Below are 69,572 nucleotides of genomic sequence, written 5' to 3' on the forward strand. Positions count from 1 at the left end.
GGAGGCGGACTGGGCGGCGGGCGCTGTTCGGGACACGGATTAAGTGCAGCTGTTCGGCTGCTTTGCTGGGCTGTTGCTGTTGGGCCGCAGCCGAACGGCTGGGCTGCACAGCAACAGCTGCAGCCGCCCAAGTAGCTTAAGCGAACGGGTCCTGTATTGATGACGCACCTAAGTCATCCACATGGAGTGCACGTGAAGATGGTCCTGCTGCACTATATCCTCTGTACTGCTGTGGAACTGTGTCACAAAATTATAAGTTAGTATGACCAATTGGAGAATAATTGGTTAATGAAAAATGACAAAGTAACGAACACATACTTGTGGGGGTCAAATACTACAGACCCGGCGCATAAGTGGAAGAACATGCTGCAGCAGCTACCTAAGATGGTGCATGTGGAGTAGTACACGCCTCGGGGGGGGGGGCCTGCATGTGCCTGTGGTCACAAGACGCCACGGTGTACGCCGGACGTGTGGGTGCAGGAGAAGACGAACCGGGGTGCTGACGCCGCAGTGTACGCCGAACGTGTGGTTGCAGGAAAAGACGAACCGAGGTGCTGCATAGGTGGTGTTGAAGACGAATCGGGGTGCTACGTAGGTGGTGCTGAAGATGACCTAGGGTAGGTAGCCCATGGTGGAAGTATAATGTCGACGTCACCACCACGGCAGCTGACGGCTTGCAGGAACCTAGTACAAAGGCGCTCTATCTTCTTGTACGTCGACTCATGCTCCTGCAGAGACATGGTCCAGCATTGCTCCACACCAGTCCTTACCGTCGCCTGAACCGCTGCAATAACGTCGTACTGATGCCAATTACATAGATCAAGTTAGGTACACCATATTCCGTACAAAGTGCAACATAATCCAAAGCAATTTTAACAATTTTTGTGGAGAATGGAACATAATACACTAGCTCTAAGGGTGAACCTAGAATACAGAGGAATGGATATGGATACATGGTGCATGATGTGCAAACGCCTCAACAATGATGGAGCTCATCTAATTTCCAAGTGCAAATTTTTCAAACATCTTTGGTGAGAGTTAGGGATGGAAGATACAAATACCTTTATGGTAGGAGCACAAAAGGCAGAACCAACCATACAAGCAATCCTAGCTATGGAGAAGAGATCTCAAATGATGACATGCAACGTGCTTCGGCAGTGGTGGCAGGAGAGGAACCGGGTGGGAGAAGGAGAATGGAGAAAAGAAGTGCGAGCAATCTAGCCTTCATTGTGCATGCTCATATGGAGGAGTTCTTGAAGTTAGTAGAAAAGAAGCTAGGGAGAGTGTATGTGTGTGTGCGTGCGCGCTGCAGTAAAGAAATGGAGCCATCCAGCTGGAGATGTGCTTAATATAAACACATATATGGTTTTCGGGCAACAAAGCGACAATGGAGGCTGGGATTGTGTGATCAGAAATAATATAGATGAAGTTATCAATGTGGGAACCTGCCATATTTCGTATGCTTTTGATGCTTTTGAAACAAAAATTCTTGCTTGCCGGCAAGCTATCAATTTGACAGTGGAGAGTGGCATGTTGAACATTGTTCTAGAGACTCACTGGTTGATGATCAAGCAAGCATTGGACAGAGGCTGCTTCAGGTTGTCTTCATTGGGAGGAAAAAAAGATCAAGCTCTTGATCTCTTCAAACTTCACCCCCCGCCCCCCTTATGGCGCATTCTACGGCAGCGCTTAGTTGTACATGTCCTCATGAAGGCAACCGTCCATCACTGGGAGATTTCGCATGTTGGGGATAGCGACATCATTGTGTAGTGATATCGCTGTATCCAAGATTTACCCTTTGATAGGGATTCTCAAAGTGCTTCTCCACTGATTTTTGGTGAAGCCCTACCAAAGGGGCTATTTCAAAATGTCTCCACCACCAAAGCTGGGGAGAAGTCGCAAAACGGTTTACACTAAGAAGGAGGAGTCAAAATGACTTCAGCTATACTAGAGAAGTCACTCCACCAAAAGATCTAGAGCCGGAGCTATTTTGGTAGGAACCGAGTTCTACCAAATGGGGTCTCTAAAAAAACACCTTACCTACATTTATCCATTGTGCAATAACTGTAATATATTGGTCAAATGATACCGGCAATATTCATGAACCATTCAAGCTCTAAATTTATTTTGAAAAAGCACAATCAAGAATTAGCTTTGTATTTCTCCGTTAAAAACGCATATATGTACACAATAAGGGTTGCCTAATGTTGTTGGCGCGGCATGGGAGGTTTCATGTAACTATGTTATTGTCGTTGGACACTTATGGCGTGGCATTGCAGGCACAGATTATAGGAGAGAGATTGCCAATACGTGTTTGAGCTATGCTAGTATGATTTTTTCTTTAGAGTCCAGTGCTTTTGTTATGCTTAAGTGTACTTCTATGCAGGCACGAAGCATCCAATGGTCACTGAGGCTGTTATTTGCCCGGATATCATTCCAAGCAACAATCCTAAAAGGCCACGAGCAACGGAGCACCAATAGATCAATACAACAAAGCGACAGATATATAACTGAGGAGCTTGGTCAAGTAGGTTTTGGCCTGTTTGGCTGGCAGCCGCAGTCTGCCACGCCAAGCTGCGGTGCCGCCTAAGCTTCGGCGCCACGGCTGTGGCGTGTTTTTCGCTGAAAAAGCCTGTGACTGCCACTCTTTAAAGCTGAATCAAGCACCTGCCGCACTTTAGGCGGTGGCAAAACATGGTGGGGAAGCAAACATCCCCTTGACACATCTTTTTCTTTATATATACATCACTTATAGCATTTTACTGGTCAGATAGGTAGAAATTTGGTTTTTGTTTTTCCTTTTCTGTACTAAAATGGAATAATAGTTTCACTGAACTAGTGTTGTACTTTTCATATGTAAGAACAATCTTAAGATGTGGTCCAGTGATATTTTAGTATACTCCGCATTTGACTGCATGGGTATATACCAAATTATGTTGCCATATATGATTTCTTCTTAATATATTATGGCAGAATATGGATTGGGTCCAGATATGGAAATTTTTTGAAGGCCTTATAAGACTGATATGTCAAGTTGTAACTTATAAATAAATGATACAGTATCAAATGCTGTGCTTCTTCTCAACATTATTTATACGGTGTGTAGCTAGAGCAGTGCAAATTGAAGCAACTTTACTTAATTTATAAAGCATGCTTAAGAGGATTAATGTAGCTCAAAAAGAAGATATTTCTATGTTCGAAAACGGTCCCTTCCAGAGTTGAACTTCATATTGTGCACCAATTTTATCTATATTTGCTGGTGATAACCTGACAGTTTACCACTGTGTGACTCAGCATAGCATTTAAGCATACTGCTCACTGGGAGATGGGACAGTCCAAGACGTGGGAAGCGACAGAGGTTGTAGATCAGGAGTAACATATTTCAGAATGAAAATTTTTCTTTGGAGAAGTTTTCGTGGCTTGATTTATTGTAAGAATACGGGGAACCAATCGAGTCAAAAGACACGAGCATTTAGCCTATTTAGAAATTGAATATTTCATTTTCTACATGCAAACAGTATACACTCTATGTATTATACTGGCTAAGTTTAAAGAATTTAGGAACTCATAATTAAAATAGAGAAGGAAATAAGGCTAAGTAAGTTGAATTTTTGCACACCTGGGAGAAGCTAGCAGGGCTTGGGCTGCTCACGCCATGCATGATGGTGTGACTAACACAACAGTCACATCAAGTCACTTGGCGCAACCGATCTTTGACTCGCCTGGACACGTTAGCGCCACATGGCATTTTGATCACGCCATTGCACGTGGCGTGACTCCACAGAACTTGGCGTGACTAAAAGAGCTACATCTTGAAAATTTAGTATATTGTGGGTTATATTTAAAATTTTAGTATTAAAAGGGTTAAAATAAAAAAATCGATACAACCAGAGTGTATATGAGTACAGCAAGTTTATTTTATTACGCGTCCCGTTTGAATCCAGAGGATGTTTTTTCAAAAGGAATCCAGAGGTCGTTTGGGGAGGAGCGGGGCGTCCGGTGGGCGTCAGATGGTCTGGCTGGACACGTGGCAGTCATCGGCGCCGTGTATACATGGGAGTTGGATTGGAAACCGCTTGCATGGAATTTTTTTCCTGAAGACCTACTTGCCTCTTTCGCACCAGTCCGATTGGACTACAAGTCGGTTTAAAAATTCTATCTCTATGTACAGATAGAGGTTGCGGAAATTGCGAAAAGTATGAGTGTGACATGATTACTCGCTTCATAAAAATTCACTGATGCGCCTGCAAAACCATCTAAAGCAAACCCAGATGGTTCCTACTCCCCGTCGTTCGAGAAGAGAAGTCTAAGGTATAACTATATATTGATTATTTTTTATTTTAAATTCTGTGACAAACTTTTAGTTTCATAGTTGTGTAAACCAAATGCTTAATTAAATTTAATACTGTGCGGCTAATATATATTTATGGATACCAAATTTACTTTCACCTCAATCAGCTCTAAAATAAGCAGTAATTCTCTATCGTATTTTTGCGAAAATAGTGTAGAGGTAGAAGCTAATATACACACGTGTACTCACTCTTATGTGCTCTGTTATATGTTAAGACAATATAGTACGTATATAGTTGTTTTTTTCAAAAGCAAAGTGTAGATAGAGATATTAATACATTCAGGACAGCATAACAATTGCGTGAAGATATTAGTGGAATGGGCCAAATAAAATGATTTTTAAATCTATTATGACATTCGCTTCAATTCTTATCATTGCACATGGCATAATATCCGCATGGAGGCTATGAGTGCAAACGAACCAGCATATTCTTCGATTAATAGTCTTGGACGTCACCAACAAAGGACGAAGCGGATAAGAGCGTTTCATGCTGTTAGCTTCTATCGCAGCATATTAGCTACATTTATTTACTGATGTTTATTTACTAATGTGCATATATTATTTATTCATAAGCCAATCAGCGGGGCCCTTTCCAGCCGCGGCGGCTGCCCCGCTCGCCCTGCCCCACGGCCGGGCCTGGGTACGACTACAAGCCGGTCTCAAACGCGGTTTCCTAGTGGTTGTGTCCTCAGGTCGGCTTATCCGGACCGTCCAGGACACCGTTAGGAGTACCCCATCGACATATGGAGTCAGCTGTGTATTCCACCTACCCTCATATACTGTTACATATACATTTTTCTATATAGTACCCTTGTGTTCAAACAGACCCAACACCTCCCCAGCTTCTCTCACCCTATCCGATTCGTCTCCGCCGTCTCTCCCCTCGCTCTGGGTGATTGCTGGTGTTGCTGGTTTCATGTCTGCTACCTTCGTTGCTGTAAATCTCCGAGCCCACATTGTAAATTCCGGCGAGCGGTGGTTCCTGATCGTTGCAGGGATATTCTTGTTGCAGTTGGGGCTTGCTGTCTTACTGAAACTCTATTTCTTCACGATAACTGTATGGGTTCGTTACATCTATGCTTGTATAAGTCAGGAATACACACAAATTTTCCATGTCGAATCGATTCCCTATTCATTGAACATTGATGTAATTTTCCAAGTATACATCTTTCTTACATGTAGACCTTTGGCAGCCTCCGAAATCGTATTACAGCAGCTTGAGGTCAAGAATCTGTTTTATAGCCTGTTGTGTTCCACTGCTTGAGGTGAATAACGAAGTTAGAAATCCCAATACTGTCCTTGTGGCCTCATCTGAGGTTATATTGCTGTACGCCAGTAACCATCAAGTTACTTCAGGTAACATGAAAGCTCGACAGAATCTGAAATGTGAGTGCTGTTTGAACGGAACACTTCTGAAGATGCTCTAAACCGTTCCTGTCCACTGTCCAACAGCCAGTGCCAGGTGACCAGATCCCGTCGATGTCCCTAGGCTAGGCTGCTAGGCGGGCCGCCAACCGCAGCAGCGAAGCGCTCGGTCACCCCAGCAGCGACGACAAGCTGCTGCTGCTGCTGCTGCTGCAAGTTCAGTGCTAGCTCCGTTGGTGGCGACGGCTATTCTGGAATACAAAGACTAAATCTCTCGTACCCATCACAATGGACTGCGTAGGTAAAGAGGGTGGGAAAGTGTCGAAAATACGTGAAAATGCATGAAGGTGAAAAATACTTTTTCCATATTTTGTGAAAAGCGTTAAGGGAGAGCAAAGTCTTGCCGGCATCTTGTTGGTACATGGTAGGAACTTGAAACATGTTGCCCCAGTACATAAACATCAAATAGGACTTTGAAATGGAATTTAGCGTTTCACTGAAGTTTGTTCTGTACATCTATGGTGGTTTTTATGCACGTTGGAGCATGCGCTCTTCATGAACGGGGACGCGGGTGCCACTAATTTGATCAAGCACCATGTCCGCGATCAGATGTGGTTCAGTGATCCTACGTCGAGAAGATCGCTCCGTACCACGCCGTCTCCCTCGACGTTGTCCAGGCTCTCCTTGGAGATGGTGCCTCGAAGCATCATCATCCCTATCACCATATTCGACATGGGCTCCCCAAACTTGTCGACCATCTCAACCTTGGACATGGACTGCTCCGCACCCGGGCCGGCACACGCCATCGGGGACGCAGGCGCCGGCGCCGCCACCGGCGCGACCCGTTTCTCACGCGGCTTTTTGTGCTTGTCACGTGCCACCGGCGACCCCATCCCTTGGTCGTAGTCGCCGTCGTCCTCCTCCTCCTCGGGCTCGGCGCGCCTCCTCCTGTGCTCGTGGTGCAGCAGGATGAGGCCGAGGGACCCGTCCGGGTGGAAGTGGTCGTCCACCTCCAGCGTCTTGTTCAGCTTGCCGTCCTCGCCCTCGACCTTGAGCACCTTGCCGTTCCCGTCGAGCAGCGGCTGCCGCTGCAGCGCGCGAGACCGGAACGCGCGGAGCTCGACGTCGACGTCGCGCGTCCACCTTCCCCGGGAGTCGAGCCCCACGCCGTTCCGCCGCAGGAAGTCTTTCCACCCGGAGATGAAGCGGTAGCCGCCGTTGGAGTCGAGGAACTTGCACGTCAGCTTATAGGGTACGGCGTCCCGGTCCAGCGCCGTCACCAGGAGCCCCACGTCCTTGTTCTCCACGCGCCGCCACTCGTCGGCGGAGAAGCAGGCCGTGATGGGGCACCCCTCCACGCCGGTATCGCGCTTGCACGACACCAGCAGCCGGTTCTGGTTCGAGCACACGTCGCTCTTCTGGAGGGTCTTCTGGTACACGAACCAAGGCCGCGTCGCGCCCAGGTCCGCCAGCCGCCGCTCCAGCGCCTCGCCGAGGTCGCCGTCCGCGTAGACCATCGGGGCGTCGCCGTCGCGCGGCCGCGGCGCGACGCCGCCCCGGTTCCTTTCAATCCTCGCCGCTGTCTCGGCGAAGCTGCGGATCCCGTCCTGCATGAACTTCTTCTTCACCGGCGGCTCGGGCGGCGCGACGGGGCTTGCCGCCTCCTGTGCCGTGACGATCCACTTGCCCTTCTTCAGCCACTTCTCGGCGGCGGACAAGGGTTTGGCTTTCGCCGGTACCGCATCCGGCGCCCGGCGTCGGTGCTGGCATGGAACGACTGGTGCCTCGCGGCCTCCGGCGTCCTCCTTTCTCTTCTTGGGCGATGGGGAGCTGGAATCATCTGGGCTGCTGCCACCACCGCTGTCGTTCAAAGCCCTCTTCTTCAACGACAGCAGCGACGGCGAGAGCGACATCTCGATCCTCGATCGGGGACGCAGCGAATCGGGGTTTGCTTTAGATGTTTTTTTCAGGCGCAGCAGTGAATATTTATGCAGCGAGTACTCAATCGTACGTGGAGAACTGGAGATAGAATTCGAGACCGAAAAAACTCAACATGGGACGTACGTCCCAAGGTCGAACTATCCGAGGCGTCTACGTGGTCTCATCGAGATATGTGCCGCCCCTTCTCCCCCTCGTATTTCTCGCGTATTCTTTTTTTGGACGTTCGTATTTCGGTCCCCTCTCTCTCCGTCCTCTCTGTCTCCCCACTGCACTCTCCCTCCCTCCCCCCGCCTCTCCCCTCGCCCGCGCCCTCTCGCCGCCGCTCTCTCGTCTCCTCGCCTCACCGTCACCAGCCAACGCCGCTGACCTCTGGATCTCGCATCGCCCGCACCAGCCACCAACGGCTTTCGTCTCGCCCGCAACAGCCACCACCGGCTTGGTCGCCTCGCCGTCGCCAGCCAGCACATCCACCGGCTTCCTGCACCTCTCGCTGCAGCCTTGACCCTGATGCCTGCCCTGCTCCGCGTCTCCGGCACAGCACGCTAAAATTGGGCCGGCGATGCAAGGTCAACGGTCACGGCGACGGCAAAGATGTATGGCCTTGGCACATGTGCAGATCGACCCCCATTTCTCTGCTTGCCTACATGATCACGACCCTGCTACGGCCTTGTGATTTCTGATCTGAATCTGAAATGTTTTGGCAGGAACACTTCGCCGTACGATCGAATTATTCAGAGTCAGGTTAGTTAATCTTCTTCGGTTCATCTTGCATCTGGTTTAGCAAGTCGCCACCCTCCGCACGTTTAATTCAACCTTGCTCAGGTACGGCATCTCTGGTATTCTCAATGAGAACACTTCAAATGTATTCACTGAACTGATGTTAGGCAGAGCTGCCAAGAGTAGTCTAAAAGTCTCGCTAACAGTTTTTGAACACAACAAAGCAGTATCAGTGGACACTTATTATTGTTTCTTCCCTTAAACCTTTTCGGGCAGTTGGTGTCCTCTCTCAAATAGAAAAGAACAGCAAAAGGAGAAAAGGAGAGGAAGTGAGTATATCGCATTAACCTTGATAGTATCTTTTTTTTAGAATACCAAAAGGCCCTCCGTCCCAAATTGAAGGTCGTTTTAACTTTTGTAGGTATATAGTTTTTGCTATGCATTTAGATGTAGGGTATGTCTATATGCATATTAATATCTATGAATCTAGAAAAATCAAAACGATCTACAATTTGAGATGGAGGGAGCATGTCACAGTCTTTTTCTATTTTAATGCACAAAAATAATCCAGTGCTCTGAATGAAATATGCTATTATTTGCAGGAGTTTTCATGCTTCGGTCATTCAAATAACTGGGTTGCAAGCTGACGGCTCTCACTTCCAATTCAACGGTCAGTACCTCAACCATCTCTCTAATTAGGTTACATCAAAATGTCATTTTTATTTCCCCTTTTTGTGAAATCTATGGATCTCTTGCATCACGTACTGAAGAGTATCAGAGCCACTACCAGTCCAGGGTACAATTGCTTTATGCCATGCTCTCTTGTATATGAAGGGTTCCTGCATATGCCTACCCAAGTATCCATACCAATCAAATAAGCTGAGTGCCTATTGGAGTATAGGGAGCACTCCCCTTGTTGCATCTATGTAAATTAGCATTCGGATACTTTTTTGTTTGTCTGCTGGTGCATGCTTGATTCAACTACCAAAAAGTTTATCCATTTATATGATTTTGTTACACTGATTTTTGTACTAATCCAAAAGTCTAAGAATGTAGTATATTCTGTTAATTATAATAATGCAACATGGTCCCATCACCTGAAGCTTGTACTTTAGTCTAAGACATTTATATTTTGATCTCCCATAACCATCGCAAAGAATTTGCATATTCAAACCTTATCTGTAACCACATTGCCAAATCCATGATATATGCTATGATCTTGCCGGTAGGTATGTCTCTCGAGGAATATTTCTTGAACTATATACTCCAAATTGTTCAGACATGATGTTCGTTTTATCTCTGTTTTTCAGTCATCTGAAAATCCATTTTTATGACTCATTTTCATGGGTAAATAGATTTGAAGAGTCTGTCTACTGGAGATATATCCAGTGTAGAGATTAAAATATACTAGATCAGTACAAACTTGATCTGCTTAAATCATATTGCCAGCACAGTAGACCATGGCATTCCATTTAGTGTGCTATGTAAAATTAATCTAGTACTGTCTGTTCATGGACATTTTTCTGTGACTACCAATTTAACCGCTCTATGCCTGTATGTATATACTTCGTTTGTTCTTATAAGGCGTATTAGGATTTCAGAAAGTATTTCAGAATATACTTTAAAATAAATTCAAAATATAATGTGACCATTAGTTTCTCTTATGTTATCTTATCAAATGATATGAAATCATAATTTGTTCAAACATATTTGAAGCACGAATCGAGTGATACATCAATCTATAATTTTTTATTTTTTTAATCGTAAAATGCTCTATATTATGAAATGGATACCGGTTTTAGCTGCTATTGCTGGGTTGCCGTGTCCTGACGAGCTGCTTTTGGTTGGGTTTATAAAACATTGAAGAGGACTACGACATGTTTGGCTGGCCATGCAGTATCATTCTAGCAGAGTACGTGTGGCAACAGAGGTCACGGTTCTCTGGTTCCCAAGTTGTTGAGGTGGTACTTCTCTTTGAGCTACACTGAATGTTCGTAGCCAGTGACCAATGTGGTCCATTTGTTAGTTGGGTAAACTGTAAATGGCAATCCACCTAACAATCTTAGTCAATAGCTGGGAAGTGCCAATTCCTTCGTTCAATAGTCTCTTGTAATGGAATTCTGTGTTTCTCTATGGTGAGGTTATTGTTCAGTCGAACGAAACTACAGCTATGCCGAACAATAATAATGTCGGTAGTTGATATTAGACTTTTACATTTGCGCCAGCCAGCAACCTGGTTTATGTTGTATTGAACTACAGAAAGTATGTTGTGCTGACAGATTTCCAATGTCCTCATCTTTCCGGAAGCTCAGGAATTGTTCTAGTTGTTGGGCTGGATTGCTTACTGGGGCCTGACAACTATTTAACGAAGAAGCAAGGTCTTGCTTTTTAGGAACATCGTTGGCACGAGCAAAGTGACAACTGAGCAGTCAACTTCACTATTTCTTTTCAGATTAATGGATTGAGTTTCATGTGTATTTCTGTATTTGCCTTTGCTCTTCCAGTGAATGCTTCATTCTGTGTATGCTTTTGCATTGAACGCCATATAAAAACGGCTCTAGTAAAAATATGTCAAGTATAGTGCAAGGCGAGTTACATGCATGTTTGACCATGACATCTGATGCATCACGGCTCAACCGTAAAATTTTCCATTTGACTTATCAACAAACACTGCATTCCAGACCGGCCTATGGCGCAAGAACCTGATGAGCTTAGCAATCAGTTATAGATATCCGGTACCCTCGTGGAGGGCCAGGCCGGCCCGACTTGATGAAGAAGGTAGAAGATAGAATCTGGCTAGAGCTCCTCACGTGTTATAATTCGACTCGATCTCATCTATAGTAACCGACTAGAGGTCCTACCGTGTAATCCTATCCCTCGAAGTATATAAGTGGAGGTAGGGGTACCTCTAGGAGGGAAACCGATTCAATCCCTCAACACAACAACCAACACCTGCGTACAGGGTGCAATACAATCCCCTAAAACAAGACGTAGAGTATTACGCTACACTGGTGGTCCGAACCTCTCTGTGTCTTGTGCCTTATGTTACCATCAAGTTTATGGTCTTGCGATCATCTCAGCCTATAAATCAACCATCTAAGTACCTCCTAGGTGGACTGCCGGTCACTAAATCTGACAGTTGGCGTGTCAAGTAGGAATGATCGTGAGATACTCCTTGCGAATTTGATGGCAGTCACTCAAAGATCGGGTGAGTCGTTTCACATGTTGGTATTAGATTGATCTGATCTCGCTGATAGCTAATCTCATATTGATTTTACTTTCTAATCCGCCGATCTAAACAAATCAATGGAGGCGGCAACGTACAGCTCGACGCTATGCATGCGGCTTTGATCTAGACATGCGTATTGGAGAGATCGGATTAAATTGACAAGCTGCACATTCTTTTCCTTTTAGAGTTTAATTTATTCCAAGCTCCGTCATTACTTATTGCATCTAACAGAGATTACTTTTCTCATGTTGTTTCATTAATACATGAGGAGTACATTACGGATCAGGCGCACATCCTTTGGCTTGCACCAGATTGGCAGCACACGACGGCAACTATGTGTGTCTGCAGTGACGTCATACGATCGCATCTACCGCGCCATCTTACTACTACCTCTACATCCAGCACCACCGACCATTCGATCACCCGGACCTGACATCGGCTTCGTCAACACTGTTCACCAACTGCTGCTAGCTCGGGCACGACACTAACTTGCCACGAATCAAGCTAAGTCTTATTTACGATTAAATATTTTACGGGGTTCCGTATACCTACGTACGTCTCAGCTCCTCCATGTCTCCGTGACTTTCACCAACCATCTCGGCTCCTATGTGTCTCTATAACTTTCGTCGACCACCTTGGTCACACTGCGACTGCTTATACAGCTTGGTCCATCCACTACGGGGGCGGTCGAGGGCTACACCCCACGGGTGCCCAGCTCATGCTAGTGCTTTTCTGCACAGTTCCGACTGCTTTGCGGCTTGTCCGTCCCTCTTAACAGTTGCTAAAGTACTCAGGTAGCACACGCCTTAATTCGTGAAACCTGACCCTCATGTGTCGCTTCCTGCTAAGCACACTCAAGTCTGCTCAGCAACACCCCGGCAGGGTTAGATGCTTAAACATAACGGGCTAACTACTCGGGGAAATTACCTGGCCTATAAGAGCAGGATGTGCAAGAGTTTACTTATGCAACGAATCAAACTTCCGATTCAATCATTAAATATTCTACATTATGCTACATAATATTTGCATTGTCTTTTTATAGCTCAGAAACTACTCAGCATGCCTCCTACCACTCGGTCGACCTCCCAGGCTCGGGGGCTGGGTGCCACAGACGACTCGGCGAGCCTCCTACTACTCAGCCGGCTCCTAGGCTCGAGGGTTGGGAGCCGGCTCGAGGGTTGGGCGCCACAGACAACTCGGCGAGTCTCCTGCTGCTCGGCCGACCTCTCTGGATCGGGGCGGGAGGCGACTCGGCCGGCTCCGAGGCTCGGGGGCTGGGTGCCCCAGACGACTTGGCGAGCCTCCTGCTGCTCAGCCGACCTCTCTGGCTTGGGGTAGGAGGCGACTCGGTGCGCTTCCGCAACTCGGCCGGCTCCCAGGCTCGGGGGCTGGGTGCCACAGACGACTCGGCGAGCCTCCTGCTACTCAGCCAACCTCTCTTGCTTGGGGCAGGAGGCGACTCGGTATGCTTCCGCGACTCGGTCGGCTCCCAGCCTTGGGGACTAGATGCCATAGATGACTCGGCGTGCCTCCTGCCACCAGGCCGACCTCCCAAGCTCGAAGGCTGGGTGCGGGAGGAGACTCGGCGTGCCTCCGTGGCTTCGCCAATCCTCGTGCTCGGGGGCTGGGCGCCTACTTCGGGTCGGCGTCCGTGGCTCCGGTAGTCCTCGTACTTGGGGGCTCAAAGGCTGGGCATAGGATATCACTTGACGTGCGTCCATGGCGTTTCACAAGACAAAGATTACAAGATCAAGGATTTTTCTTTGAGCACTGTGCAGCTTCTCAGCAACCAGACGACGAAAGTACTCGAGCGAAGCTTATCCAACTCGTCATTCATGTCGGGCTGCCGTTCAACTCCACACCGCTCGGGGGCTTGACGGTTATAGATATCCGGGTACCCTCATGGAGGGCCCAGCCGACCACTAATAGGCCGGTCCAACTTGATGAAGAAGACAGAAGATAGAGTCCAGCTAAGGCTCCCCACGTGTTGTAATCCGACTAGATCTCATCTATAGTAACCGACTAGGGATCCTACCATGTAACCCTACCCCTCGGAGTATATAAGGGAAGGTAGGGATACCTCTAGGAGGGGAACCGATCCAATCCCTCAACACAACAACCAACACCGAACGCAGGGTGCAATACAATCCACAGGACGTAGGGTATTACAAATCTACCATCTGGGTACCCCTCGGTGAACTGCTAGTCACTAAATCCGACAATAACATATGCATGTGGACGAGGTAGCCAGAAAAAAACATGTGGAAGACATTGCAATGTATATTATTTAAAACAACGACCCTAAACCACCTAAGTTAAACTGCCAAGAAAATAACGAAGGACAAAAGAAAAAGGCTGAGCCAAAGGCAGGGCATCAGACATCACGATGGTAGAAAGCTCGGTGAGATAGCACAGTTCCACCTCTCCAGAACGAACTCAAAACTAGGAACACGCAAATGTCACGGAATTCTTCCTGACTTAAAGGCTTGCCATGCTTCTCATAGATCTTTAACAATCTCAATGCCCATGGAGTTAGCTGTGCCAATGATGGACTTGCACAGCGCCTCAAGTGACATGTGCTTGCGGAAGGGGTCAGCCTGCTTCAATTTCGCGATCTCGAACACGTGGCGGAGAGTGAGGGAAGACACATTGCTGTGGCCGGGCGAATGCTGGCTGTTTCTATTCCTGCAGCCTTCTTGAGGAACCATGATACTGAGGGTGACTTGACCACAAACTCGAAGGTGCTATCCTTGTAATCAGTTAAGGTCACTTGCATTGCCTTGTACTTCTGGGTCCTGGCATTGAAATCCTTGCAGAAAGCCATCAAATTGAGCCAATGAAGCAGTAGCTCAAAATGACATCCCATTTAGTGCTCTGTCCTCCATTAGATGCCCAGAGTTCTGAAACACACTGCTTTCAAACACATTAGGGAATGACGACAGTGCTTTCAAACACCAATTTGACATGTAGTGTGAACCAACAGCCAAGACAATGAGGCAATACAACAAGATCAAATGATAACTAAAAGTTTGGAGCATCCATCACCAACCTGATCTTCACTGGGCGCATTTACTCGCACATTTTAGCAACGGGATGAACAAAACGGATGAACAAAAGAAAGAAGAAATCCCCCACCCCTCTCCAACAAAGAATTCACTTCATAGTCTCTCTCTCTCTGCAATAGTTTTATCTCTCTCTACGCTATAAGCTTTTACTGAACAAATTCTGATTCTATACTGTGCGCTTCAAACTCATGGATTGGTGGATATCTACATTAGGAAATTACTGAACAACAGATATCAAACAAAATACTGAAGGGTGTGAGAAGCACATCCTAAACAGAGTCAATTCATGTAATTTCTGAAATAGAGAATTACTGAAACTGAGGATCACTTCTGCCAAATATGAAATTTATAGACAGCCAAATAAGGGAGTAATAGTGATTTCTAATAGTCATGAAGTCTGAATCAACACAGGGTACAAAACAGAAGAACGAGCATAAAATTGCATCACGAGTTGGGAGAAATACTTACAAACAAGATCTGCAGTGCTGCCTGACAAACACGGCCTGAGGCCCGAGAAATCGATTCATCTGTTATCTAAGCACTGAAGCAATAACAGAGAGCTACAGCCAAAGATCGCAAACATGAAGGATAAGCTACCGGGGAGGAGACCGACCTGTATAAGCTCTTGGAGGTGCCGGCGGAGACGAGGCAGTAGTTATCAAACTTGAAGTCTGCGCGCAGAGCATCATCGATCAGGACACCAGTTTATCAAATCACAGACTAGAAAACACAACCAAGAAAGTGGTTTGGTATGTCCTTTCAGGATGGCGGCACGGGGAAGTGCGTCAGGGGATGGGGGTACCTGCAGGGGCTCAACGAGGTGGCGGAGCGCGGCGGGGGCCTGCCATCGGAGCGTGACGACGGGGGCGAGAAAGGGGTTGACAGCAAGAGCTTCGCGGGGAGCTGCAGCTGCTGCGCTGCAGGAGCACGAAGGCACGGTCGCCTGCGTGGCCTGCAGGAGAAGATGGGGGGAGACGCCGACGGAGAACAAGGCGGCGACAGAGCGGCGGCGAGAGGGCCCGGAGGCGGCGGGCGGGGAGAGGGCGCAAGCGCGGCGGGAGACGAACGGGCGTAGGCGCGGCGAGAGAGCGGCGGGCGCGCCGCCGGCAGACGAGGGGAGAGGCGGGGAGAGGGAGGGAGAGTGCAGTGGGGAGACAGAGAGGACGGAGAGAGAGGGGACAGAAATACGAACGCGTCCAAAAAAAAGAATACGCGAAAAATACGAGGGGGAGAAGGGGCGGCACATATCTCGATGCGACCACGTAGACGTCTCGGATAGTTCGACCTGGGGACGTATGTCCCATGTTGAGTTTTTTCGGTCTCGATTCTATCTCCAGTTCTCCACGTACGATTGCGGTGTACGAGTCCGACACGAGTACTCGCTGCATAAATATTCACTGCTGCGCCTGAAAAAACATCTAAAGCAAACCCCAATTCGATGCGTCCCCGATCGAGGATCGAGATGTCGCTCTCGCCGTCGCTGCTGCCGTTGAAGAAGAGGGCTTTGAACGACAGCGGTGGTGGCAGCAGCCCCGATGATTCCTGCTCCCCGTCACCCAAGAAGAGAAAGGAGGACGCCGGAGGCCGCGAGGCACCAGTCATTCCACGCCAGCACCGACGCCGGGCGCCGGATGCGGTAGCGGCGAAAGCCAAACCCTTGTCCGCCGCCGAGAAGTGGCTGAAGAAGGGTAAGTGGATCGTCACGGCACAGGAGGCGGCAAGCCCCGTCGCGCAGCCCGAGCCGCCGGTGAAGAAGTTCATGCAGGACGGGATTCGCAGCTTCGCCGAGACAGCGGCGAGGATTGAAAGGAACCTGGGCGGCGTCGCGCCGCGGCCGCGCGACGCCGACTCCCCGATGGTCTACGCGGACGGCGACCTCGGCGAGGCGCTGGAGCGGCGGCTGGCGGACCTGGGCGCGACGCGGCCGTGGTTCGTGTACCAGAAGACCCTCTGGAAGAGCGACGTGTGCTCGAACCAGAACCGGCTGCTGGTGTCGTGCAAGCGCGATACCGGCGTGGAGGGGTGCCCCATCACGGCCTGCTTCTCCGCCGACGAGTGGCGGCGCGTGGAGAACAAGGACGTGGGGCTCCTGGTGACGGCGCTGGACCGGGACGCCGTACCCCATAAGCTGACGTGCAAGTTCCTCGACTCCAACGGCGGCTACCGCTTCATCTCCGGGTGGAAAGACTTCCTGCGGCAGAACGGCATGGGGCTCGACTCCCGGGGAAGGTGGACGCGCGACGTCGACGTCGAGCTCCGCGCGTTCCGGTCTCGCGCGCTGCAGCGGCAGCCGCTGCTCGACGGGAACGGCAAGGTGCTCATGGTCAAGGGCGAGGACGGCAAGCTGAACAAGACGCTGGAGGTGGACGACCACTTCCACCCGGACGGGTCCCTCGGCCTCATCTTACTGCACCACGAGCACAGGAGGAGGCGCGCCGAGCCCGAGGAGGAGGAGGACGACGGCGACTACGACGAAGGGATGGGGTCACCGGTGGCACGTGACAAGCCCAAGAAGCCGCGTGAGAAACGGGTCGCGCCGGTGGCGACCCTGATAGCGCGTGCCGGCCCGGGTGCGGAGCAGTCCATGTCCAAGGTTGAGATGGTCGACAAGTTTGGGGAGCCCATGTCGAATATGGTGGTAGGGATGATGATGCTTCGAGGCACCATCTCCAAGTAGAGCTTGGACAGCGTCGAGGGAGACGGCGTGATACGGAGATGGTCCGATCTTCTCGTAGGATCGCTGAACCACATCTGATCGCGGACATGGTGCTTGATTAAATTCCATTTCAAAGCCGCGTCCCCGTTCATGAAGAGCGCATGCTACAACGTGCTTAAAAACCACCATAGATGTACAGAACAAACTTTAGTGAAACGCTAAATTCCATTTCAAAGTCCTATTTGATGTTTATGTACTGGGGCAACATGTTTCAAGTTCCTACCATGTAACAACAAGATGCCGGCAAGACTTTTCTCTCCCTTAACGCTTTTCACAAAATATGGGAAAAGTATTTTTCACCTTCATGCATTTTCACGCATTTTCGACACTTTCCCACCCTCTTTACCTACGCAGTCCATTGTGATGGGTACGAGAGATTTAGTCTCTGTATTCCAGAATAGCCGTCGCCACCAACGGAGCTAGCACTGAACTTGCAGCAGCAGCAGCAGCAGCAGCTTGTCATCGCTGCTGGGGTGACCGAGCGCTTCGCTGCTGCGGTTGGCGGCCCGCCTAGCAGCCTAGCCTAGGGACATCGACGGGATCTGGTCACCTGGCACTGGCTGTTGGACAGTGGACAGGAACGGTTTAGAGCATCTTCAGAAGTGTTCCGTTCAAACAGCACTCACATTTCAGATTCTGTCGAGCTTTACCTGAAGTAACTTGATGGTAAATGGCGTACAGCAATATAACCTTAGATGAGGCCACAAGGACAGTATTGGGATTTCTGACTTCATTATTCACCTCAAGCAGTGGAACACAACAGGCTACAAAACAGATTCTTGACCTCCTAGGAATCACAGTACATGTTTAGCTGCTGTAATACGATTTCGGAGGCTGCCAAAGGTCTACATGTAAGAAAGATGTATACTTGGAAAATTACATCAATGTTCAATGAATATGGAATCGATTCGACATGGAAAATTTGTGTGTATTCCTGACTAATACAAGCATAGATGTAACGACCCTATACAGTTATCGTGAAGAAATAGAGTTTCAGTAAGACAGCAAGCCCCAACTGCAACAAGAATATCCCTGCAACGATCAGGAACCACCGCTCGCCGGAATTTACAATGTGGGCTCGGAGATTTACAGCAACGAAGGTAGCAGACATGAAACCAGCAACACCAGCAATCACCCATCTGAATATTTCTATCGGCACGATTGACAGAAGCTGTCACATGAAAGGAGAAATGTTAGGCTTAGACCAAAAATACTAAAATTTTAATGCAAGAGAATGGTGTAGAAATTAATCAACATCACTTGAACTGATATTATATGAATTCATCAACAGCGACTCAGTAAATGTCATGCGCTAAGGAATGCTCCCTCTGAGTTCATGCCAGTGGATTTTTCTTTTTCTTTGTATTGACCATTGGTATATATAGATATTTCATGAAATGTACTCTCTTATTATATCTATACAACTTTTATGACTTGTAATGTTCAAACAACTTATAACTGTAACTGGAGGTCTTGGAAACTAATCTGTTGGAAAATTTTCAGTACTACAAGCATGCTGCTCACTTTACAACTGTTAAACCCCAATGTACTTCTACAACATCCCAAATTGAAACCATGCCATAGCAACACAGAATTGCACAGTAGTATATTTGTAACACCTAAATCTATGTATATTCTAGGTGAATTCCTTACCGATGCTGGAATGAAGATGAACAGAGAGTATCCATAGAGGCACCACAATTGCACCAGACCAGCAGGTGCTGAGAAGTACTTAAGAATAACATATAGGAGAAGGGGAACAAATGTCACATAACCATAGAATAAGCCAGCAGACCAGGTAACCAAGTTAATGTCATAGTTCCACTCTTTCTTGTGCCATTTGTGCGATAGGTAGGTGACAAAAGTGGCGATAGATGCAGCAACGAAAATCAGGGTGGTGCATGTCCAGAATGGCCCATACCTATGAAACACAAATTAAAACAAAGGCATAATCAGCTTATGAGTTGAAAATTAAAGAGAGTTATTTGTTCGTACAACACAGAATCTTTCAGATGACTGGCATTCAGAAAGTTATCCATCATGTTATCAAATTGCTAGATAATAAATTACAAAAACTTGCTGTTTGTAATGCCCTAAATTGGCATAGTTGATAGTTGCATTGTTCTTTTCAGGGAGAAGCATACAACAAAACTTGTCAGAAATATTCAAGTCTACTCTCATGTAGGTACAATATAGGTGACCTTATACAACATAGTGAAATAACAATTTAATTGCAAATGAACAAATGCCTTCAAAAGGATAATTTATGATACCATAGATTAAAGATATGAAACAGACCAAAAGTAATTCCAACCCGAAATATTAATGTTGGTCAGTACAGCTGACACAAACCCAGAACTGATTGTTGCACTAAGATCAGTACCAGAATACCGCACACAAGTACCCACTAAGATCCGATGCATTCAGTACCTAATGGAGTAGGTCTTTGCTATGCAAAGGTATATGAAGATAAAACTATGTATCCTAAAACAGGATTAGATAGGCAATCCAAGCACACAGGTCAAACTAAACATACCCACATTCTGCACCCAAGGGCAATGTATGCAGAATCAGTGCCAGCAAAACAAACAACTAAACCACTCTAACCTCAGTGAAGTACCGCATTCGCTACCAAATCGTAAAGTTATCCGCAGTGAGACAATATTATGAAGCTAAACTATTTTCTCTGCGAGATGAGCTAGGAGGCGATCGAAGCATACAGGTCGGGGTTCTCGGAGGTCTTCTCGGTGAATGTGCCGCGGAAGGGGAAGACGGATTCCCAGATCCTCTCGACGACGTCGGAGGTGTCGACGTCGAAGTAGGGCTTGTACGCCGCCACGGAGAACATCCGGAACCAGCCGCTCTGCGCGGCGTCGTCCGACCCGGCGCTGCCGCCTCTGCCACCGCCGCTTCCTCCTCCTCCGGCCTTGGACGAGAAGGTATCTGCTTAAAAATGCCACCGCAGCCGGGTCAATCGGCCAGATCCGACGAGAAACGTGAAGGGCACGGGAGGCGAGGCCGCGAGATCTGACCGTCGGCGTCGGTGGGCGGGCGGTAGGCGCCGGAGATCTTCCCCCTGGCATCCGACGGCGGGAAGGTCTGGAGGTTGGAGTCCGTGAACCTGATGGCCGGCGGATCTGGCCCCGCCGCCGCCTGCGCGGATGTGACAAGAGGAGGGAGTACAGTAAGGAGGGTGTGCCGCGCGAGAGGAGGAGGTAGGAGACTGGCAGAAAGAGCGGGCGATTGCTTACCGGAACGGATCCGGAGGCCTTGGGGTCGTCGAGGGAGGAGTACCCACCGCCGGACATCATCTTCGCCGGCGACGGCGGACGGCGGTGACGGGGAGGCGTTTAACGGCGGGAACGGGGTGGGAAGTCAGGCCGGCCGCGTGCTCGAGGGGGGTGAATGGTTTATGCGGGATCTCGCTTCGCTGCGGCTTCCGCTTCTCGTTGGATTGTACCCAACCCGGGCCCACCTGGAGCGCTCTTTTTACGTGAACAGTGTCGGCGTGGGCAATTGCTTACGGGGGAGATAAAGTGCTATCCGTCGTGTTGCTCTTGCAACTATTAGAACTACTCCGTGTATAATTGGTGAGGGATTGAATGACAAAATGTGCACAGAACCCTTTTCTTTTGTGCCAGCGGAACATGATTTTTTGACGAAGTTCGCATCATGTGCCGGTAACTTGCAGAATGAGATTATTTGAATTCAAACTTTAAAGACCTCCCGGTTCTGTTTTCGACACCGGTGGCAACGACACCATAGTATCGTGCCAATCATGTAGCACCAAGTAAACGAAGAGTAAAAAGAAAAAGAAAAAAAAAACTAGCTGGCAAACGCAACACAGTGCACTGTGGTGAATGCTGTACTTCGAACGAGGAGTTCATCAGCTCATGTAGATGGCACTAGCAGGCCCGTGCAAGGAAAGTAGAAGCACATCACAGGATACACTCTCCACAGCCAATTGATCGAGTAATGCTTTAAAACTTGACCCAAGCGATGTATCCCTCCACCCATGTACAATTTAAAAGATGTGCCGAAGACAGACAAAGCAAATAAATGAACGAGATCTAAAATAACAAAATTTGATTCTGTATTAATGTAGAAACTACTGTTGATCGTCCCGTAGACTACTCTTTTGCTCCTGAGGTGTGTGTTTGTTTACTCGATACTGTGTAGGTGTGTTCTCGTCCAGTTTGTTGAGCGTCATTTTGTGAAAGACAATTCACAGGCAATGGCGATGTGATCACTTCCCCATTTCTGTTAATCAATATGAAAGTAGCCTGGATTAGTATGCCTGGGGGTACAGGAAATGGTTCATGAAATGGCAAATAAGTTGTGCGCATAAAATGGATAGGAGAAATATGGATCCAGCAGAATGGCAGTACCTTTGTCGGGAACCCAATTGTTTGTTTCAAAATTTGTTTGGGAAATGTATCCAGGACTTGAACAGTCTGCAGATCTTCCGAGGCCCTTCATTGTAACACACGATTGCCAAATTAGTTCGTTGAATACAGAAGTGGGGTACATTGCATTAGCTTCAGAAAAATAGTTGCTTACCATATGTAGTCCACTGTTCCCATGAATTTACTGTTGTAGCTGGTTACTAGTGGTTCCTTGTTGGCGTCTTTTGTCCCATCAAAATCCTGTTCAAATCATAGTTACCATTAGGAGCCAATTGCATTCGGTTGGTTTCTGAAATCTTATCTAGCTACATGGCAGCATTCACTAAAAGGAAACTACACCTAATAAAGTTAAAAGACAGCACATATTTCACTATTGAAGATAAAATGATGAAAATGCGGCCAAAGTCAGAAAAAGTCATGCATACCTCCACATCAGTATAGACACTCCTTAATTTCAAACTGTGTTCCACAGAAGTGCATTCAACATTCCCAGTGGCAGCTTTTATTTCTTCTGGAGTCCACCTGTACGGATCATAATAGTAATACCCTTCACTGGACCTAACCACCTGCTGAGGTGGTGATGATCTATCTGAAGTTGCCGGCAGCTGGGCTCCCTCTTCATATAAGTGATCATTACCACCACATAACTCTTCAAAGAAGGAAGGGTCAGAATTCACATCTGAGCAGGTAACTTCATCAATTGTTATATCATCCTTGAAAGCATGAGCATTGCTTTCAGAATCATCTCCACAAGAGACTGAATGCTTGTTTATCACCTCAGCAGAACATTGATTGCCACAGGCATCCGAAACAGCGCCATTTGGTTGATGTACTGGTGCTGCTGGCCCAATACTACTTTCTCCTAGCCTCACATTACTCATATGGTAAAGGGCATCAGCGACATTCTGAGAACCATTGAAATGAGATGATTCTGGCTCATTAGTTGCGCAATTATCTTGAGAAGACAACATGGATTCAATAGCATTTTCCTTTTCATCGGACTTATCTTTCGAGGCAGCCAAAAGCTCATCTGATTGGACCCCGTTTGCTTCAAAAGTACATGTAAATTCTTCAGAAATCTCATTGCCGGATAAGTTGTCAGAAGAAAGCAGCTGACTGCTACCAACTATTTCACATGAGCCAGCACAAACTGTGGCTGGAGCAGATGGGACATCTGTAATGTCAGGTCCTTCTCCAGATTCAGTTTTGATCCCTCCAAAACACCCTTCATTGGGTTTGTCAATGGATGCAGATTCTTCGCCAGCATCAGAAGCACAGTCATCATTTACAGGACCTTCCAAACAGTTCAATAATCCATGCTTGTCAAGATTAGAAGAGCCAGAACAAGGTATATTATTGCCACAGCTGTTACTTGATTTGGAGTCAAGGAGAGATTCTGAAGAGGTATCAGTTACAGGTTCTCTTCCAGCAGGGCAAGAATTCTCTACCAACTTTGTTGTCTCAGTCTGAGGCTCACGACCATTTAGAAGAGTTATGTTTCCCTCTCTACTGTTGGTTGGATAAAAAGGTGGATGGGATCTGTCACACATCAAAAGCAACCAATAAGTGCACATCTATGCAGATACTGTACTTTAGAGAAAAAAAAAGGATAGGAATATGTAGGAAGAGATTGCCGAAAACAAAAATACTGTAAACAATTTTAGGTAGCAGAAGAATCACCGATATATATTAGGGCCAGTATATAGCCCCTGTGAACTACCACTAGTTTGCTGTCCAGATATAGTATTTTTCGCAAGGCCAGACAAATTCAACTGCACAATTTGGAAGCTTCATGTAAGTTTCAGCTCCATGAAATCAGTAATGCTCATGGGTTATACAGAAAAGGAAAATGCTACCTTTTGCTCTGACACAAAATTGTACAGCGGACTCTGAATAAGAAAAAAATGACACAAACATTAAATACATTGTTAGTGTTAAGCATTAGCATGACAGCAACACAAATACAGTACATTATAATAAAATCTTGAATAGATAAATAGAAACTCAAGTACAAGAACATTACCTTGGGTGTAGAATTGAAATCTCCACAAAGTATCACTGGAGCATCATTCCACATCTTAGATACAGTGTAAGCTCTATCAAGAAGTGTCCTGACCTGTAGGAGCATAAAATCAGGAAGCAGAAATGTAATAGTAAGGTGCAAAGAGTGCTTAGTACATGGTCAAGAATAAAGAGGAGAAAAGACACTGCACATTCTATAAATGATGCCAAGAAAGCGTAAATCACAAATTATCAAGGTACACATCATCACTGTTTTGTACTAAATAGAATCTAATAAAATGATGTTACTTGTTAGCATGTTGAACATATGCAACTCCATTGTAGTTAACTAGTTATGCTCAAATTGAGTACAAAATAAAAAATAATCAGGTCAAGCAGCTTAGATAGGCAACAATAAGCTCGTTATATATGTTTCAATTAATACTGGAAATCAATAGCTCAAAAAGAACCACAATGAACAGCAATGTACCTGACCAAGTTTGATATCTCCTCTCTTCGGATTATAAAGAACGTGAATATTACATACAACAACTTGTTTAGCTTGTTGTGGATGACTAGAGCTGTGGGGCAAGAAAAAAACATAAACATGAATAAGTAGCATGATACGTTAAAGAAAAAAGACTGTTACACATGGGTACAGTAATATACACAACTTGGGCACCCAAGGTACAGAAGGCAGCAGAATAATTGCATCACAACTACAATTACAGTTTGGTCACCCTTACAGCAAGCCCCAATCATTCTACAGCGTCAAAACTTCTCCAATCTGTGAACCAGATTGACTAAGATATTGTTGACCTCCAAACTGAATATTAGGGAGAATCGTTATGTAAAGAAGCAACTAATGTTCTAAGAGAGTAAATTGGATGGCAAGATCATCTTCCAAGCTCCAGCATAATCCTCATCAGTGATTCAATCCGGTGATAGCAACCATGTTGGACTGGGCCATGCAGATAGCACATGCACGCCATTCACTTGTTCGCCCGCTCATTAGTTCAGAAAAAATCTTTCATGCAATCTGGAGGATCCGAAACATAGAAGTAGCAGTAGATGCCAAGCTCTGGACCTCATGAGGAAGGGCAAGGCTAGATCATGGATGACCAGAATCAGCAATTGAAACTAGATTTGTGCTGGTGGGTATTAGGCTATTAGTAGCACCAGCATCAGTTTATGCTATAATTTATTTAGATTGAAATTTTAAGCCCTTGATAGGTCCATATTAACCCTTAAATCAAGGGTTCATTTTAATTCATATTACCATCCCTCAAGGGAGTAGACAGTAGGCTAAAATTTCTTTACAGTAAAGGTAAAAGCACACTGTACAGTTCTGAAGTCCTTAAGTTGCAATTACCTTGTAGATAGATTAGTTGAGTCAGTTTGCACATTTTGTGGGACCACCGACTGAACAATAAAACAATGAAATAAATAGCAGAAGATTAGCAGCATGTGGAAAACAAACTTCAGTTCAAGGGCTCGTAAAGTTGCCCAATAACACACCTCTAAAACACAGAGTTGCGCAACATTATCACGAAGTCCAAGTTTGTTGAACTCAATGTCCTCTTCATAGCGCAACTGGAACCTGATAAGTGAAGGACTTGCGTAACTATGAAAACCAAGCTTAAGTTGAAAACTTTTCATATGTTCAGCATGACAAAATGTGAATCAAACTCAGATCACATCAAAATAAGAAAGGTTAAACTGATTACCTTGTTGTTCTCCAAAAGATAGCACATCCATCAGCAGCGTTTCCAGTCCGCATCTGTCACCCATTCAGCAAAAATAGGATTACCATACAGTCAAGAAGATTCAAGAAAAATATTGTTCTGCTTAGTCGATGGAAATAACTAATCAAGTTTCAAAGTCACATTACACACTAGGATTACTATGTTAATGTAAACTAAAAAGTAGGCATTCTCTCTTATTAAAATATTGCTAAAAGTGTAATAGAGAATTTAAAACAATACCTTCCATATGCCGTTGTATCCTCGGCTTGCCATTTCTTGTTCAAGGTCTGTAAATCTGTCAACCTCCTAAAAGCACAAACAAGGAATACAATCAAACATGCATATACAGGGATTGCCAAGTACGTTATAATCTATATATATGCGCTACTAAACTGTAGTAGATTTCGACTAAAGTGGAAGAAATGTTTATCAAAAGGTTCCATCGACAAGTATAAACAACTGGCCCATTATATACTGTTCATGGCATCATATAAAACTATGCTTGCAATTTTTCTATGTACAGTAATAAAGAAGCAGCAGAGCCTACTAAGATAAGTACGGTACAACACTCTTCTTGCAAACTACCTGAAGACATAGAATATCTGGAGACCACAGTCCGAACTCAAACACTAACTTGTCCTTGCGCCAGTTCCAATCCAGGATGAAAGATGGTATTCGCTCATAAAGAAATCGGTGCTCCTGGGCCAGATAGTCCGCAAGTATATTGTACGATAGAACCTTAAACCTCTCTGTACATTCAAAAGTGCAATGCTTAAATACCAAAGGCAGATATGTGAACTCTACTACAATAATGAGGACCACACACACTGTGATCAATCAAGTCAAAAACCAAAAGGCAAACATGGTTACTACACATAATAATGGATATTAAGTCTGGTCGAATTTGAAACAGCAATGAATCATTCAATTGGAAAGATAGGAAGGTAATAATAAGCAACTAGTTTGATGTCCATAAGCACATTGACTGCAACTATACCCAGTAATTACTACTCATAAATCAAATTGCAATTCATTCACAAGTTTAATTAAATGGCTGGTCAGCTGGTGCCATTCTCACCCGAAATCTTTGAATTACAAGTTGAGCTAGAAAGGAAGTCAAGTAATAACCAGTATATAATTTCAACTTGCTAGCAGCTCTCTCCATTGGATTAGCTACCCAATTCTACAAGCGACATGTGGCAAGCATTGAAAGGAAACCATATCACCAATTCTGGAAGATGTTACCAGCTTGGCGTGGCGGCCGCTGCTTTGCAAACCGCCACCGTCGGCGGTAGTCTGCCAGCCTGGGGCTCAGCTGCGGGGCACCAGGACGGAACCCTGCACCCACTGGCGCTCGGCCGTGCATCTGCGGCAGCGGCTGCGGGTACCCATGGACGTACGGATTGGGAGCACCGTAGCCGTACTGAGGGCCAGGCGGCGGCTGCTGCTGCTGTGGGTGGCCGTAGTTGTACGGTACAGCCCCGTAAGCCGGAGCCGGGTGCTGTGGCCGGCCGTAGCCGTAGTGCGGCTGGTGAGGCTGAGGCCCTTGCCTGTAGGGCGGCGGAGGCCCGCCGCCGCGGCGGAGGGATTCGTTGGCGGCGCGCACGGCGCTGTGGTGGAAATCCCCGCTGACGAGCTCGGCGCCCGCGTCGGGGGGCGGCGGCGAGGGCCTGGCGGAGTATCCGCGGCGGGGGCGCGGGTAGCCTCCTCTGCGCTGCAAGGGGAGCGGGTTTAGAGTTTAGACGCGAGGAGAGATTGAAGAGGGGAAGGGAGGGGAGATAGTGAGAGGAGTCGGGAGGGAGGCGTACGCCGTAGGAGGAGGAGGAGGACATGGCGGCGGCGCGGCGTAGGAAGGCGGAGGAGGCGAGGCGCATCACTCCTGCTCACGGCGCCGGCGGCGGACGCGGCGCGGCCGCATTCGAATCAACCAGTCGCCGAGGGGCGGCGGTGTGTCGTGGCTGGCGAGCGGTGACGGGACCGGAAGCGTGCGCTACGTCACGTACGCGGGAACTTTAATGTACGCCTTCGGGGTTGCGTTGACGCGTACAACATTTTCCCGTATCCTGTACCCCAAAACGGTTTCCTGGATCTACGTATGCTGCGATGATAAATCCCTTTCACAGGGGAGTTGGATTTACCAGCATCCGATTTGCGCCAAGACTGACGAGTCGTCTTTTCCATCGCACAACTGTCTTTAGATGAAGGTTCAGTGGGTTAGGGTTCACGATCTTCAGGCGCTGCTCGTGCACTGGGTCCATCTTGGGCGGCGGAGCGTAACCGCCTTGAAGGTCCTCCACGATGTACACCTGCTCACCGAAGATGTTTTGACTGGTTGGAAAGCTGAGCGCGTAGATAGAATAGAGACTTGCCTTTGTCAGCTCCTTTTTGTTGAGGATGTGGTAGTGGCGTTGCATAATATTCTGGAAGGCCATAGTCGCCGCAATGCTACCGTAAATGACTCCAGGAATAGGAAGACGATGACGACGACGATAGAAAGGACAAGGCAGGAAGCTTCCCCTGAGGACGCGAAGCAGTCCAGGCATTCAGAGCAGTCCAGGCATCCGTAGGAGCATACACCCAGGCATGATGGATCGATGTTGTCGGAAGAGAAGCAGTGTAACAGCAGCCCACAAAGTCCAGTCAGTGCAAAGAACGCCACCACACCTGAGGAAATTTGATTGGCAGACGATATCAGCAAGCTACCTTTTTACATTTACTTTAATAGATCAGTTCATATGCAGTTTGAAGAGCCATTATTATATTTTAACTTCAGTGGTGTCGATTTAGGAAGAAGATAGCATTCGCAATTGTGTGACATGGCATGTTAAATTTTAATTACTGTAAGCACTCTATTTTCAGTGAACAAGGAAACAACTTCAAAGAGATTAGACACAGAGAAGTTTACCGTTACAATAGAGACCGAGTTTACTAAGACAAATTGATGCACGCCTACATGCAGTATATGGTACTTACTGTATAGGATCCAACCACTCAGCAAGCACTGCATCATCAGCACACTCCCATATTAACTGAAGTGAAAAGTGGAAAATAAACATACCAACACAGTAGTAGAACACAACTGGGTGCACCGACAGGATGTGATCCCCATGGTGAGCAAAGCTGTTTCTGAATTTTCCACCTCTATCCAGTAGATAGGCCACAGCAGCAATGGCAGCAATTACCGGGTAATTAATTCCAAAAAATCAACTGAGATATCGATATCAAGTATCTTGCACAATATTCTTCTTAATGTAATGTCTGCGTGTTCGAGAAAAAAGTATCTTGCACAATAAGCATTTAACAATTTTTAAGGTAATGCTAACACTGTGTGATGATTACACAACATTACTATGATAATATAGGGTAAAGCCTCATTCTGAAACACAACACTAAATTCTCTGTTTTTCGATAACAGACCTTTCAGCCTGGCTTTAAAGAAAGTGTAACCAGAGTATTACACCTTTGTACTGGGGTTACCAGTTTACAAAGCAGCACAAAATGTAACCACTTCAACTCCTCACCACCCAAGAGCTAAACCAACAGAAACATCCACTACAGCGCATCTATGGATCTACCTCTCAACACTCCCAACCAGAAACTAGCCAACATCAACCTGCCACGAACATACTCTTATGAAGATAAAATAAATGCTCTATCTTAATAATCCATGTTCCATCAGCTTTTACCCAAAGAAACAATGTACAATCTCTATGTGGTTTTATATTGCCAAATTATTCTGAATAATAAACAGCAACAGGGGGTAATAAGAGGGAAAGGTGATTTCACTGATTGTATTGCAAGGAAGACAAGGAAGATATCTCTAGCAACAAACAACTGGAACTTCATTCTACGACGCATGTCATCTTCTAGAAACTCAACCCGAAGATGGAATTGTGCTTTGCAAGTAGTGCAGTGCGAAAATGCAGTCCCTTCCTGCAGAAATATGTGGACAGAATAATTTAGGGCTAACATCTCATTTTGGATCTAACAATGACTAAGCAACTCTCAATCTTGCCATGCTATCATGCATTATCAAACTATGGTAGTTAATATTCTTGCCACTATATTCAGCCTGCTGCAATTTGAGGAAGGATTTGTGTGAGAAATTTTAATTTGTTGGACAAAAATATTTGCTGAATGAGTATCCTATCCTGACGATAAGAAGGATCTGTTCCATTTAGTTTAAAAAGCTTCAGAATCCAATAATTTTAGTGATGTCAAGTTGCAAAAAAGAAAATTGCACATGTCAATATGTTTTCAGGTTATCAAAGTTAAATATACGATAACTACATCACTGGATTTATTGTCATCAGATGTACTAAAAAAATGTCTAAGGCTAAGGGTTTTTCTTTTGAAAGAGTCAAAGTTAACCTTCGTGATATTGCAATTTCTGTTTTCTAGACGTTGTGGCAAACTGTCAATTGGTGAGATGAAAAAAAAAAGTAATGGACCAAAATTGAGTCAAAATTATAACTAAAAAAGCGAAGGGGGTTCAGCATGTTAAGTGCTATGTGTCCTTCATTTATAAAATTCGACGAATATTTAGAAATTTGAGAGACTAAATATGTAAGCTTAGCAAACAGCCATACCTTGACAGCCCTCCAGTGATCGAGGCATGCACGATGAACAAACTGCTGCGTGCCCTTGCACATACAGGGAGATATGAGCTCATCGCCTACACCAAAACCAATTGGAGAAAAATGGAAATCAATCCAATAGCAATTAAATCTTTGTTTATTTTCATTCTTTCAATGGGTGTTCATTTCTATATTTTTATTTCACACACTTCAAAAAAATTAAGCAACGGTATGTGTGACCTTAACTGACTTGCAACTCGCGACGGATTGTGGGAAAATTGTGTAGGGGTAGATACTAGACATGGATATTGTTGTAGGGGTAGATACTAGATCGAACGAACGCGGCAAGGGCTTGGTCGGTGAGATTTGGGGGGAGAATTGAAGTCCGGAGGGAGAAGTGGAGAAGCAAGCACGACCGGGAAGCGGATCGGCGCGGTGAACTGGGTGGAGGATCGGAGGAGATCAAAAGGAGTGGGCGTTTTCTTGCTCAAAACCTTCAACCGGCCTTCCCTCACACGGGCGCTGAGCGAAGCGCTGCTCCGGCTGACTGGCCGTTGGGCTCCAGTCTCTCCACAGTCACACACACACTGCCTGATGACGACACGCGCGCACGGCCGGTGCCCTCACCAGGCAGAAGCACTCCACTCCAGTACTCCACTGTGTCCCTCAGCAAAGCTGGAACGGCGGCGTGACGTTGCTGGGGGCCGCGTCGTCGTCCCAGATCAGCGATGCTTGAATTGTCGCTCAGGCCGAACCGAACCTGATCACGCGGTTTCGATCGGGAGATCGAGCCCCAGTGCGGAATGCAAGCTATTGTGCGCAAGAGGGAAATGTATGGTGCCGTGTCGCCGTGCATCTTTCCAGATGTGAATATGCGATTCAGATGATTCATTTCCCACCATCGGCCACACGCCCACACCGCCACTACCGATCGTTATGTGCAACAGTCGCTGAGCTGCCAAAAGCCAAATGGAAAAGCGAAAGAAGAAAGAAATGGAAACAACATTTCGATCGAATAGGCATTTAGTCTCGGAGTAATTTGCACAAGATGCATCAAACATGCCAGCAGACAGTCGTAACAAACCCAAACGAACAAATGTACATAAAAGAAAACTGTGCCTAAATTAATCTGCACTTGTTCATACACAGATCACTTTAGTATTCTAGGACAAAAAATATGCAGCGTTCTCGCAGAAAATACCAGGTAGTAGTATGTACCTATCTCCCCATTTCACGGCAGGTCAACTTCACTAGAGCTGCATGTGATTCCCCATTTTCAACCGTGGTTCTATTTATATCTCAGTACATGGATTGCGGATCACTGGAATCTGCTTATCCCAACTATATACATATTATGCTAATGTAGTTGATGCACCGGGAAGATGCAATGCTTCTGTCCATCATTTGCTAGTAGAAGCTACATGAGCTGCAACATCTTCAGACGCTGCTCATGCTCTGCATCCATCTTCGGCGGTGTGTAACCGTCTCGAAGGTCCTCCACGACATATTCCTGTGCATCGTACAACAGAGAAATATTGAGTGGCTAATGAACAATAACCTTTGACTGTCTTTCTCTCTGAGAATCACTATAAGCGGGTTTCACTTGCCTTTGCCAGCTCCTTCTTGGTAAGTATGTGATAGTGCCGCTGCCAGATCCTCTGGATGGCCAGAGTTGCAGCAAGGAACCCATATGCAACTCCAAGGATGGCGAATAAAATAACAAAGATGACAGCGAAAGCAAAGCAGGCTTCCATTGAAGCTGGTAAGTCCACTATACCCCACCCATAGAAGCAATTATGGCATCCAGCCAAGCACGGATCATTGTTGTTGAAAGACGAGAGGTGCACTATTAGCCCAAAAAATCCAACCAGTACAAAGAACACCACCACACCTGAACCAGATTTGTGGGAATATCAGTAACTAACTTGTCAGAAGGAGATACTAACATCTTTTATGTGAACAGATCTGTTAAGAATTGCAATCTGGAAAGTCATCACTGTTTAAATTAGGAAGAACCGCAGAAGGCAACATTGTTATGGTGTGACATGACATATTTGAATTTGAATTACTAAACAATCTATTTTCAGTGCATAAGAGTCTAAGAACATGAGACCTTGGGGGATAATGCTCATGAATCATATTGCAAAACACAGGCACTGAAGCAAGAATACAATTTGATGCATGCATACAGTCTATATGATATTTAGTATTTACTGTTTAGAATTCAAACACCAGTCATCATTGTATCATCCAGCCATCTGAATCCCAGTAACAATTCTAAGTGAGGTTCCAGAAGAAAACACATACCAACACAGTAGTAAAAGGGCACCGGATGCTTTGACAGAAACCGATCCCAATCATCAGAAAATCTGTTTCTGAAGTTTCCATCTTTATCCAACAAATATGCCATACCACCTATGGCAGCGATGGCCTGAAAAAGTGCAAACAAGATGCACACATCAAATACATGCCCGCTGTAGTAACCGAGGTTCACTAAGCTCTCACTCAACGAAATAATATATGCAAGTTGTTTGCTGTTAACTGATGCCAATATGACTATGAATAATAAAGAGCAGTAGAGTAATCAGAGGGAAAGGTGATCTCACGGCTTGTATAATAAGGAATACAAGTGTAACATCTCTGGCAACAAACAACCGGAACTTCATTCTACGACATATGTCGTCCTCCAAACATTCAACCCGTAGATGGAATCGCACCTTGCATGTTGTGCAGTGTGAAAAGGCAATTCCTTCCTGAGAAGATATGTCAAGACAGCATAATTTAGTGCTACCATGCTCGATCAAACAATTGACAGCAGTAACTAGTAACTATCTTACAGGTTAAATTAGTAGGCAGTTTACACAAGAAAGATGAACCCAAAAGTAAGCAACCAACCATGTAAGTCTATTCAAACTGCTGCAATGAGGATTTATAAAGAACTGTTGTTGATCAAAAGAATTTACATATAATAAGCTTCCTAATAATAATAGTCTGCTCCTTGACCTTTGCTTAGGAACTTATTTTGACAAGCAAACTGCAACAGATAAATTTGTCCGAAGAAATGCACGCCAGTATATCAAATAAGTATGTGTTACCTTAACAGACCTCCAATGGTCAAGGCAGGAGCGGTGAACGAATTGCTGCGTCCCCTTGCACATACAGGGAGATATTAGCTCATCACCTGCATCAAAGCCAAGACAAGCAACATTGATCAGCCACAGAGCCACAGCAGAGCAGGATCACCTTGAACCCTAGGAATCCTCTCCTACATTAACAGTTTAACACCGAGGCAAATAATTCAAACATCCAATCCAAACGATACCAGCACCCATTACCCTATGACACGGCAAACCTACCAACTGAACCAAATGTTGCACGGACCGATGATCGCCTTTGCGCGCAAACTACCAACCACAAAAAAAAGGTAAGGAAGCCACCAGTCGACTGGTGCGGGTGCTCACCGGGCTCGGACTCGGACTCGAGGCAGATGCGGCAGCAGGCCGCGGTGTCGGCGTCGATCTCCTCGTCGGTTATCTCCGGCCGGCCACCGGTCGTGGGCGAGGGCTCGGCAGGCGACAGCAGGTGCGCGCGCAAGGAGGCGGTGACGGCGGAGGGAAGGCCTCCGCCGGCGTCGCGGAGCATGCGCTGCGGCTCCAGCATCGCTGGAACCACGAAATCCCAACCTCGCGGGGAAATTGGGGTTTTGGCGAGGGCTGAGGAGACGGGGGATTTGGAGAATTCGGCGTGCGACTCGAGCGAAGCGTCGGCGATACAGTAGTTCTTTTCCTTTCTTCTCGATCTTTGAAATTTCTTTTGCTTTGTTATTTTTTTCTTCTCGGTCACAATTGGGTATTACCCTCCTCTTGTCCTCACGCCTGAATTTTAAACTTGTATAAATCATGATTGGTTATATGGCAAGTCGTTGTAGTATATACTCATCCCGGCATTGAATGGAATAAAAATTCAAATATCTAAATTATAAGTCATTTTAATTTTATCATAAATAAATTTTATCTAACTTTTTTTTGCGAATCAAATTTTATGTAACTTTGACCGGATACATAAAAAATATATAACAACATCTACAATATCAATGTATCAAAATACATCTAGTTTGGTGTTGTAAATATTTATATATTTTTCTATAAATTTGTTTAAAACTAAAACAATGATTTAAAAATAAATCTCAAATGATTTGTAGTTTAGGACAGCTGGAGTGTTTGAGGAAGAGAGAAAGAAACACATGAGTGCTGTAAAGCAAATCATCATTTTTTTAAAAAAATGTCGATCACGAGATTGTGGTTTTGCAGTCAACCTACACCCTTTGTATTGAGGGATTTAGAATTTGCGAATCTTGCTAATTGAGTTCGTCCCTGGCCCACAGACCAAAGCTGAGTTCGTCCGTGGCCATAGCTCAGCGTCATCGCGGAGCCCGAATGAGCGATGCTGAAAACGAATCGCTTCCGTTAGACTCGCTGGGATCGCTTGGACGTTGGTTCACTTGCGAATCGAAGAACTTTATTGTGACTTGCTAGAGAGTTGGGAAAAGAATCAAGGATTGTATGTAAACCTGGAAATTAGCTTGACATGCAATTTTTTTCGCGGAAGGGTCACAATCCATATCTTTTGTGCTAAAGAAATCGTTCACCGTCGGCTATATTTGGGCATGCGTATGTGGCAGGATGCTATGAACATATGGCACATTGGCACGCCACAGTTATGACAGCGAATCAAACATTCTTCCTGACAGATTCCCAGCCTTGGCAAGTATACTCACCGGCCGCTTCACCCAGGATAGTCAACTCGGCTGCACGTGAATCAGCGGGAAGACCGGAAGAGGAATACAGGATTGAAAGGCATTTCTGACGACAAAAACAGCACGCCAAAGAATGAAGAATGAACAAACTGGCTGTCTCCAATTCCATTGATTTTCTACAGTCTCGAGTTCCGATTGCTTGCAGACTTCCAGGCAACCGGTCCCCTCAACTCTCAATAATAAAACTCTCAATAATAAGCTTCCATCATGACATACACGAAACCACTCGACCCAGAGGCTCTCCTGTTAACAACAACAAAAGAAGATGAAGGAAAAGAGCTGAACATATGGTGAAAACAAGTAGAGCAATTTGTCAATATCCCTAACACCACCTAGTTGAATTCCATCTAGTAAATTCATTCGCATCCAAACAATCGCTTTGGTATTGTAACACATTTCCAAGGCTACTCTGATTTGATATCGACCCAATTCAATACCAAGCCCTCCAATGTCTACATCCAAATGGAGCCTAAAAAACAAGAAACCTACCAATGCAAGAGCATAAGCTCTCACGAGGTTATGTAGTAACCGAAGTAATATCAATAGATGACTCCATATATTATCAAGTACATTTAGCATGTTTTTTTGAATAATGGACTAGTGATTGCTCTCTCACGAAGTGCAGTCCATATGCACCAAATATTAATACTGACTTCCCAAAAGAACAAAATTGTTAAATAGTGAAATCAAAAGTGACCATTTCAACATTTAACTCCTTGTTGGAAACCCAAGCTGAAAATTCATGCAACTGCTACCTTACATTTCTGCATTATCTATGAACTCTATGCAGGAAAATAATCACTGAGAAGTGAGAACTCTAGCAAGTGGACATAAAAACACAATAAAATCCAAAAGCACATAGAAAAAAAAGGTGAACAATGTAACACTGTGTAAAGATTTATGCATACCTCCTGTAGTAAGTGTAGCTGGTAAATGCAATGCCACCAATTGCACCAAGACCTAGGAAAACAATCAATGCTACTAACCAACCAGACATTCCACTTCTCTTGGGATTCATTGCCTGTGTCGTCTCGGGATCACCACAGCTTTGCTGATTACATCCCTCCTGTTTTGCAGGCTGTCAAAGGAATAAATTAGCACTCAAACAGTAAGAAAACAAATTTATTAACGCAGCAAAGAACTACTATCTCTTGAGATTCATGTGCTTCATACTTAATATGCTTAATACAGCATGTAACAAAGAGATCATTCTGTACATTATATTCTGCTTCTGAAGCTTAGAAGGACAGTCTTATGTCAAGAATATGGAGGGTTTCAGGAAAACACTTATCTGAACAATATTTTTTATTAACACTGAACAAGCATTTGGAACAGTCCATTCGTCAACTAGTATATACATGTAGCAATGACAAAAGAAAAAAAAAATTCTTGCAGATTGCTATGACTTACACTTACCACAATCTGTACAAATCTAATTGATCTGACATAATCATCAATGCAGTATTATTTTCACACCTGCACTGACATGGATCATGGATGATCTTTCGATAACTAGACATAACCTTATCATTAAAGTTGTTTTTTAGTTGTGTTGGTGTCAATGGGCACACGAAGTGACCCTGTAATCAGTAAACTGAATATGAATATGTCTTATGTTGCAAACAGAGTGAAAGAAGGTAAGCAACAAACATATTCCCATTAAGGTGCAAGAAATAAAATTGAATAATTTGAAGTACCATTTCATCTGCTGAACAGCTAGCATCATCCACAGGGTAGTGTTTGATAGTGTTATCATCCAGACTTCCATAACAAGCAACATCACGATATCGAATACCACCATCACATGGAGAGGAGCACATCATCCATGGGCCAGCAACCCAGTGAAAAGTTTCTGCATATATTCAGGACAAGGAATATGGAATGGAAAGATTCAAGAAGAAAAGAAGGGCAATATGACCTTGGTTAGCAATTCGAGCATGAAACTACTGCAAAGACAAAGTGCAAACTGTAAACAAATGCCAAAATGGTGAAGTGTGCAAAAAAATTGGACGACCTTTGAAAATAAATATAAGCATTACATCAGCTGAGACAAATTGCAAGTACATCTTTTAGACAGATTATTTCATGCATAAGTGCTGTTTAACATGGATACAGACATTTCCTGTGCTTAAGAGCGAGGCTGCATTGTACCAGACTACCAGTCCAATGGTATCCTGTGTTTCTGAACAAATATTAGTTATATGAAGCATGGCATGATAATATATGAACCCTTTGCAGGATTATTTTGTTTCAAGGTATACTGAATATTCCAGGTTTCAGTTAAACCAAGCGAGAATAATTTATTCCCTTAGAGAAGACTTTTGCTTTCCCCTTAGTGAGAGTTGCCTTAGTAGTGCCATAGTACCAGATATCTCTTAAGTTAGTAAAATGATTCAAAATACATGTGCATGCAGTAAAAGCTGTCAAACTGCAACTGAGTCCTGTCTTGTATGACCTAGTTGTGAAAATATACCTTGTGGTTTTAATTGCATTGTTAAGTCGGCACCACTTTTGCAGTAACCCAGTTTGGTATTCTTGTCCATAATGGTTGGTTCAGAGCAATCAGAGCAGCATATAAACTCTTTGCCAAAATCCAGCTTGATCTTGCAATGTCCACACTTGTTTGTTACCTTTGGTATTCCTGTCCTTCAGAACCCATAATTGACAATCCGTATCAGAATGCTAGAGTAATTATATTTATTCAAATGGTGCAGTAGCAATTTAAAAGAATGTAGACTCTGAAACTACTTATGCTAAGTAGTAGTTATTAAATTCTATGTCCATATATGACAAACAAACTAGTACAAGATGTAGCAGACTGCTCTAGTCATTTTCGTTAGCTGAATGTAGTAAAACCATGTATAGACCTGGTTTGCAGCAATAGAAATGTGTGTGGAGTGGCAGGCATGGAGGGCTTTTCGACCCCATGCAAAGACCATCACAATCATCTGATTGAGAATTCAAGTAGTAGCGAGCAGCACATACTCCAAACCATTTGCTTTGGCACCCAGTCCAGTAGCACCCTGCAATTAGAATGTGATGCTTTAGTGAAACGAGAATATGATTCTTTTTTAATAATTAACAAGAATATGATTTATTGTCAATTTCACCATGAGCCAAAGGTAATATGATAAAACATCTTGTGCTTGTGTGTAGTAATCCATGCCGTAAAAATTAATATGCATACAAAATGGGAACGTGCACATATAAGAGCATGAGACATGCATGTGATAAAATGTGACAAGCTTGCTGCAGCATTGGAGTTTCGAAATCCCTTAAAGAAATGTTATTAACCTGCAAGGTGGCTGATTTTCATTCAATTTATACCAATCTGGCGCCTTCGCACAGAACTCCCAACGATGCCTTTGCCAATAGGAGATACAGCAAACAGCAGTGATTATTCAATGACTCTAGCATTCAGCATACAGCATTCAGTTTGAACAATTTTATTAGGCTGATCTTTAGCGTGCATGGATTGAACCAATCAGCAATACCACCTTTTGCGCTATCTGAACTTTTCCCCACACAATTACCACGAATTGTGACATGCTAGTGCATCAGCAGCCGCATATCGATTCAGATCGAGGAAGTAACTGCCAAAGGGGTCGGCTACTCTAAACACCAGATAATTTAAGCAGTTCAGCTACTCTAAACAGATCAAAGCCGGAGTAAACCATTTCACGCGAAATGCTCTTGGTAGTCACACTTAAACGCACCAGAGGAGAGGCTGGCGGCCGCCTAATTAGAAAATTGATAGTAACCCTAGCTCGCTCCACCAGAGCGAGCCGGGGCGCTGTTTGCTTCTGACAAGCGAGTCATCTCTGGGTTGTTAGCAGGTGCATTACCATGGGATGGGACGTCGAGGCAGGTCGCGACGGCGAGGAAGGGGAGCAGCAGCGCGCACAGCCGCGGCAGCGCAGCCGCCCCCGCCGCCTCCATCTCTCCAGCCGCCGCCGGCGAGGAGGAGGAAGCTTGCCTAATTACTGCGGAGGGGATGGCTTCGCTCGAGTGCCGAGTGGGCGGGTGGCGCGAGGCGAGGGAGTTGGTGCGCGTGCGCGGGCCGACCGAGCGAGCGTCGCGTGACTCGCGTCGGTGCCGGTCTGCCTCTCTCTGCAGGTCTGTCGCCTGTCGGCACTCGGGAGCACGGGAGGGGGGGCGTCAGTGACCACAGCCGTGACGCGCTGGACGTTTATTAACGTTGGATCTGGGACGGACGGCGCACATTCGCGGTGGGAGGGTGCGCTCAGTGTTTTCGGATGGGCCGCCGTGGGTTGGGCGTGATGTATGTATTGATGTGGGAATTTTACGTCTCTGCTTTCAACAAATCACGGTCACCCGTAAAAACGCACCTACGAACATCTTAAACTCACCGAGAACGCCAGCTGTCAAATCTGGATTGGCGGATCTCGTCGCAACGAACCTGTCCAACTAAAGGGTTAGGGAAGTATATTGCTATATTGCTACACGTCAGCAATCTCATAGGTCGTCTCATACAGTGCCACGTAGAATTTTTTTATGATGTGGAGGAGAAAGAGCAAGGAGAGAGAAAGAGGTGGTTGCTTCACGAAACAACCACCTCATAAGCTAAATTGTAGGACTACGAGACAACTTAACAACTATTGTACGAGTTATTATTGCCATGCAACTCATAATATTTTATTTTTCTTATGCACAAATTAAGGAATTATATACCACTACCAGACAACTTATAGGACAATCCACTGTACGGATTGCCTGTTGAATCATCTCAACATTACGTGTCAATGCATGAGACCGTCTATTAGACGACACCAATGTACTTGCCCTAAGGGGGTGTTTGATAGGAGGTGCTAAACTTTAGGAGTATCACATCGGATATTCGGATGCTAATTAGAAAGACTAAACATGAGTTAATTATAAAACTAATTGCAGAACCCTATACTAATTCGCGAGACGAATCTATTGAGCCTAATTAATCCATGATTAGCACATGTTTACTGTAGCAATACATTGTCAAATCATGAACTAATTAGGCTTAATAGATTCGTCTCGTGAATTAGACTCCATCTGTGCAATATGTTTTGTAAATAATCTATATTTAATACTTCTATCAAATATTTGATGTGACAGGTACTACGTAGGTGTATCCAACACGTTACACTCGCTTGTCCATTGGTAGTTCGAGAGTACTTGTATAATTTCATTGTCAATTTTCTTAGTAGGTGGCAACTATATGTATGTACGTAGAATGTGCCATCTGAATTTTGGATGCTAACATCGAAGCTCAGAAGTCAGAACTACAGCATGGGCAACGTGCAGACGTGGAGTACACTCAAAAGCAGAGGTGTCAAGCTGCCGTCTTTCAGTGTGGGAAGCTGGGAGCAGATGCGCAAGTGACGCGTGTTTGTGGGGACTGGGAGGGGTCCTGTACATCTCGTGGAATCTCGTGGATGGAAGGTGTACACAGCTCAGCAATCGTGAATCACCCAGCACAAGAAGCACAGTAACCATTTAACTGACAATTTTTTAAAAACAAGTTGGATCAACATTTTTCAAAAAAATTGGGTCAACATTTCTTAAACCAACATCCCTTCGAAAAAGTTAAACCAACATTTATTTAAAAAAAATTAAGTTAAATATTTCGGTAGAAAAAATTGGTCCAACATTTTAAAAAAAGTTGCACCAATATTTTTCAAATATTTTTTTTAAAAAATTGATCCAACATTTTTTTCAACCCTCTTCACCGGCTTCGTCGGCAGCCCCGTGCGGAGGGGCGTGGCGTAGGCATGGGAGGAGAGGGAATGGAGGTTAGGGTTTTAGTTTGACGCAGATCATTCGTTGTACCAATCTCGAATGTTGGAAGGTAATAAAAAAAAATCTTCCGAAGGATGGTAGGATTTCCGCTGGGGAGGCATAGAGCTGCCATTCAAGAATGGGCTCCCGTTAAAGGCCCAAACGGAATACGTTGCGGTCCGCTTCCAAGTTCCAAAAGCCCAGCCCAAGCAACGTTCCGGAGAAGTTCCAGCATTTCAGCATCATTCATTCGGTCGTCGAATGTGGAAAGTGAACCACCGACGCGCATGCCCTTCACCTCCTCCATTTATTTCCACGCAAGGATCATCCATCCATCCCCGTGGATGTAAGCTATCAATGACTCGAGAACAAAACTCTACGTTACATGACCAGGGCAGTATCGAGCTTCTTCTTCGTCCGAACCTGCACGCATTACTTCGCCACGGCCGATATGGGCGATGGCTCGTCTCCCGGCTTCCCGCTCCGGTCCCGGTCCCGGCCCCGACCAGATATTCCCTCCGGCGATCGACGGTGCTCGCGGCCTCGGCATCCGCAACCATTAATCACCAACGCTTCCAGGTGGGCGTACGTAGTAGATGGGGACAGCACGCGAGGTCCCCTGCGGCTCTCCCTTCCAGCGACAGCACTCGTCGTCGTCGTACACGAAAACCACACGTACGTACGAGCGGCCGAGGGGTCATCCAACCGCACAACAGCTGGAACATAATCATGAGCGACGACGAAGAACGATCATTCCCCCGGACCACCGCCCGCCGGACGCCACGGCAACTCGCTGGCGGCGACCGCAGAAGACGACGCCGGCGAGATCCGCGCCTGCGGCCCGTATCTCGTCGGCGCACCCCGAGCGTTATCCCCCCAGAGCGGGCCGGAGCGGGGCATCGAGGTCGCGGGAAAATAAGCGGCGGCGAGTGGATACTGGATAGAGAAGCCGAGTAGGAGTAGCCGACCATGGCAGGCGGGCCAGGGATCGGAGGGTTCGGGGGGGCGGGGCCCGGGGGGCTACGCTGTATTGCTATGCATGTGGTGGCGCGGGAGGACGGGCGGGGCGCGCGCACGCGGCTGCATGCACCGCGCCGCGCGACGGCGACGGCAGATCGATCGACCTGTCGGCCGGCCCGCCTGCGGGCGCTCGTGTCGGTCGCTGCGCGTCCCGCTCGCACCGTCACCGCCGCACCGCGCTGCTCGCAGGGCAAGGGCCTCACATGGCCGTGCCGCTCGCGGGGCCCCGTCTGGCAGCGGAACCGACGTGGGGAGACGGGAGAGGCGGCCAGTGTCGCGTCGGGACAGATGCTCTATTGCTCTCCATGCATCCTCGCGGGGCCCGGCCGGCACCCCGGACACCCACATCCCACGACTGCTACCCACAGTTGATGGTTGGATGGCGCTGAGCCGCTCACCCGTTTCTGGACTCTCGTCTCTTCACCGTACCGTAGAATAATCGAGCTCGTGGTTTTGCCCATTTGACATGCCAAGTTACAAGAAAATGCCTTATTTACCGGGATACAAATGTCGAATCAAGCAAAAGCCAGATGTATCGGGGGCGGGGTAACAATAACACGACAGTGTTTTTAACCCTGCTGTTCTGATTTTACCGAGCAGCGTATGTAAATGTAATAATGCAGTTATAGTTGCTTGTCGAGCATGTTGGACTGCGCTGCTTGGATTGGACTCATTGGATCGTATGTGTTTCCAGTCCAAGAGCAGCCGCCGGTACGGTGCATGAATGAAGGGGGACAGAACAAGGACGGACCATGCCCAAGGCCCCAAGCTAAAGATAGCCTCGGAGTAGCGACTGCGATTTGTATCGTACCTCAGTGAGACGTAGCTTGTATACGACGTACGCGCGCTGCTATCGGTCGAGGCCACACATGCCAATGCCATGCAGCACGAACCTGAAGCCAGGAGCAGGGACCAACAACCTATCCGCAAGACTGCAACAGCAGCCATGACGTCTCGTTTTCACGGTAGACCTCAACGTGAAACAACAAACCTAGATGCTGCTCGATCGATCGAGTGGAGTACTGGAGTGGAGTCCGACCAAGATTAGAGTACTACGTAGTTTTATTTGTGTCGAGACAAAAATTGGCTTGCGTCCAAAAACCTAATAGCATCGCTGCTAACAAGCAGAAATCACAGAGCCGACGATCGAGTCGATCCAAACGAAAGATGTGAGCCGGATGCCAATCCAAATAAAGCAGCACTACTGATGTACACTGTACTGCAGCCGGCGATGGGTATGGATGGGCGACCTGCGCTCTGAAATCGTGACCTTGTCCGCGCGCGTCTCGGAAGTTATCCGCGCGCATGTGCTTGTCTTTTGGCGCCGTCGATGGAACACGGCGGATACTACATGCACGCAATCCCACCGCTCCACCCCGAACACGACACTGGTAACGAACATGCATGATGGCAGGGACTTGCCGTGCAGGCGATAAGGCGGTGGCGGCGCGCATCAACACCGATGCTGTTTTGACGCCGGAAGCAAGCAGAGTGCCGACTCCGGCTGCTTCAACTTTTTAATTTGACGCTGGGCTGACCGGAGCTCGGTGAAGCAACAACAAGCAACCCTCTTTTAATTTCCAAATGAATGAGCACAACACAACAGCTGTTCTTACTGCGGTCACTTTCAGCTCAAGCAATGCACATCACAGCAGCTAGTAGCTGCTAGCTAGTGCGTGGCAAGACGGTATGAGCAAGTCGCCAAACATCCGTCTGTCTCCGGTGCTACTTCTAGCATTGAGAGTTTGAGGTGACAACAAGGGTAATCGAAAAGAAAAAAACAACAAGAAAGCAATCATAGCGGTGTTCTAAAATGAGCTTTTCCGAAACTAGGCAAGTGAACCAGCTACATGGCGCATCGCGCATGCACATCCTGCTTCCGAGCTCCAAATCGGCGCCTGGGAACGAACACACAGTAACCGCCCACGAGCCCACACGACGATATCGTTGTCACACCTCACATGGGGGCTAGCTCCAAAGATAAGATCCGGCCGGCGGCCCTTCCCTCCCAATCCCATTAACTAATGGCAGGGGCGCTGCACGCACCGCAGCACTGACCGATTGGGTCACTGCATCACGCACCGATCGATCCGATCCGACAGAGCCCTCGCACATGGAACCATCACTTGTTTTATGGGGCAGGCAGATGCGCGGTGCGCCACGCAGCGTGAGTGACTACTAGCAGCAATTAAAGATGCGGCGGTGACCCGTGTCGTTGATCGATCTGGACCTGCGTATTATGCATGTAGACGACGCGATGGCATGATGATTAGTTCGTCGCCGTAGAGTCTCTCTCGCTCGCCGCGCGCGCGGCCAGCCGGCATGACCTTTCGGACGCGAAAGGGAGATAATTGTGGAGGGAAATAGAAGATATCCCCGGGATTGCCAATGATGGTGAGGTCGATGCGTGATATACGTACTGACATGTCGAGCCAGCTAGTGCTAGCGATCGAAGCGCATGCGAGCCTGTGGGTGAAAAATAGAGATGGCACGTCCAGGAGCATGAGGCCGAGACCCCGGCGGCCTCGACGCACAGATCCGCCGATCTCGCGTGTCCGTGTCCTGGGCCCCGTCACTGCATGCCGCTCCTGCTGGCTTATCTCGCTGTTGAGTGCAAGCGAGCTCGGATCCTTGGTTAGTTCGTACAGTTTCTCAAGCGACAAGCAAGGGGCGCATGAATTACGGCGCACGTACACATGGCGCCATGTGCCCAACCCCAAGACCGGCCAGGCCGTCGTGGTTGACGGTATCTTGGCCGATGTTCCAGATCGACGAGGCTCCTGTCGTGCGTTGGCGGTCGTGGTGGTTGTGTCATGAGCATGTGATGCCAAGCCAAATAATCCTTCCTTCGTTTCCTTGCGATGCCGCGACCGGCGTCAAGGATCGTCCGCTAATGGAACAGTAGTCGTAAGGTACGTGCAACGAGCTGTGTGCGCAGTGGTGTCGTACAGGCGGTCTCGACGGATCATGTGCTCATGGCCATGAAGATGACGATGACGAGCATTAACCCATTAAAGTTTAAACCAACCACAGGCAGCCAGATTACCAGTCCACGGCCGCGCTCTCTCGGCCGAGCAAGCGCGCTCGTGTCTGAACTAGGCAATTAGCTAGCGAGTGGCCACGCGCCCACGCGGCCGCGGCGAGCGAGAGGGCGCGGACCCACCGGCCATGTGACCACACGCAGGGGCTGTCCCCGCGCGAGGGCAGGACAGCCACTTCACCCTCGAACTGGGAAGGCGCCCCCGGGCCGGCGCGTCCGTCCGTTCCGCCCCGACGCGGGCGGGACACGTCACGGCAGTGGCATTCCAGATATTCGGCGCTAGCCTCGGGGGCGTTTTGCCGCGGGGTACCTCTATAAGTAGCGCCCGCGCTCCGTCCTCTGCTCGTCGTCCCGTGTCCTTCGACTCGCAGCCGCAAAGCAGGGGAGAGGGAGTCCTTGTGAACAGAAGAGAAGCACCCCGGCAGCAGGAGGAAGGAGGAGAGGCATGATGCGCCGCGTCGCGCTGTTGCTGCTCGTCTGCGCGGCGGCGCGCGCCGCCGCCGTCGTCACCGACGGTAAGAGCTCCGAGCTAATCATGCTGTAGTACGTATCATTATATATCTCGTTCTGTTATGCTGTTGCTCAGTTCTCAGTAGATGCTGGTACAGCACAGATAGGACTGAGTGAGTTGTCCTGTCCTTAACATTAACAAAGGGGCCTCTGTTCAGACTTCAGAGCTTCCAAGCCCAGTTCCCGGCCGGAATAGTTCTCAAAGCTAACCAACATACGATTCCCGCGTGTCCATATGCTGAGCTGTCGTTGATCGTAAACACCACGAAAAACATAATATGCGGTCATATGGATTCTAGTATCACTGTGTCCACAAAAGTATACTACTACATAATATCAGTATATGGATACTGGTCATAATTCTACGGTCCCATGCCACTACTATTTCACTAGCTATGAGAAATCGTGCATGCATAGTTCCAATGTTTCAGCTGTTCGCTCGTGCCACAAAGATGTTTCTGATATTTGTACCTTAACCAAACCTTTCTTCGTTCCATGTGCACATACGCACAAATGATTGGCTAATAACACACTTATGCGTACTCCTGTTCCTGTATACTGTCAATGTATTAAATGCTAACCCATGTAGCGCCATGGGACTGGCCACCACATAGTACGTAGCAGAGCACCAACGACCAATCTGATCAGGATGCCGTACGCGTTGGACCGATGGCCGGTCGACCGGGTTCAGTGGTCACTTGCTCCAAAATCACCTGGAGCTGGAGGCACGTCGGCTTTCCTCACCGTTCACGTGGTTAATGCCCCGGGTTAGCACAGATCACGGCAAAATGATTCCCAGCCGGGTCGCTGTCACGGGCTGATCATGCACGCGCTCGTGGCTCGATTAGTAGATGAACATGCATCGTGCGATGCGAGTATACTGGTGCCCCCACACGGCCACGCACACCTCACATGGCGCTCGCTAGCTGTGCTCCCGCTAAATTAATTTGATTGTCTAATCCATCGCATGTTGGTCTGGTCGAGTCGACATACCACGGGATTCTGTCCACCCTGGCACTTAATCAAAAGTGTTCCATCTCGCCCAAAGCATCATTTTCATCAGTTTTAAAAGAGACCAATCATGCTATCGTATCATTGCATATTCTCTATTTACTACTTAGTTCATGTATAATACTGGTGTTTATACTTGTGTTATTCTAGCCGGTGTTGATATGAAAAAAAAAAAGAGGAATAAGAAATGGAGTAGTAAGCAGGATTTCGGGTGTGTTCGATTTGGTCTCGTTCGGTTGCATCGGAACCCATGCGTCCGTGTGCAGATCTCTTCTGCATGTGGTGGATGGGGCAGCCGTGAATGCGTCCGCTGAGCCCCCCACCGACTGACCGACACAGCCGCAGAACCGACAGACTTTTGGTCACAGGCGCATACAGCAGCCACAGTAGCTGGGCGGGGCTAGCATGCTAACGTGCACCCTGTCAGCTCGAAAAAAGGACTGCCGCTTACAGTTACCACACCATTATGAACATGAGGGGCGGGCGGGCAGCTGAGCTCCTGACCGTGACTGGTCTCCGCGAGTAGCAGCTCCTAGTTTCAGCTTCGTTCTGCAATCACCCGGGCCTGTTCGTTTCAGCTTATAAGCCGGCTGAAAAGCTAAAACAGCTAATTTGATGTGAGAGGAAAACACTGTTCGGTGGCTGATAAGCCAGCTGAATAAGCTGAAGCGAACAGGCCGCAGACTGCAGTGGCCAGTTGATTTGCACATGATCCCTCAGTCACATACTTTGATCGCATCAGAAAGCCATCCAGCTCAAGTTCTGCATATGAATGAATTTAATTAACTTAATTTGCTCCATCAGTCGCCAGCCTGATCGATCACTGACGATGATGATGCAGGGCTTCTTCCGAACGGCAACTTCGAGGAGGGCCCGCCCAAGTCGGCGCTGGTGAACGGCACGGTGGTGCGCGGCGCGAACGCCATCCCGCTCTGGGAGACGTCGGGCTTCGTGGAGTACATCGAGTCCGGGCACAAGCAGGGCGACATGCTCCTGGTTGTGCCCCAGGGCGCCCACGCCGTGCGCCTGGGCAACGAGGCCTCCATCCGCCAGCGCCTCGCCGTCACCCGGGGCGCCTACTACGCCATCACCTTCAGCGCGGCGCGCACCTGCGCGCAGGCCGAGCGCCTCAACGTCTCGGTGAGCCCCGAGTGGGGCGTGCTCCCGATGCAGACCATCTACGGCAGCAACGGCTGGGACTCCTACGCCTGGGCGTTCAAGGCCAAGTTCGACACCGTCACGCTCGTCATCCACAACCCCGGCGTCGAGGAGGACCCGGCCTGCGGCCCGCTCATCGACGGCGTCGCCATCCGCGCCCTGTACCCGCCCACGCTCGTCCGCGGGAACATGCTCAAGAACGGCGGGTTCGAGGAGGGGCCCTACTTCCTTCCCAACGCGTCGTGGGGCGTGCTCGTGCCGCCCAACATCGAGGACGACCACTCGCCGCTCCCGGCGTGGATGATCGTGTCGTCCAAGGCCGTCAAGTACGTGGACGCCGCGCACTTCAAGGTGCCCCAGGGCGCGCGCGCCGTGGAGCTGGTGGGCGGGAGGGAGAGCGCGCTGGTGCAGGAGGTGCGCACCGTGCCTGGGTGGAGCTACCGCCTCTCCTTCGCCGTCGGGGACGCCGGCGACGGCTGCACCGGGTCCATGGTCGCCGAGGCCTTCGCGGCGCGCGCCACCGTGAAGGTGCCGTACGAGTCCAAGGGGACGGGAGGGTACAAGCGCGCCGTGCTGGACTTCACCGCTATCGCCAACCGCACCCGCGTCGTGTTCCAGAGCACGTTCTACCACATGAAGGCCGACGGCACGCTCTGCGGGCCACTTGTCGACGATGCCTCGCTCGTCGGGCTGCGCAAGAAGCCCGCCGCCGGCCGCCGCCTGCTGCTGTAAGGCCTTTGTTGATTTGCACGCGCCTCGGTCGCGCGCGGTGATGTAATATGGTGGGCGTGTGGTGGGTCTAGTACTGGTAGGCGTTTTGGTTTGGTGTGCGCTTGGTATATGAGATGTGTGCCGTGCCGTGCGCGCCCTGTGGTTGCGGTTGCAGTGGCGCGTGCATGGAGTTTTTCTTGTGAAGAAGAAGGGAGGCGGTGGCCTGGCTCGAGGGTTTATAAGACTTTTGAGTAACTTTAACGACACGGGATTAATGGCAAATGTTACTAGTATTTTTGTTCCAAACTCTGATAGATCGACAGATCGAGAACCATCACCTTGGCCGTCAAGAGGATTGAAACGGGGCTTGGGAGACTGAGACCAAGATGCAATTGCATGATTGCATCTGTTACTACTCGCAGACGACCGACGACGACGATGACGTGTACCTCAAACGGATCTCGTTGCGCTGTTTCAGAGCTCAGAGTTTCACATGAACCCCAATATGAACGTGCACAACGGTAAATGGGCATCCAAAACAGTTTTGGGCTTTTGGCTAGGCTTTAGAGAGAGGAGAGACGAAGAAAAGAAACCTTCGGTGGAACCCAAGCACGATCCACCACATAGGCTCAAGGATTTCTTCATTCCTGGGCCGGCGACGGGCTGGAATTGATAAGGCTCTCCGAGCCCATGCGCACGTTGCAATTGCGTGCGTGCGACGTCCACACCAACAGGAAATATTTCAATCCATCTCCACTTAGCGTGGAAATAAAGCAAGACAATGAATCTTGTGGCATCCCCAACCCAAACTCGGAGAAGGGTTTACCGCCGCGCATAAAACCCTCCAACCGATCCCTTCTGCTCTTCCACCTCGCCACCTCCCGGACCCGGAATTCAGAACCGACCTCAGCCCATCTCCGGCTCCCACGCAAGGAAGCCGCCGCCAATGGTGATCGCCGCTGCCGTCCTTTTGTCGTGATAAGTTCCAATCCCCTTCCTCACATTCTCCATCGTTGTCTTTGTTTTCGATTTCAGGCGCTCCCAAATCAGCAGACAGTCGACTACCCCAGCTTCAAGCTCGTCATCGTCGGCGACGGGGGCACCGGTGAGTCGCGCGATTTGTTTCTGATAAGAAGTATCTATTTTGTGGCTTGTTGAGATTGCCTCCTGATTAGTGCGACCATGATAATTTTGATTTGAAACCCTAAACCACGATTGCGGGACGGAGGGACGAGTTGCGACTATTGTTTAGTTTTGATCCGAATTCACGAAGACGTGTTTATTTTGGTTTAGATGCTAATAATGTCGTAGGACTATTGTTTTTTGCTTAACTGAAAGCACTGTACATTTGGTGCAACATCATTAAATTTAAAAGATTAGGGGAGGGATCCTTGGGGTTCTTCAATAAATTAAAAATGTTAGTCGATCAATGGGGTTCACCAATACGGTAATACACTTTTTGTACAGATTTGTGGACATCAGAATTTAGGCCTATTCCCCCCCTCCCTATTCCATTCTGAAAGCAGTCATCTTTGCGTCTTGTAGGCAAGACCACCTTCGTGAAGAGGCATCTGACTGGCGAGTTTGAGAAGAAGTATGAACGTGAGTATCTATATATAATCTTTTCTAGCGAACTATACATGTTGTTATGTACTCCTATCTTCTGTAACTAATTTCATTTATCGTGCCTGCTGCAGCCACCATTGGTGTTGAGGTCCATCCCTTGGATTTCCACACCAACTGCGGGAAGATCCGCTTCTACTGCTGGGACACTGCAGGGCAGGAGAAGTTTGGTGGGCTCAGGGATGGATACTAGTAAGTATTGTGGAGAAACAATGTTGACTCCAATTTTAAATGGTTGTTGTTAGTTTATCTTGATATTACTTAGTATTGTATGAACTATGAGGTAATCTGAATCAGTGAGAGAGAGAGAAAATTTTTATAAGGGGTGCTAAAGAGCAAAATCAAAACAATAAATGGTGCATTGTAATGTTTTATAGCTTCTTTGCACATAAAAGATTTAAGTATATGGCACATCATTACAAGTGTGAAATCTGGATGACCTGCAATTGTTGACATGTTGTCAATGCTTCCAAATTTCATATTCGAATCATGGCATTGTATTGACACTTTTAGTACATTAGAATTCTTTGTGGTAGAAATAACCATGTTTATTTAGTATACAAGACAAGCGCTAATATTTTGACCTCTTTTTCTTTAGTTCGATTCGACTTTGTGCTTTTAGGGTCTTTTGTGTTCTCAGATACCATGCTGAGTTTTGTTAAAAACCTCTCGGATTTTCGCGTACCACGTTGCTCGACCACATCGACCTGTGAACTTTGCGACTGTTTTTAATGATATATGGTTGTTTTAATTGGGGGTTAGTTTGGAATTTATTGTTTGTTTGAAGTTTTGACCTATAACATATCGGGCATGGGACAAGAGCACTTGCACTTGTGGTCTGCCATATGCATCTCTCTTATTTTTTTTGAACGAAAGGGCACGAGAGTGTGCATATTTCATTGATAAAGTAGGGTTACAGCCGGCTAACCAGACAGAAAGGAAAAATGAAGGAAGACAGTAAGGAAAAAAAAGCACACATAGTGTTATCCAAAGGTTGGTTGAGGATTTGATTTTCGCCATTAGCGATGCCGTTGGAGAACCCTGGTAGCGGAAGATTCTAGAATTTTGCTTGTTCCATATTTCCCACATAATGAGTAGGGCGAGGCTTCTGGTCGCTTTACGCGGGATCCCTGTGATATTGGTCTACCATTCTATGGCCGTTATGCTGTGTTTCCATTGACCAGGTTGCAGGCTTTCTTGTGACAGCCATTGGGCCACGAACTTCCAAATTCGCTTTGTGTATCTGCATTCGGCTAGGAGGTGATGCACAGTCTCCATCATGCATCTCTCTTATTATGGGGTTGAACATGATTGCTTTATTGATATATCGCTCTTAAGTTCTTATAAATCTAATATTTACCATACATATTTTGTGTTTGAATGCCATGTGGTTACTTGTTAGCTGCAATCTGACTTGTGTGTTGTGCTTGAGCATGTTACAGTATCATGTTGCATAAGATAACTTGGAAATTCATTTATATGTTGTAATAATTTTAATTTTATTCTTTTCAGCATCCACGGGCAGTGTGGTATCATTATGTTTGATGTAACTTCACGGCTGACTTACAAGAACGTTCCAACTTGGCACCGTGATTTATGCAGGTATATAGAGAACCCAACTTAACAAATGGTTTCAGACACCTAACCAAATGTGAACATACTAAAAATTCTTGATACAGGGTCTGTGAAAACATCCCTATTGTGCTTTGTGGGAACAAGGTCGATGTGAAGAATAGGCAGGTCAAAGCAAAGCAGGTGACTTTCCACAGGAAGAAGAGCCTGCAGTACTACGAGGTCTCAGCTAAGAGCAACTACAACTTCGAGAAGCCTTTCTTGTACCTTGCCAAGAAGCTTGCCGGGTGAGTTTCAATTAGTAACCTTCTTGTTCTTCAGCAATCTATTTATTCGACGTGGGTAAACCAACCTATTTTTTGTTGTGTCAGTGATGCCAATCTCCACTTTGTTGAAAGCCCTGCTCTCCGTCCTCCAGATGTCACAATTGACATGGTCGCCCAGCAGCAGTAAGTGTCTTAACCATGGAAACCATAATTTCTCGCCACCTTGCTGCCCAATTTTTTTTACTGCTTGGTTTTGCAGGCATGAAGCCGACCTGGTAATTGCTGCAGCTCAACCACTGCCAGATGACGACGACGACCTGATCGAGTAGACGTCGCTTTACATCGTTGCCCGAGTAGTCATGTTCTGTGCCCTAAGCAAACATATGTACTTCAGGATGAAGTTTTTTTTGCAGCGACCAAGGTGTTTTGGTGGATGTTTTCACTATTATTACTCATTAGATTCTAGTAGATTTGAAGAACTGGTCACATTTAGCCATGGAAATGGTTTGATTGTCGAATAAAGCGTTTTTTTCCCTCTGATTTTAAAGTTATCCACCCCCCTGACATGTCCATTAATCTGGTTTGCCAAGTTGGTTTGGTTGACGCATCAAAAGTCTTGCATGTCTTTTTTGAAACGAGAAAAGTCTTGCACGTCACTCAGTAGGGCCCAAGTATGAATAAGCACGGGTGCTCATATTTGCAGCTAACTATTCTTTCAGATGAAACCTTCTCACCCGGGTGAGTATTACTTAGAATGTGTGCTCTTCTTTACGTCTAATTTTACGTTCAGCGGTAGGCAATGTACTGTGGTGCACAAGATGTTTCGGTCTAACCTCTTGAAGAGCAATGTGCTGCGGCACACAAAAATGGACACCCAGAATTCATGCGCGCTGTACGTCTTCAGATATTGAAACATCACATTTACAGCAAAGAGAGTGAGTTGGCTTCGGAAATTTTAGTTTTGCCCAAAACCAAAGAAGCCCAGTCACTTCTCCAGTGAACACACCGTCTAAATTTCCTTATTTTTTCTTTGAACGGCTGAAGGAAGTGTTTCAACTTCAGCTTCAAAAAACGTCGGTAGTTAAAGGGGAAGATTGAATAATTTGTACCAGAAAAACGGAAGGTAGCAGTATCTGGGCAATATGGGGAAGGTAAATTAAATAGAACACTGTTTCACCTGTCAGCACATGCTGACACCAAACCTCTGATGTTCATCTGTCGCAGTATTTATGTAAACTCTTCTAGGAGAACACCATCTATGTTCTTGTTTCTCAACTGTAACATAAATACTTGATGAACGTCTCATATTTGAAGCGTGAAAGAAAGCTTCGTCAGCAACTCAGCAAAATAGATAAGAGGACATTGAGTTCCTATAGAAGGCAATCAGATTATTTGCAGATTATTCGGTGATCTTCCTGGATAATTATACATGGTAAACAGAAAAGAAAATGGAGCCCCACTTCTGCACAGCATATGCAACACATTTTGCCTGTTATTTATCCCATACCTAGTAAAGGCCATGGAGATGGAGTGAACACATTTCTACGCCATGGAGTAGGTGACAGTAATCACGGAAGCCAGAACTTGAAGCTCGTTAGATCATTTGTCTAAATTTTGCTTTATTCTAAGGATTTCTCACTAATTCTCTCTGATAAGGCGATTTTGCAATCGATTACTAACTCAGAGGAAATTATGACCATACAGAGTGAGGTCTCTATTGCCCTATTCATGCTTGTCTTGAGCTAGACAGCTAGGCAGGGGCAGTTCCAGGATTTGGAGAGTGTGTATTCAAAATTTCAAAGGGTAAAACTAGTCTTTTTTGCATGTATAATTGATTATAGCATCACATAGTCCCATTTTGTGCATTTTCGCTTTGGGCTGAATGCTTGAATAGCCTATCATTTTCGTTTTTCTGAATACATGTACATAGTATATACTATATACATAATGTTTTAGCCATGAATTGAACTGGACCCGGCCCTGCAACTAGGGGCAAACTCCTTCTAAATAAAATGAAAGGTAAAACTCTCTCCCAGTAGCCTTGATTCACATTATCTTCAGACTGTATCAGCTCACGTAAACCGTCGCTTCGTTGGCTGCAATGGCCATCTACAATTCAAATAAACCTCTCTAATCATCAACGAACATAGGACTGAAAGCCTCAAAAGTGTTCTTTTCAAAGACTAACCTGTTTTGGAATGACTTGTCACATTTCCGGAGGAAACCTCGTACATCCAGCTTTGCTAGAAATGTAGCATCTGTGGGTCTTTGTACAACTGCCTACTTTTGTACATAGCAAGAATTAACATAGTAAAAAAGAAATATTGCGATTATTATAGTTAGTAAAAACTAACCTCGAGTGTCACTGCATTCTGTGTGTCCTTTGCAGCCTCTAATGTTTCTAGAAACATCACAGTAAACTGATAAAAGAACAAAATGCACAGGCATCAGTAACAGAGTGTGATCAAGTGTGATAAGGGCCTCCCACCATCATTTGCAAACTAATGCAGGACACCAGCACCACGAAACTAATGTTTCTTCCCACTTAACTAACATTTTGGACTTCTCATTTTTATGCGATTATAGAACAGTCATATGAATACATCAAGGTGTAAGAAAAGGGTATAGTATCTTATATGAACTCGTCCTCATTAAAGATATCTAGTTTCTCATAATTCAATTTTTGTGAACAGACACACAGACAGTGAGTGATTCACAAAAAGAATATACAATACCTGTGCTACAGAGGAAAGATTAACCCCATCAAGTTCAGAGATGACATCACCGGTCTCAATCCCTCCGCAATTTTCTGGCGATATTTCACAAACCTACAGAGTGAATATGATTAGGCACGGCAATAAAATAAGACAGACTAAGAATAGAGAAATCTTATATGCTCATCTTCCAAATCTTGCAAACATTTATTGAACATGTTGATGGCTCAAACTTAACTATCCGCCCAAACAAAATTTAAACACAATAGGCGATGCATCAAGCTTTTTTTATATTAAAGATTGGTAACTCTCTACTAATTATTAGTCATGGGAAAACTAATGACACATACCCATTAGTTTTGGTCATATGATAAATATTAAATATTAGAATGAGAAAAATATATAGCTGCAGCGACAGATATGTTTCATTATAAGTGACGATGTATACGATAAATAATTTATGTCAGGTAATTGTTATATGGAGATGAACCTGACCATGCTGGGTTATGGGGATATATAAATTCAGGTTTTTCTATTTTTGGCAGATAACAATACTCATCATCAGCAGAGCTGCTAATGAGCATGGGTATATTCAGGGGTTTTCAGATTAGGCCTTACCAATATTGTATTTCATATGGTTAAACAGAAATGCGCCTCTAAACTTTATGCTCGACCTGGTCTACCTCAAGTGATCTGAAGTCTTAACTACTCATCAAGAGTGGCCACTAGTTCTGCATTTTCTAGTTCGACATACACAAGCAGTGTTGCTCTTGTAAATCAACTAGAAGGCTTGACTGATGGTCGCTCGTGCATGAGTTCCTTACAGATAGTTACACCACTAACCATTGTTCTATCTGAGTTAAGGATCAAACAATTGTACACCAAGAAAACTGTCATTCAGCATGCACTAAAATGCTTCAAATGAGAACCAAAACTCAGGTCAATAGGAACATTCCAAATTGACATATTGATTAAAGAAATTTAGGTTTGCAGCTAAACTCAATACATCATAAAGGATCAGATGGATTACATATGCTTACAACATTAGAGGATTTGTGCATGTTGAGTACCTTGTTTACCAGAATTCCAGATGGTGTATTAGCATACTTGAACCATATATCCTCCAGAACCGGTAGGTCTAGCATGTGAACAGCTTGTCCTCTTACACGAAGCCATGGTAATAGTCTTCTGCACTCAATCACAAAATTATCAACCCATAAACATGTAAATGGTAATGGTGCATCAAGCATTTCATTTGTATTGTTTTCTTAGCTTGCAAAATATCCATATGTTTCTTTGATAATGAATGTTTATGTAGCCAATCTTTCAATATTGTCTCAAAAGGCAAAATTGGTCAGATGAAGTATATCACAAGATTTGCCATTAGAAGTACTCATGTAAGATCATTGTTATGCTAATTTATAGAAGTCACTGAAAGAAAGTATAAAGTCACATAACAGAAACTTGTAAAGTCTAACAACATTACAAAAGGCATGGTGGGCCAATGAAATAACTAGAGAATTTGGAGATCTTTCAAGTAACATGGGATCTATAAGTATTCAGAGTTACAAAAAAGTGCATGAAAACGAAGTAGTATCCAATGGAGAAAAATATTTAGAACTTTAAGGATGTTAGCCTCTAATTAAGAAAATAGAAAGTAATCACCAGAGCACAAAAATATTATAGTTCACAAGGAATTCCACAGACAGCTGAAACTCCCACAATATTATCTTTAAAATAGTTGCAACAAATCTTTCTATAGCAGATAAAGCAAAGAACTAGGAAAAAGAATCCAGCTTGCATACACATGCACGCGCAAACCATCCAACACATGCGCTTTACTGCTTTTGGCACAAATGACAGAGAAGAAAGATGTCTGTTTATGAGATCTAAATACTACAAGTAAAGATCAGACTACAAAATACAAGCAGAACTAACAAAGGTTACAAAAAAAATAGCATACTTGTGCTTCCTAAAGGATTTCAGGCATCTAGTTGCAATCTCAACTGGCAAGAGTGGTGTAGTTTCCTTGTAGAAAAAAGTTACACCAACAATTCTATTTTCCAGATCCATGATAGGCCCCCCTATGAAGCTCTGTCATAAAAGGAAAAAATAAGTTGTACCTTCTGTTATGACTTATGTAATAACACCAAGTGTAAAAAGAACAGCATCTTGGCAAACAATCGCTCCTAAATTGTTAAACCTGATGTTATCACTTCAAAACTTTACATCTAGAACATACAAATTAATATACCCCTAAAATCTATCAAAATCATGATGATTTCATCATGCTATTGTTAAAATAGTTTTCCTAATTCATCAATAAGTAGATAGATTACAAGTCAAATAAAAGGAAAATGACTCCACTTACCCTTAACAAATAAATCAAAGTAGCTCATTGTAGAATGTACTACAAAATTACAAAGCCATATCCAGAATGAAAAAGAAGGTACAAAGCCATTTTACCTCATTAACGTCGCACGTACAAACCAAAAGCTCATTGCAGTCTAGCTTACTATTCTCACGGATTAGCTTCCCAGATCTCACCAGAAGGATTGACTGGGTGTCCCGACCTAGAGCAACTACACGCTTCAGCTGCATGGAATAACATTCGGGGAGGTCACTGAGTTTAACCGCAGGAAGATCTATTGGAGACTTAATTGTCACAATGGCAAGATTATAATGCAAATCGCACATTGCTAGGGACCCTTTAACAGTCTGTTTATTGTGCAGCACCACTTCGATCTGCAGTTGACATATTTACATTTAATTATCCACATCAGGAAAGGACAAAGTTAGCATAACAAACAAGCAAAAAGGCAGTTGTTGTTATGACCTTAATGTTGTCCCCATTATATGCCTCATGCTCAGTGTCAGGTATTCTGACCAAAGTAGCAGAGGTAAGTATCCACGTTTCTGACCCCACATGGTCAACCACTGTCCCTGAGCAAGCTATCAGAAGATTTCTATCTGTGAAAGAAAATTAGAATCTACAGTTACTAATAGGATCAGTGATGACAACAGTTATATGCAAAAATACTATATAAGAGTAGATAAAAAAATTACTTTGGAAAGAGGCAAGGGAGACCACAGATTTGCAAGTTTCATACACCACTGCAAAATCTTTCAGTGCGTGCTTGTTGAAATTCACTGCTTCGTCAGAATTGTACTCGACAAGCTCAGACCAGTGCCGATCATAAGAATCCTCGGAGTGATCCGAACAAGATGCTTCATAACCTGCTACAACATGGTTATTAGAGGTGTAAGCCTGTAAGGCATGAAGAAAGTGATGATATCGACGACTCCTATTATCAAGAAAATAAGTGCAACAGGACCATATGAGAGCTCTTTCATTAAAAAAAAAACAATGGAGCGCATGCGAAACACTACTACCATCTCTTCGCTTCCTCTTGTCTCGTGGCATGTCTCAGATCTGTCGCAACGAAGAAAAAAAAAAGGGTCATGCCATCAAGTGAAGAAACACAAAGTCGAAGGGTTTTAGGGCGGCAACCAGATTTGGAAATTGGCGCGACCCGAAGCAGATGCAGTAGTGGATCAAATAAATTGCCACCAGGAAAGATCAATGCATTTATGCATAATGGAAGGGGATATGGAGAACTCAACCTAACCTGCAGGTGGTGACTGGCGAATCGGTTTCTTCAGTTGTTGCTGTTTCGCGTCTTCTTCTAGGAGGGAGCGCCGGCGCTTCCGGGTGTTCTGGGCTTTGCCCTTTTTTCTCGTCGCCTCGTTGGTATTGGTACATTTCTCTGTGTTGTGCAGCACTGAATCGATGCGGCGGAGGACGTCGCGTGCAGATGGGCGGAGGAATCCCCGCGCCGTTGCCGCCTAAACGTGAACTGCCTGGACCGTGATGGCTGGGCCGCAATGGCCCTTTGTCTGAAGCAGTCATGTGGGCCAGAAAGCAGGCCGAGGTGCTGCCAGGTGCACATGGCAGCAACACATCAGTTTTTCGCCCTCAAAAGTTGTCATTTAGGGGGTGTTTGGGAGCACTCCACTCCAAAAAAACCAGCTCCACTCCACCAGCTTCACATTTTCCTAGCTCCACTCCACCAACTCCAAAAAAACATGGAGCTGCTGCACGTGTTTGGTTGATGGCAGTGCTCCAGCTCCAAAAACATGAGCACTTGTTGTGAATGGTCTATTTTACCCTTTGTGAACGGACCCACATGTCATACTCTTCTATTTTCTCCTCTCTTCTTCCTCTCTCTCCTCTCCTCTCCTCTCCTCTTCTCAGTTCCAGGACACAGAATGCGCTCCAGTAGGTAAATCTGAGCAAGAACAGCGTTTCACTGTGCTGTAAGAGAGAAAAGGGGAAAAAATGGTAGCACAGTTTAGCACTAATACTGCACGGAGCATTACTAAAATCCGGGCTTCCATTTACAAAGATAGTTCAGAAGCAACGATCAGTAACTTAACGAACTCTTTTTTTTATTAGCGGTAGCATCACGCGCAGCTGCCCACAAAAATGAGTGAAGGAACTGCCATAATCATCACGGGTTGACTGTAAGTTCATGGATGGGGCTGGGCGGCGCGGCAAGGCTTGCGGAGACGGCCGGGGCGGGCGCGCGGGGGCGGCCGGGGCGGGCGCGCGGCGGCGGCCGGGGCGGGCGCGCGGCGACGGCCGGCCGGGCGGCGCGCCGGGCGGGCGGCGGCGGCCGGGGCGAGCACGCGGCGGCGGCCGGCCGGACGGCGTGCCGGGCGGCGGCAGCGGCCGGGCGGGCGGCGCGGCAGCGGCACGGTGGAACTGAGTGCGACGTGAGCCTTTTTTGTTTCCCGAACCGGTACCATATGTAACGAGTGGCAATGGTGGGTAAATACCCACCAACTCCACGAGGAGGTCTGTAGATGGGGTTTTTGGAGCACCTCTTGAGGTACTCCACAAAAAACGTGGATCTACCCCCTGCTCCACCTTTTTCTTGGAGCTGGAGTTGCTGGAGCTAGACGCGTTTGACTGCGAGTTTTTTGGAGTTGGTGGAGTGGAGCAATTTTTTGTGGAGTGGAGTGCTCCCAAACATCCCCTTAAGAGAGGAAAGCGAGCAGGTTCAAAGTTCATACATGGCAATATTACATAAAAACATAAATACGCGCATTATAAATAAAACCAAGTTTGGAACATTAGGAAATTAAAAGGTCTCTGGGCTCTCACAAGCCCTCTTCCGCATACCGCAGCAAGATTTCCTCCTTGATCCGGACATGCCCCTGCCAGTGCCATCGTTTTTCCTCCCCACGACGAAGTGTAAGTTGTGGCACCTCTCAGTCCCTTACCCACTACTAAATATCAGCAGTTGTAATTCGCGTGACGTGCGGTGACGGCAACGAGAAAGGCCGCGGGCGGGCATCGGGCGGCGGGGTGTGGCGACGCCTCATGGCAGCGGCGCGCGAGGCCGGCGTGCCTCCGGCGGCGGGGAGGCGCGCAGGCCGGCGCTGCACGCACGAGCGAGTGGGAGCGGCTCGTAGCGAACGGAGGTGGGTAGATCGCGAGCTAGGGTTAGGATGGAGCCTCATCCGACGGATCACAATGCCCGTACGAATTTCATATTTTGGAAGTCACATAACAGTAAAAAAAATTCGGAAGCCATGTAGGTTCCTGAATCTCCTCCCTGCAAAGTGCAAACGCATGCCCACTCGCTGGGCTTTTGATCCCGGTGCCTAGCTAACTGGCGTCTAAAAGATGGTTTGGGATCAGAATCCGCTAGGATTATAATTATGGATCCATCCGTCTCCCCCAAACAGTAAGAAGTCATGTTCAGTGACCGAAAAATGTTGTCAATCTTATTTCTTAACCTTACTCAAATTTGCTGTGAAATTGCAATGACATTTCTAGCAACATCTCCTTTTCCTTTCCAGGAATTTCTCAGCTCATATTAGAAATGTGATTTTTAGAAAAGATTCTGCAAACTACTAGTAACATTTTATATTTTACCATGATCAAGCACATGAACCAAAAAATATTCCCAAAACATTAGAGTTTTAGTAGAACAATAGAATTAATCTATTCTTTCATTAGAAAATTGGGAGCATATCATTTTCTCAAACATGTAGAAACATGTAACCACTGAAACAGACATACAAGATGTGAGTGAAAATGCATAGTTCCTACAAGGATTCAGAATTGAGATCCTGCAAATCTACCCTTGCGGTTCAAGATCACATTAAGCACCTGCAGGTGCTCATCGTTCGTGATATGGAGATGCACCCGAAGGTCACTGAGCAGTTCCATCTTCTGCCAGCTCAGCACCTTGCCGCATGCATGGAACGCCTTCATCAGATTTTGGTAGGCCTCCAGCTCCAGACGGTGGATGTGTTCCTGCACCGTCGCCTTCTGATCATTCAGGGTCTTGCGTTCAATCTCACGTGATTCAGCTTTGCTGCCACAATGTTCTTTCTCTCTGGTTTGCAGCTGATCGACCTTCTGATCGTTACAAGGCCTGCTTGCACGAGCTGCTGCGCAATCCTCACCGGATTCCATGCTCCTGGTTCTGCTGTCGCTGTTACTGCTGCTACTGCTGCTGCCATCCGAGGATGAGGCAGACTCACTATCGCTTCCTTCGATGTCCACTTCGTTCTCAATGTGCTGCTGCTGGTCAACATCAGAATTACTGCCTGCTCCAACCACATCACAATATTCATTGCTCATCTCATCCTGCTTGTTCAGGAACACGTTTGGGACTATCACTTCTGCTTCATATCTGGGCTCTTCCTTGGCGCAAAACCTCTTGGTGGTGTCCTCAAATCTATTGCCGTTGATGATTGTGTTGGAAGTAGAACCCAACATGCCGAAGCTCCTCTTCTGCAACAGCGGTGTGAAGCCTGGCCGCATGGGCTCGTAGCCGCCTTTGCCTTTGCCCGTGCCCATGTCAACGCTTACACCATTAGTGTGAAACGGCATCGCGCTCGGGACGGCGATCTGGTTGTCCTGAAGCCAAGAACCACGGCAAGGTGTCAGGGAAACTAGCTCTGCAGATGTAATGAATCTATTGCGCGCGCGTGGAGGAGAAAATCGGCTATGGAGATCGCCTTACCTTGTGGAGCTTGACCCAGACGTCGTCGTCCCTGAGAACCTGACGCATGCGGAGCCTTTGCGGCGGGACCGTCAGGACCTTGGCCGCGCCGACGATCTTGAGCTTGAACCGGCGGTCGCCGTCGGCGGCGGCGCCCTGGACCTCCGCGCACTTCCACAGGCAGTCGTCGTCGTCGAACACCTCGACCATGTCCCCGGCGTCCAGGTCCCGCGGCACCGGGGCGGGCGGCGGGCGCGGCCGGACCGACTTCCTCGAGATGCGGCCGGACACCTCGCCGCCGTCGTGCCACCGCAGGGTATACGAGTGGCCGTTGCCCCACGTGACTTCCCCGACGCGCCACGCGCCCACCGGCGACGCCGCGTCCTGCGTCCACACCTCCACCTGGTTCCCTTTCCTGATCCTCATCGCTCCCCGCCGCCGCCGCCGCGCACACCGTCTCTTCGCGCTTCTTGGCAGGTTCTTGGACTCGCCCTCCCACCAAGGCGTGAGAAATCCCCAAGAAGATCAACCGCCTCGATCGGTGGAGCTATATAGGTCGTCGAGTCGGCGGCTCCATCTCCGACCCGGAAGCCGAGTTCTAGGGCGACTTCGATTCGATCCCGAGGCGCGTCTTGCGTATGGAAGGATATGGACTCGAAACGGATCCGAACACGAGGCGATTAGGAAAAAGGAGAAGCGGAATCGACAAGAGAAGATGCACGCCAAACGTCGAGAAGATGTACCTGCTTGTCGGTTCCGGCGATTCCGGCGAATCACGACGGCGGCACAACAGTAGAGGATTCCAGTTCGAGGGGCGGCGCGGGCGGAGTCGATTCCGCAACTCGCAACCGCCCCAAAACCTCAGTGCTAGTCATGGGCATGAAATAATAATGATAATGATAATAATGATAATGATAATAATATAAAAAAACAACTATTACCCGATTATTTAGCCATGTTTGATGAGAACATTGGTATAAATAATATGGATCTGAAATATTTAATTGTGCACACAATAGGAGTGTGTGTTTGATTTATCGCGAGACTTCGCCACGTCACATCCTCAAGCAGATTGGTGCCGCCACAAAATCTGTTTTCACGAGTAAACTTCAACACGCCACACCACACGGAAAGATATTGTTTTCCATGCGCTTTTTCTCACCATATTGTGGTGCTGAATTTGGCTGCCTATGCTGCGTCACTCACCATACATGCAGCTTGGCAGGACGCGGTGGGCAACCAAGCACGACCTGGATCCTATCCCTATCTTGCTCTTGACAAGCTAATCCTCGCAAGCTAGCACTTTTCTTGTTCACGTGGGATAGACGTGATCATTTGTCAGGTTCAGGTCGGTTAAAAATTTTGGTCCGTGCAGTGTTCGGTCCAATCTGACCATCAAGTTGGATTTTTAGCCCGCGTCGGATCGGGTCAGGTTCGGGTTAGATCAGGTTAATTCATGTTTTCTTTTGTGTAATCTTCCGGTTTGGTTAGATTTTTTCGGGTAAAAAATTTGACATTTGCCTGACCTGTGTTTTAGATCGAGTTGGGTTTTTTGGGTGGGTCGGATCAGGTGATCCATGATAATGTCTAACGTGGGAGCTAAATAGTACGCTCTCGACGAACCTTGTTAGGTTTTGTAGCATTTGTACTTTTTGATTGGACTTGCTCCTATTCCTTTACGTACAAAAGACAGAAGAACGGCGCGCTTTGCCGCGTCCGTAGAGTTTGCACGCTTGATTGTTCGCAAAACTGATTTGAATGTTAGGTCGGTGACTGCAGTGCTGTCCCAATGATGCATGCTCAATCCAAGCAGGTGTCATCAATAGTACAACATCGATGCCAGTTAAAAAGGAGCCGCCTTATTTTCTAGCTGGATTATTAAAGACCTGTTCAGAAAATAAACGTGCAATGCCTTCCTCTAGTATTTTATACAGATAACCCAGCAGAACATTCATTTGCTGCTTCCATGCACTTTATCTTTATTTTGGCATAATTCTAGCAAATTACATTACCAATAAAAGACACGTTACATTTTGCTGAAACAACTGAATAGGAAATAGAGCCATGTATGATGACCTAATATATTACTACCATCATAACAACCAATATCTAAGATTAAAAGGAGGCTTGATTGAAACAACAGGTTACTGTTTTAGCACCCCTGTAAAACTCAAGGCAGATTGGAACCTGCTAGACTATAATATGTTGCTTCACATCTTGAGGATCTCTGTTAACCCGTAAAACTCAAAAGGTGAAGTACATGAAAGGTCCAAACAGCATATGTTCATGTAAATAATACAAAAATGGGAAGCAAGAAGTTTCTTTTTTAGCTACCGTACCTTATTAGCACATTATTAGCACATTTTTCATTAAGAGGAAAAGAATTACAGTGACGTAACTACGAGAGAACCCTCGTAGTGCAGAGTTACAAAACACCACTAAGAAGCAAGGTGGTAAGCAAACCCAACCCAACACGAGCTAGAGCAGACAAACCCAAATACAATCTAAACATCTGGACCTGCAAAAGAAAGATACATCGTCGACAGGGTTGCCTAAATGCACCCACAAACATCAGAGGTGGCAAGGTATCTGCCCAAGCAGCATAACCATGACATCAAAGCATCCGCCCAAGCACACGGAGGCAAAGCATCCACCCCAACAAGCCTTTGCCGCGCTTGCCTCGGAGAAAGAGTTAAAATTAAGAAGAGTTTCGAAGCAAAAGTTGCGTTTTACTCCGAAATTGGGGGGCATGTGTTGATGCTGGATTTTGACACGTGCTTTGAATTGGCTTCAAAGAAGGAGAAAGGCGAGCCGATGCGGCGGGCTAAAAGCTACAGTTAGAAATCGGACAATTGAAGCTACAGTGTTTCGGCCGACTGGCAAAAGGGATCGGTGAAGGTTGACCGATTGGAAGCTGGAGCGGCTTGGCTAGTATGGGCCTAAGGTGGGCTAGGAAAAAGATCAACTGAAGAAGGAGATTGGCCCGTGGGGAGATAATAACCAACTCTGATACGAGTTGTGTTTGTAAAATATTTGTTATCATTTAAAATTAGAGAAAGATCCTAGTCGGTTAGGAAATCAGTTGTAAAGAGGTTATATATAGCCACCTCTAGAGGTTTGTAAAAAAACAACACATCAATCAATACAACCAATCTACTTTTTCCTCGTGCTTTACTTTCAAGTTGGCGACTTCGCCAAAATACTTTTTCTTCACGAGTTCGTACGGGTTAGCAGGGCTGCATCAACGCGATCTCCGGCCGATTCTGTAAGTTCCGCTTATCGAGTAACATCTAGGCTTTAACTTCGGGTGCATCGCTGTTGTTTCGTTTAGATTTATTCACCAGTTATCGATATCAACTAAAATCGTAGGTCTTACCTGTTATTTTAGTTTTTATCATCAGTTATCCAGCTTGAGGTACGAACTGTTGGCTTTTATCACTTTTATTCTTCGTTATCATATAGCCGATTAGATCTATCCCAAGTGTTGCTTCTCTAGCGTTGTTTAGTTTGCTCTAGTAGCTTTTCTTTACAATCGCTACACGATATTGGCTGTTTTATAGCTGGTTACATCTACAATAAATCGGCCGATTCACCGATACGCTTCTAAAGACATATTGGGACTTTAGCCAATCGGAGCCCTTGGAATTTAATACTTTTGTTTCCTTGTCAATCAATAGGTCAGATTGACTGGCACGCCGTACAAACCGCACCAGGGCGATAACCTGAACATGAGCTAAGCAGATTCTCCCAGGTCGTGTCTCCGACGCTAAGGATCAATCGGCCGATTTTTAGCGCCAACACCTTCTTTCGACAGGATACATCCATCCATATTGTACTGGGCCTCTTATGATTGCTTCATCAGGTAAATGGACAGCCAAGTGCACCATAACATCAAAGAAGGCAGGAGGGAAAATTTTCTCAAGCTTGCACAAAATTATTAGGATATCTATTTTCAGTTTATTCAAAATATCCAACTTAAGAGTTTTGCAACATAGTTGCCGAAAGAAGTTTCCTAATTCTTTTTACCCATTGTATATGGAGCTTCTGGCATTTTGCATGACTCCTCTTCCGTAGTATTCAGCATGTGTAGATGTGGTCTAATACCTATCTCTTCCAAATCAACCCTAACATTGATCGTGTCCTTTGTCTTCTCAGCAATTTTAAGCAATGTTCCAATAAGGATTTTGCATATGTTTTTCTCCATGTGCATGACATCAAGATTATGTGGCAGCTTTAAAGTTGTCCAATACGGCAAGTCAAACAAAAAACCCTTTAGCTCCAACACCGTTCGGGTTCCCACTTCCTTTTCTAACCTTGAGGAGGCTTTCCTGGTTTAACGTCTTTAACATTCTCCAGTTGCTGCTGAAGCTCCTCATTAGTAAATTGCTCTGGCCTCTCTTGGTTTTCAGTATTACCATCAAACTTTGCTTTCTTTCTTCTCCATGGATGGTTAGTTGGAAGGAAATGATGATGGCCAATATAACATATCTTGTTCTTCAGTCTCCTTGAGCAAGGATCCTTGTCACAACGCACATAGGCCTAATAACCTTTCGTGACTCGCCCCGCCAATGTGCTCAGTGTTGGATAATCATGTATGCACCAAATAACCATATCATGCAGTTTAAAGGATTGTTGACTACAAGCATCGTATGCATCGACACCCTTCCACAAGTCCATAGCTCATCTACAAGAGGTTGCAAGAAAACATCAAAATCCTTTGATGGAAAACTCAACCCAGGGATCAATAATGCCATCATGAAGTTTGATTCTTCCATGCATACTCATGGTGGCATGTTATACGGCACAACAAATACTGGCCACATACTATATGAGTTGGTCATGTTTCCAAATGGATTAAAACCATCGGTTGCAAGGCCAAGTCTAATGTTCCTAGCATCTTTTGCAAATTCCAGCCAATTTTTATCGAAGTTTTTTCATGCCTCACCATCAGCTGGATGGCTAAGCTCATTGTCCACCGGTTGTCGCTTCAACTTGTGCCATTGTGCATCCTTTGTGGTTTTTGATGAAAGAAACATCCTCTTCAGCCTTGAAACCAGCGGAAAATGTCTCAATACCTTATGAGGAACATGCTTCTTGTTGTCTGCATCTTTCCATCTTGAATCTGCTTCACAACACACTAGGCACACATCATGTTCTGCTAGATCCTTGCGAAATAATACACAATTATTCTTGCAAACATGGATAGATTCAGAGCCAAGTCCCCTGGTACGTATGTACTTTATTGCATCATTGTAAGATGTCGGAACACATGCTCCTAGAAAAGCAAGGGATACCACCTTCAGAATTGCATTGAATGCGACATTGCTGATCCGATAGACAGACTTAATATGAAGTAACTTCACAACAAATGTAAATTGTGTATATTTAGATCTCAGTGATACCTTATAGTTTATATGTTCCTTTATACATTCTAATATTTTTCCTCCAAGCTCTTTAGCATGGCGCATGTCGGCTATCATTTCATGAAGTCTATCTTCGGTGCCTTCATCCTCCTTCATACCCGATATGTGTTCATTTTCTTGAACCATTTCCTGATCACCATCATCCTGTAGAACTGCATTATCCACAACCCCCTCATTCGACAGAATTGCAGTTTCCTCAACCCCATTATCCTGCAGAATTGCATTTTCCTAAACTCCATTAGCCTACAGATTTGCATTTCCTAAACCCTATGCTCGAATGTTTCTCCATGATGGATCCACCTAGTGTAGGTGCTTGCCATCCCATTCAAAAGTAAGTGCAAGCTCACCACATCTACAATACATTTAGACTGATTCAGGCATTGACGATATGGGCATAGTATTGTTCATCGTCAGAGTATCTAATCTTAACAAATTCCATGCTCGGGGGTAAATAGATGACAACCGTGTATCCAACATCTATCCATCTAGGAAATTTTGGTGAATTCAACTCAAAATTATTGACCAGATTGAAAGACCTTAATGCAAAATGAAATTTTAACGAATTCAACTTAAAATTACTGACCAGATTGACACGCTGCAACAGGAAGCACCAAACTTGTGCTGCCGTAGGATTGAGAAGCCGCGAGAAGGCACAGATCTCCATGGAGTGCTTCGTCCTAGCCGCCTTCTCTCTATTCTTCTTTTTTTCCTATCTCGGGAGCGCGGCAGCGGGTAAACTATTTTTTGGCTGTAGCACGGGCTTTTTTGCCACCAAATACCATGCTCACCTGAAACTTACCTTACATGTGAGACCCGATCGTGGTAAAGACTTCCCATTCGATCAGTAACAGGTTCGACCCACGAGAGGAGCATGTTTTCCATTTTATTTTACTACCCTATTTATCAGCTTAAACTTACATGTGGGACCCTGGTTAGTTTATGATATTTTCGCGGAGCTTATATCGTCATAAAACCACCATGTAACAACAAGTGGTGATTTCTTTTTTTGCTACAGTGGCAACTTTTATGACGTTCCGTAATTTTATCACTAAATTTGCTCGGATGTGAAACATTATGACGTTTTCAGCCAAAAACGTCATAAATCTATTATGAGAATAAATATGTCATAAAATTTTTGTCATAAATCAACACATTTCTTGTAGTGTATTCAAGTACAACTTATAGTTAACCTAAAAGCAGGTACCACCAACAATGGGTTGTTGCCAGAATGTAGCAGGGCTCCTTACAGCCAATTGGTTGAATAGGTATGGCAGTTGCGAGATGGCTAGTTGGTTGTACAGGTATGGTAACTATGAGGACTGCACAATCGATTGAGCTGATCCCACACCTATAACTGATGGGAAGAACTGTGGAATAATAGCAGCACTCAGCAGAGAAGAGCACTGTGGAATAACAAACGCAGTAGCAGCACTAATTGAAAGAGCAAGGAGAGCAAGAAGGGCAAAAATCTTGGCTGCCATGGTTGCTGAGAGTTTAGTAGTGTGTTTCACCTTGGGTTATATTATGTCTAGATGGTGTTGGTGATTGAATGTCTATCGATTTAGGTCCTATTTATACACACATGAATCATGTAATTCAAGTGAGAGTTTGGCCTTTGCTAAACAGACATTTGGCAAGATAAACTACATCAACATGACATGGTATATAGTCAATTTTGATGTTTAGTCCTTCTCTTGGATATATCAATTGTACCGGCAACATATTCTATAGTAGATACTTCCAAAGTGCCTTTATTGTCGTTGTTTTCATGACAGCATGGTTAGTCTACATTTGTACATGTGAAACCTTCAACCACGTCAACTTGGTTTGTCCTTTGTAATACTTAGTTTGTAAGGTTGTCATTTGTCAATGTGGATAAGCAAGAGTGACATGATATCTAGTCAATTTTAACATTTAGTGATTTTTTTTGTTGGACATATGAAATGTATTGGCATGATAATCCGCACTAGACACAAAAATGTGCCTTTTTTGTTGGTAGTGTTTTCAAAATACACAAGGGAGTGATATAGTTAGTCTACCTTTACACATGTGAAAGCCTTGTCCGCATCAAAATTGCTTGTACTTTGTAAAAGTGAGTTCATAGTCATGTGGTTTGTCAATGTGGGTGTATAATTTTTTTTATTAAACTTGTCCAAAACTTTAGAAAGAATTAGGTAATATATCTTAATCATGCATTATTTATTTTTTCTTTCTGGTGTTCAAGTTTAAATGTGAATGCACCTCGTTTAACACAATCAGGACGTCTCAAATTGAGGACATGTTTTAGGTTTCGTTCTGGTAGCTTTTGCTTGCATTGTTTGACCTCTTGGTTAGCCTCACTGATATACTGGAAACTAGAGTAATGGCATAGTTTCGGTAAAAGAGGGTAGGTAGGTGCTAAGGATCAAATAGCACCAACATCTGTTTGCCTAATGATTCAATGAAGACAATTAACAAAAAGGAGTGGATGGACCGACATGGGCCCATGAGCTAACATACACTTTGGGCTATGCGTGTGCTAAGGGTGAAAACGAATGGCAACAGTTAGGATATGCCCTCTTGTCTTAACTTTTTACATTTTTTCTCAAAACCGAAATAGACAATGGAACACAGGTACTCAAGGTACCGAAAATGAACTCATTCGAGCATAAACCCATTGTGTACCAATTGGGAAGTCAAACCGGGAGCAAACACTCGTAAAGCCAGGATTCATGGCTTCAAATGGCGACCTAGTTCACGTAAATTACTTCATAGCCAGGAAGCCGCCTAGTTCAATCACAGTCACACCGAACGGTGTGGGC

The 69,572-nt window shown here is 46.0% G+C and overlaps 8 protein-coding genes, 1 long non-coding RNA gene and 1 pseudogene across 9 annotated transcripts in view; 3 read left to right on the top strand and 7 right to left on the bottom strand.

Moving 5' to 3' along the window:
• Positions 1-7,949: 7,949 nt before the first annotated feature.
• On the top strand, positions 7,950-10,740 carry LOC111257445. Its single transcript, XR_002677976.1, has 4 exons — positions 7,950-8,250; positions 8,362-8,703; positions 8,977-9,044; positions 10,241-10,740. It is a non-coding gene; the product is annotated as an uncharacterized LOC111257445 (long non-coding RNA).
• A 7,356-nt stretch (positions 10,741-18,096) lies between these two features.
• LOC101754351 (protein YIPF1 homolog) lies at positions 18,097-20,814 on the bottom strand. The gene is made up of 5 exons (XM_004969079.3): positions 20,636-20,814; positions 20,417-20,537; positions 20,105-20,327; positions 19,038-19,305; positions 18,097-18,555 (listed from the first exon to the last, which is right to left on the bottom strand). Exons 1-5 carry the CDS (start codon positions 20,693-20,695, stop codon positions 18,349-18,351), a joined length of 879 nt encoding a protein of 292 aa, XP_004969136.1. The 5' UTR covers positions 20,696-20,814; the 3' UTR covers positions 18,097-18,348.
• Positions 20,815-21,330: 516 nt separating this feature from the next.
• LOC101754752 (carbon catabolite repressor protein 4 homolog 6) lies at positions 21,331-27,522 on the bottom strand. Its single transcript, XM_012846005.2, has 15 exons — positions 27,345-27,522; positions 26,782-27,250; positions 26,122-26,285; positions 25,777-25,842; positions 25,519-25,571; positions 25,310-25,391; positions 25,164-25,213; positions 24,282-24,372; positions 23,814-23,906; positions 23,647-23,679; positions 23,471-23,562; positions 22,216-23,329; positions 21,945-22,030; positions 21,773-21,857; positions 21,331-21,644 (listed from the first exon to the last, which is right to left on the bottom strand). Exons 1-15 carry the CDS (start codon positions 27,408-27,410, stop codon positions 21,591-21,593), a joined length of 2,598 nt encoding a protein of 865 aa, XP_012701459.2. The 5' UTR covers positions 27,411-27,522; the 3' UTR covers positions 21,331-21,590.
• A 131-nt stretch (positions 27,523-27,653) lies between these two features.
• Positions 27,654-30,969, bottom strand: LOC101766133 (annotated as a pseudogene).
• Positions 30,970-31,189: 220 nt separating this feature from the next.
• Positions 31,190-34,052, bottom strand: LOC101755158. The gene is made up of 6 exons (XM_004969081.1): positions 33,575-34,052; positions 33,209-33,294; positions 32,720-32,866; positions 32,421-32,544; positions 31,721-32,004; positions 31,190-31,623 (listed from the first exon to the last, which is right to left on the bottom strand). The coding sequence occupies exons 1-6, from the start codon at positions 33,771-33,773 to the stop codon at positions 31,531-31,533; spliced, it is 933 nt and encodes a 310-aa protein (XP_004969138.1). The 5' UTR covers positions 33,774-34,052; the 3' UTR covers positions 31,190-31,530.
• A 910-nt stretch (positions 34,053-34,962) lies between these two features.
• LOC101755565 (thrombospondin type-1 domain-containing protein 4) lies at positions 34,963-39,043 on the bottom strand. The gene is made up of 6 exons (XM_004969082.3): positions 38,775-39,043; positions 37,797-37,952; positions 37,403-37,570; positions 36,627-36,781; positions 35,838-36,007; positions 34,963-35,172 (listed from the first exon to the last, which is right to left on the bottom strand). Exons 1-6 carry the CDS (start codon positions 38,866-38,868, stop codon positions 35,118-35,120), a joined length of 798 nt encoding a protein of 265 aa, XP_004969139.1. The 5' UTR covers positions 38,869-39,043; the 3' UTR covers positions 34,963-35,117.
• A 6,069-nt stretch (positions 39,044-45,112) lies between these two features.
• LOC101755969 lies at positions 45,113-48,457 on the top strand. The gene is made up of 2 exons (XM_004969083.4): positions 45,113-45,276; positions 47,124-48,457. Exons 1-2 carry the CDS (start codon positions 45,207-45,209, stop codon positions 48,170-48,172), a joined length of 1,119 nt encoding a protein of 372 aa, XP_004969140.1. The 5' UTR covers positions 45,113-45,206; the 3' UTR covers positions 48,173-48,457.
• Positions 48,458-48,579: 122 nt separating this feature from the next.
• On the top strand, positions 48,580-52,152 carry LOC101756369 (GTP-binding nuclear protein Ran-1). The gene is made up of 8 exons (XM_004969084.2): positions 48,580-49,100; positions 49,187-49,256; positions 49,697-49,753; positions 49,849-49,966; positions 51,287-51,376; positions 51,454-51,633; positions 51,718-51,795; positions 51,872-52,152. The coding sequence occupies exons 1-8, from the start codon at positions 49,098-49,100 to the stop codon at positions 51,939-51,941; spliced, it is 666 nt and encodes a 221-aa protein (XP_004969141.1). The 5' UTR covers positions 48,580-49,097; the 3' UTR covers positions 51,942-52,152.
• An 8,132-nt stretch (positions 52,153-60,284) lies between these two features.
• On the bottom strand, positions 60,285-62,219 carry LOC101756780. Its single transcript, XM_004969085.3, has 2 exons — positions 61,370-62,219; positions 60,285-61,263 (listed from the first exon to the last, which is right to left on the bottom strand). The coding sequence occupies exons 1-2, from the start codon at positions 61,772-61,774 to the stop codon at positions 60,454-60,456; spliced, it is 1,215 nt and encodes a 404-aa protein (XP_004969142.2). The 5' UTR covers positions 61,775-62,219; the 3' UTR covers positions 60,285-60,453.
• Positions 62,220-67,961: 5,742 nt separating this feature from the next.
• The window catches only part of LOC111257343 (zein-alpha GZ19AB11-like), a 3,469-nt gene continuing 1,858 nt past the window's right edge, over positions 67,962-69,572 (bottom strand). Inside the window, exon 2 of the mRNA XM_022826691.1 lies at positions 67,962-68,056. Coding sequence (XP_022682426.1) covers positions 67,962-68,056 — 95 coding nt within the window. The remainder of the gene's footprint in view (positions 68,057-69,572) is intronic.

This window comes from Setaria italica, chromosome V (genome assembly GCF_000263155.2).
Source record: "Setaria italica strain Yugu1 chromosome V, Setaria_italica_v2.0, whole genome shotgun sequence".
In the NCBI taxonomy this organism is placed as follows: Eukaryota; Viridiplantae; Streptophyta; class Magnoliopsida; order Poales; family Poaceae; genus Setaria; species Setaria italica.

Bases quoted from the DNA above. Each gene is read 5' to 3' on its own strand.
- LOC101754351 (XM_004969079.3), bottom strand. From the start codon at position 20,695: ATGATGTCCGGCGGTGGGTACTCCTCCCTCGACGACCCCAAGGCCTCC. The intron at 20,538-20,635 runs GTAAGCAATCGC...ACATCCGCGCAG, and splicing joins AGGCCTCCGGATCCGTTCCG to GCGGCGGCGGGGCCAGATCC. The intron at 19,306-20,104 runs GTATGCTTCGAT...TGTGTTTCATAG, and splicing joins ACCTCCGAGAACCCCGACCT to GTATGGGCCATTCTGGACAT.
- LOC101754752 (XM_012846005.2), bottom strand. From the start codon at position 27,410: ATGCGCCTCGCCTCCTCCGCCTTCCTACGCCGCGCCGCCGCCATGTCC. The intron at 26,286-26,781 runs GTAACATCTTCC...TTGAATGTACAG, and splicing joins GCGGCCGCCACGCCAAGCTG to AGAGGTTTAAGGTTCTATCG. The intron at 25,214-25,309 runs GTGTGTTATTGG...TTTATTGTTCAG, and splicing joins CGCAACTCTGTGTTTTAGAG to TCGGTGGTCCCACAAAATGT.
- LOC101755158 (XM_004969081.1), bottom strand. From the start codon at position 33,773: ATGCTGGAGCCGCAGCGCATGCTCCGCGACGCCGGCGGAGGCCTTCCC. The intron at 32,005-32,420 runs GTATGTGTTTTC...AATCTGGTTCAG, and splicing joins GCCCTTTTACTACTGTGTTG to GTGTGGTGGTGTTCTTTGTA. The intron at 31,624-31,720 runs GCAAGTGAAACC...TACGATGCACAG, and splicing joins CCAAGAAGGAGCTGGCAAAG to GAATATGTCGTGGAGGACCT.
- LOC101755565 (XM_004969082.3), bottom strand. From the start codon at position 38,868: ATGGAGGCGGCGGGGGCGGCTGCGCTGCCGCGGCTGTGCGCGCTGCTG. The intron at 37,953-38,774 runs GTAATGCACCTG...TTCTAATTGCAG, and splicing joins CCTCGACGTCCCATCCCATG to GGTGCTACTGGACTGGGTGC. The intron at 35,173-35,837 runs GTATGCATAAAT...TGTTGTTAACAG, and splicing joins AGCTACACTTACTACAGGAG to GAGAGCCTCTGGGTCGAGTG.
- LOC101755969 (XM_004969083.4), top strand. From the start codon at position 45,207: ATGATGCGCCGCGTCGCGCTGTTGCTGCTCGTCTGCGCGGCGGCGCGC. The intron at 45,277-47,123 runs GTAAGAGCTCCG...ATGATGATGCAG, and splicing joins CGCCGCCGTCGTCACCGACG to GGCTTCTTCCGAACGGCAAC.
- LOC101756369 (XM_004969084.2), top strand. The intron at 49,754-49,848 runs GTGAGTATCTAT...TGCCTGCTGCAG, and splicing joins GTTTGAGAAGAAGTATGAAC to CCACCATTGGTGTTGAGGTC. The intron at 51,796-51,871 runs GTAAGTGTCTTA...TTGGTTTTGCAG, and splicing joins GACATGGTCGCCCAGCAGCA to GCATGAAGCCGACCTGGTAA.
- LOC101756780 (XM_004969085.3), bottom strand. From the start codon at position 61,774: ATGAGGATCAGGAAAGGGAACCAGGTGGAGGTGTGGACGCAGGACGCG. The intron at 61,264-61,369 runs GTAAGGCGATCT...TCTTGGCTTCAG, and splicing joins TCTGGGTCAAGCTCCACAAG to GACAACCAGATCGCCGTCCC.